The following is a 72089-nucleotide window of genomic DNA, read 5'->3' on the forward strand; positions in this document are numbered from 1 at the left end:
ATGTCTTAGCTACACCTCCTTGGATTAACATAGTCCTAGCAGCTTCAACCACTGACCAATTGTTCCTTTCTACAATATTGTTCTACTGTGGTGTCCTTGGTGCAAATAGCTTCCTCTTGATCCCATTGTTTTCACAGTATCTAGTGAATTCTTCTGAAGTAAATTCACCACCTTGATCAGTCCTTAAACATTCCAGCTTCCTTCCACTTTCATTCTCAACCAAGGCTCTGAAGGTTTTTAATTTGGTGAATGCTTCTGTCTTGTCTTTCAAGAATGTGACCCACATCATTCTTGAGCAGTTATCGATAAATATCATGACGTACCGATCTTTTTGAATACTCCTAGTCCTCATTGGTCCACATAGGTCAGTATGATCCAAATCTAGTAAATGTTTAGCTGAGAAAGATTTTCTCTTGAAGGTTGAGGATGTCATTTTCCCTAACTGACATTCCTTGCACAAAGCATTTACCAGTTTGTCCAACTGTGGCAATCCTCTTACTGATTTTGACTTGCTGGCTCTTACAATCTTATCAAAATTCACATGGAAAAACCTTAGATACCAAAGCCAACTATCTTCTACTTTTACAATCAAACAACTATTGATTTTAGAGTTTAAGTGAAAAAAATTACCTCTAATTTGTTTGCCAGTTGCAATCAATTCACCCTTTCTTCCAAAGATCTTACAAACTCCATTCTTGAATTCTAATGGGTAGCCTTTGTCATTGAGTTGAGCAACACTCAAAAGATTGTGTTTCAAACCTTCAACCCAGTAGACATCATCTGCACTACTCTTACCATTCAGGGAAATGGATCCCTTACCTTTCACCATGGAGAGAAAATTGTTCCCAAATCTGTCAACACCTCCATCAAATTCATCCAATGTTAGAAACTTGCTCCGGTCACTAGTCATGTGGTGTGAACAACCACTGTCTATAATCTAGTCATCTGAGTTGTCCAAGTGAGAGACCAATGCCTTCTGATCTGATATGTCTTCTTTGATAGCAACAAAGACAATGTCCTCATTTGTATCTTCCTCAAATTCTTCATCTGTAATACCTCCATCCACTGCAATGAGACAATTTCTTCTTCCTTTTCCTTTAAACTTCCTATATTTCTCTCATTTTTCCTCATTATCTCCATTAGGAAAGCTAGCAATAATATGTCCTATCTGGTTACATGCAAAATATTTCAATGGTAATTTACCTTTATACTTACTGGTATCTCTAGGTAACCACTTGGCCAACAATGCTTCAAGTTCTATCAAGCTTTCTTCATCATCTACCTCTTTGTTGGATCTAGATTCATGATTGTAACTTACTTCTCTGCTTTTCCTTATTGGTGGGGTTGAGACTGAGGCTTTAAATGCATATTCTAACCTCTGAACATTTACATCAAAACCATTTAATTCGAATGCAGTCAATTTACCAATGATAGAGTCAAGAGTTACCTTTGTCTTGCCAATAGATTTGAGTTCTTGAATGGCTACAACTCTGATAGCATAGATTGGTAGAAGGGTTCTCAATACCTTGCTAACCACAGTGGCATCCTCCATTGTACCTCCAAGACTTTTGATTTCTCCAACTATCTCCTTGATTATTTGACCATACTATTGAATGTTTTCACCTTCATCCATTCTCATGTCATCAAATTTTCCTCTAAGACTCTCTTCCTTGGCTATCTTTACATACTCATCACCGCCATAGACTTCTTCCAGTTTCTTCCAAACTTCATATGCAAGCTCCAATCCATGAACATCAACATATTCTAAATCTGACAAGGTATTGATGATGGCTTCCAATGCTTGGTTGTTCTCCTTTTGCTCCTTCTTCTGATCATCTATCAGAATTCCACTAGGCAAGTTATACTTAGAGATAACATGATCCCAATACTGACTTCCTAAACTCTTGATGTAAATCTTCATCCCATCACTCCATATTCTATAGTTATCTCTATTGAACTTCGGACCTTCTCTCTTCATCATTTTCTCCTCGATCTTTTCCTCAATTTGTTTGGCTTATACACAAGAGGTACTGGAATGCTTTGATACCAATTGATAATATGATGAAACTATAAAGATCTTATCAACTACTGAGATGGAGGGTGAATCAGTAGATAGAAAATTAACTAAACTTTCACCAAACTCATTTCCAACGTAAAGTCAACTCACAAAGTTTACTAGTTTAGACACTTTAACAAAACTACAATAGCATTGTCAAACCTTACCAGTTGACCTAATACTTCAGTGATATAATGCAACAGATTTGAAACTTAAATATCCTTTGACCAAAACCTTAAACCACTTCATTAATACCAGTAATAACATATTTCAGATCATTTCCAGTCATTTAAATATATCTATGCAGATTTATCAGTCATTCATATCAACCATACCAAAAACCACATCCACAAAATCATTCACATCTTGACACAATGATTTTTCATGTGGAAACCCAAATGGGAAAAACCATGGTGGGGATGAATACCAACAAGTATTTTTAACTCTTCTGAATTTCACCCTATTAGGAGCCAAGCCTTGTTAGAAGCTTATACAATAATGTTCTATTAGGAACAGACCTGGTTAAGGACTACCCAGTTAAGGGATTGACTACAAATACCTTGTTAAAGGTAATCTCAATGGAGGATTTCAAATCCAAGCTAGTGGATCACCTGGTTAGAGGATTTCAACATCAATCCTATTAGAGTTTATCCGGTTAAGGGATTTTACTGCTGTAAAGATTATAGAACAATAGGTTCTTGACCGATCTGGAAATATCACTTCCTTGCTGAATCAGATTCTTTACTGCTTCTATCTGCCTTCACATCATTCTGTAGACACACCTCCTAATTCATCAACAATCTCTTTCACACTTAATCAAGTTTTCCAACACTCTTTCAAACAATCCATTGACCTTAAAAACAAATACATTAGGTCACTAACAGAACACAAACCCTAAAAATATCATAGAGATTACAAACACATCAGTTCAATCTTGACTATTAGATTACATGCAATCAACTTTGCATTCTTCTAGGCATCTACAACTGCTCCTAGATCATCGCACTTTGAATCTTGTAACACATCAAATGTTTGTCACTTCATACTATGCATTTGATCATTCCCATGATAAACGGTTATCTTTACATGCCAATTTTTTTTTTAAAATCATCACGTGCAACATGCTTACATGACATCTTCATCACCGATCATCATTTAGTCATAAATCATCACAACCGATCTCCAAGCTCCATCGGTTAAGGCTCTGCTTCTCAACTAGTTAGGGTTATTGGTTGATCTTCACTGCATCATAACCGATTGCTTTAGTGCTTCATTACCGGTTGCTTTACTACTTCATTACCAGTTTCTATTGACATCAATGACAACACTCCCAATCTTCATGCAATGCCAACACTAAAGAGTATCTTATCATGGTTCCTTGTTGCATGTCCTACATTTATCTTTGAAGTGTTTTGAGTTGTTGTGTAAGAACAACTAGGGGTGCACTGGTCCTTCAATGGGGAGCTTCCCCTCGGTCATTAAGATTTTCCTGATTGTGGGTATTGTCTTGTTCGTGAGTGTTATTTTGTTCATGGGTGTGATCTCAGTTGCGTATGTTTTCTTGATCCTATGTTTCCTCTTCTCTCAGTTGTTCTTGATAAGAATAGTTTCTTGCCCTTGTTCTTGAAATTCTCTCATCTATATTCCTTAAGTTTTCTATTTAAAAATCCTCATGAATATTGACTCCTTTACTAGTTAGCATGAGTAGATATTTTTTCTTATCTGGTTCTATAAGTCTTTCTACGAGTTTTTTGAAAGCCGCATTCTCTTGACATTCTTGGAGAAGCTCTTCAATGATCTTCATTTCTCCCATATTTGCATATCCATCAAAAGGATTGGATAGTCTATGACTCATGCTTGATTCTAGTTGTGATTCTTTCTTTTTGTTTTTCTAAGACCGAGTGACAATGGGCATCATTATATCTCTATAGCAGTGAATTCTTCCTCTTCTAGTGGGGTTTTTGGTGGAGTTGGTGGCTCAGGTCAAGCTTCATTGTAAGTGATAAGAAACTTAGGAAACAAGGCAGGATTAATCCTTCCTCCCCTATTAAGGCATTGGTTGAATGCTTCTTTTTGAACGCAAGCCCTACTTCTCAAAGGTTCTTTATCAAATTCATTGGTTTTTCCTTGGATATACAACCGCATATGATGCAAGAATGCGCGATGTGATTTAAAGATCTGGCAGTTGATATAGAGAAATTTACTCCTCTTGATAAGTGACATAGAACTAGGTTGTCTCTTCTTAAACTTAGTCTTTTTATGAAGACTTCAACTTCTCAAAATATGGGGAGTGGTCATACACAAATGATCAATGTTGATGTTGATGTTGGATATGGATACTTCATTTTGGAAACTCAAGTTTACTTGTCAGGTAGAAGTTTAGTTTGATTCGCTTCTACCACAAAGTGTGCCAAATGATATAAGTCAAGTTTCATGATCTAGAAACTTAATTTGACAACTTGATAACCTAACTAGGTATTGGTTTGATAGGATTTGTTGGATGGTGGAACCTTTGATCACTATTTTTGATACTCCTCAATTTTTTTGGATGAAATCTGATCTTAAAATAGTTGAAGATTTGATATCTCTTTCTAAGGGTACTTAGTTGGATTTGGAAATTTCTCACTTATGATCCTTTTTTGAAATTTTGTTGTTGGATTTTTCAGAGGACCTAAAAGAGTATCTGAAATTGTTGATGAAAAATTCACAAGGTAACTAGTTTGCTCTCTGTTTTTTGCCAATTTTGATCATGCACTAGAATAGAAACCTGATGCACTAAAGGATGCCCCCAAAGTGCTACAGAATGGCCCAGATGCACTATGCTACCTCTTAGATGCACTATTTTATACTATTTGTTAGCAAAATTATTGAATTGGTTATGTGCTAATATGTCCCTTTGAGGCACTAATGTTTGGTACAAATGCGCTATAATATGTTTTAGATGTGCTAGGTTGATTCTCCTATGTGCTACAGTGATGTTGTAAAGTGATATCTGAATTTTTACCAATATTCAATACTGATCATGCACTAATGTGAGTGATGAAAGTGCTAACTGTTAGTTGGACTACGCTATTAGATGGTTGAGATGCACTAGGATTTTGCTCCTACGCGCCAATTGTCCTGATAACTTTGTTTTGATGATTTTGTTGAGATGTTGAGATATGATTTTTGTGCTTTGATGGATGATTTTCTAATAAAATGATTTGAAAACATAGCAAATAGAAGTGGTAACGGTTTGTCTATGTTAAACAAATAGTGTATGTTCTTTTGAGGATATTTTCAAATCCCCGATGTTTTCATTGGTTTGGATTACAAAGAAGACATCTCAGATAGACTCTTTATTCAAAGGTCATTAACAATATCATAGCCCACTAGTCTCGATACTTCGTCAGCTCAAACAACCTTGTCACCCCCTAGGGGGCACCCGTTTTTTGCCTTTGTCTAGAAATTAACCCAAAGTGAATTGCTTCACAATTGGATAATTATCTTCGGAAATATATGGTGAGTGATCTTGGGGCTGGATTTTTCTCCACCCTTGCACTATGATATTGCCAATGTTTGGTAACTGAATCGACTCAAAGCTGCTACTTCTATGGTTTTTAATCAGGCTTATGTTCGGTCTTCAGTGATAAACTCCCTCGGGAGGCTTCCCAACCTTTAGAACAAAGGCTTTACATATCTAAAAGATACTAGGGGAAGACTAATCGTTGAGCAAAATTGTTGGAGGGGACTTTCATCAGCCTCCACATTTAATTATAGTGGGTTGGAATACTTGGTGATAAAGTTGTTTCCCACTTAGGTCAATCCCCTCTCACCATCCTTAATGGTGCCCTAAGGGCAACCCAGGAGGGTAGGCCTTCTAAAGGTGTTAATTCTTGAAATTGAAAGAAAGCATAAAAGAGATGGTTATGGCTTTTTGATCACCTATTGAAGGTGAGACAAAATGCCTATCATCTCACAAACACAAAAGACAAGGAATATTCATAAACCTTCATTGCAAAAATTGTCTAAGATAGATGGAGATGTTTCTTTGAGAAGATATGATGTTCTTTTTATCCGAATATAGCAATGTTTGAAAATAGCAAGATCTTTGAACTTAAAGAAATCCTGGTCAACCAAAGTAAATTCGTCAAATGAATAACAACATTTTTGTAATCTTGAAATCTCTTTTGAAATGAATTGAAGTTTATTTTTAAATTCCCAAATGAAAAATGAGGTTCATTTAAATCAACACCAAAAGAAAATGATGTTCTATTTTAACCCTTTGCAGAAATGGGAAATTTTGTTTTGTTCCGTTTAGAGCCCAAAGAAAGATGACCCTATCTTCCATAAAAGGAAAGATTTGATTTTGTGTTTCTTTTTAATTATGCAAGAAAGAAAGATGAAGTCTATTTTAGGCACCAAAAATAAATGATGAAGTTCTTTTTAAGCATCCAAAAGAAAGGTGAAATTCATTTTAAGCCTTTGCAATAAGAAAAGTGAGTTCTTAAATTGCCAACTTATAAAAGAAAGTAAATAAAACTAATTAACTCCTCCTTTTCCTACAGTGAAAAATGTTAGAACCTGCACACATTTAGTCAAAATTAAATCTTGATGGTGGGCTTCGCAAGCCTAATTTTTCTAACTCTATTACAAATTTTTTGTCTTTGTCATAGCCACGTGCTAAACTTTCACACAGATGTGCTAAAGTATGGTGCAAAAGTGCTAAAAGAAAGAACCCACACATTATAAACAATTCTCCCATGCATTTGAACAAGAAAAAGGGGGTATGTGCTAGAAAGATAGAAGGATGCGCTAAGTTATGGTCTCTATGTGCTAAACAATGCCATGTAGGCACTAAAGTTTACCACAGATTCGCTAAAGAATTTCCCGGACACGCTAGTTTGTAATTCTAACGTGATTGTTGTCTTTTAATTGCACACAAAATGATTTTATTTTTGGGGACGTGCCCCATGGTGGGCACCATAAATGTACGAAATAAAATGCGATGATCAAAGCAAATAAATCGAGATCAAAAGACCCACATACCAATGAGACTCTTAGTGCAAGTATATAAACTAAGAACTAGTTTAACTTCCCAACGGGTGTCCCATTGTTCTCTATCTCACAGGATCCCTAAAGACAATGTTTTTTTCTCATATCATTGAGAAAATGACTTAGGAATGACAACTCCAAGAACAAGCGATATTTTGATCTACATGCATGAATGCATTCTAAAATCTATATGATGTGTTAAAACTATGATGATTAAGCTAGTATGAAGATAGTGATATGATAAAGATAATGCTAAATTATCCTAATCATGATATACTAGCATGGATATACTATTGATATGCAAATAAAATGCTTTTAAATGTTTATGATGATATTTTAACAAAGAGAGGCTAAAATGCTTAGTAAATAAGGCTATAATGTAGATGCATGAAACTTGGATATATGAAAAATGAAGAAAGAGAGCTCTATTTATAGGAAAAATAGGGCAATGGATGGTTAAGATTGAATAATCTTAACAAGGGCTAGGATTGAAAGTTAATCAATCCATGTTCATAATATTCACCAATGAAATGGTGACAATTTTCAACAAGAGGTTGCTTGAGGGGAGATACAAGAGGCATTAAATGTCTGAGAAGACATGAAGGTTACCTTAGGAGGTAAGGGTTAAGGTTAGGTTAGGGTTATCCATTGGATAAAGCTTTTACCCAAGGGGTAAACTCTTGTGCAAGGGTTATATGGATAACTATGGTCAAAGCCATAAGTGCTTGATGAGACCCTTGAGTCAAAAGGATGGTTAAGTTAGAGGAAAGTCTCTAACCAAAGGTTAAAGGTGAGTTAACCATAAATAGTTATGTAAGAGCCTTAATTGTTTGGAAGACTTTAGAGGTTAACCATTTGAAGACATAAATCCTTTAATGGTTATTGAAGACTTTGGAGGATTTTGAGAAGTGACTTCCTTTTACTTAGGAATGTGACAATGATTAGGAGATGAATTAGGCTAAATTGGAATTGATTAGAAGAATCTATAAGGGGTTTAGGAGGCAAGTGGGAGATGTAGGAAAATGCAAGTGGATGAGGGAAAAACAAATTAATTAAAATAAAATGTTTTTTTTCAACCAAAATATATGCAACTTGCATAAATACAAGTGGGGGGATTTAATTAAATGTAACTTTAATTAAAAGGAAGAAAGGGGAATTAATTAAATAAAGTAATTTATTTAATTAAAGGCTAGAAAAGGTTTAGGTGAATTTAACTAGATAAATTGAATAATTCATTTAATCAAATAGATGAAAAATGAAGAAATTAATTAAATAAGATTTAATTAATAGAAGGGATGTGGTTAAAATAAATATTAAATATTTATTTAAGAAAGTGATCAGGTTTATATGTCTACAGGGTGTATTTCTAGGGACAATGCATGAAATATAACTACCTAGGATTCAAAGGGTTTAGGTATGACAACCAATAATTTGGCAGAAATGAGAGTTGCATTACTAGGATTACAACTCGGTTTTAGAATTGGATCTAGGAGAATTCAATTGGAAGGTGATTCCCAAATTGTAGTCAGCACAATTTGGAAAAATAGTTCACTGAATTGGTTGATGGCCAAATTGTTAATTCCAATTCAAGATCTAATCATGAAATTTGAGGATTTTAGAATCTCTCTTATATAGAGAGAAGGGAATTGTGAAGCGGACATGTTGGCAAAAAAAGCAATTAGAAATGTTTAATTCCCAATTAATTGATGTTTTTTTCTAAAAGAGATCATATAAGTATTATTTATCCTCGTTACTCTTTTCTCCATTCAAACCAAAGCCGATGAAAATTTTAAATTTAAAACTTATCATTAATGTTTGATGGGACTATGAGGTTGGTGGAAGAAGGAGTACTCACTGATGGGATGTTTGATTAAGGAGGTGCAGTGCTAAACTATCTATGGGTGTCAGATAATCAAATCATTATTTTTGCACCCAAATTTGTCATTACAAATTTCTCTTTATCGAATTATCTTATCAGAATGTGGTAGTAGAATGAATATAGCATAAACAATTTGATGTTAGGCGAATATGGAGTTAATTTTGGAGGTGATATGATAGGAAAATATCCATGTACAAATAATTGAGTTGCCTCCCTTGAAGTTCTATCAACCAAAATCATGATGGAAAGGTCATTAATTCCCAATTTTGATGAAGGAAGGATAGATAGGGACTCCGAACTTGACATGTCTTTTTTGTAAGGAAGTTAAGTAGCAAAAAAACTTCCTACACTAAACTTGAGAGGAGGCTAATGCAAAAAAAGTTACAGATTGTTACAGAAACTTAACAAAAATAAACCAAATATCATGCATACCACAACATAGCAACATGGTAATTTACGTGGGGAAAACACTTTCGGGAGAAAACAACCCCACACTCCAAAAGCAGCTCAATATATTATTCAGCATTAAATAATAGATTACAATATACTTTCAAAGGAAGCTCTTCACATAAGTAACACTAATCAGAGACTCAGAGGTAACTCAATAGCCATAAGACTCTTACACAACCTCTATCTCACAGATCTCATATATAAGAGATACAATACAAGAAACTGTCAAATGGTATTACAAAACCATGGGTTAAAACAACCTAATAAAGTAGATCCAACCTTATATCCATTCTAGATGCCCTATGATGTGTCAAAACACACATCAACACATGTTTTGTTGGTCATTGCTACTGCTAGGATATGTTGTTTTCATTGATGTCAATATATTCCTATGATTTATTGCTCTAGTGATTACAGATTGGTTTATTGGGATCATGGTTTGGTGTTTGGAGTATTCCTAGTGTCAGTACATCTTTATGTATTGGTTTCAGTGATATGGGAAGCGTAATTAATCATATCATATGATCCGGTTTGGAGTTTGTTTTTTTTTATCAGTGCTTTGCAGAGTTCAATATTTCCTCCGGTATATTCTGGTGTGATTAGATCTTGAGCTATGATTTTGGGAGAGTGTTTGGAATGGTCTTGTGTATCTTCAGTTCAGATGGTTCATGATTTGGTATTCTGTAGGTTATCTTTCTTTGTGATAGTTGTTGATGTTTGAGTATTATTGAGCTTCAAATGTTGATCAATGAAGATTTGATAAGTTGTGTTGGTACAGTTGTTACTGATGATTATAATGTGCTTGCTAGTGTTTCCTAATTGTGTCCTATTTGTTTTCATGATCCACATTGGTCGTTGTATGAGTTCTTGGTGATTTTGTTTATCCTGCAATGTTCTTCGTGTTATGCAGTATTCTTGTTGGTTTAGTGTGTTGTGGTTGATCTTGAAGTGATTTTCGGTGGTGTTGTGTATTTGGAGGTTTAGGTCTATTCTATGTCATCTATGTCATTATATTGGTCTGGTTGTCGATCTTTGTATTGTGTAATGTAATTTTGTAATTGTGAGTTGAGGGTTTAGCCGACCTTATTGTCAAGGTTGATGAATTGTATAAATAGGTGATAAAGTCATGTAATTTACATATAGAGGTTGTGTTTGCATTATTAGAGAATGGTGTATGTGTGAACACAAGAATTCATCCTTGAGTAGTGTGATTGAGCATAGATTGGAGTGTTGCAGAGCAGACTTATGTGCTTAACCAAAACTGTCATCAAGCATTTGCAGATGTTCTTTCAGTTCATTTGATTATGGATCATTGTCCAAACATTTTGTAAGTCAATGAGACTTCCTTGTAAGGTAGTGAACCTTCTTTGAGGGTTGTAGCCTTTTGGGTTATTATTTTATTGAGCACTAAGCTTTAAGCAGTGATCCTTAATGTAGCTGTGTTCCCCATTGTAATATTTACACATACTACTATAGAGTATCATCTTATTGTGGGTAGGTTCCCACCGTGGTTTTTCCCTTAACCAGGTTTTCCACATCAACATCTTGGTGTTGTGTGTTTCTTCTATCTATTTGCTTATCTCTATTGTTGTTGTAGTGTATTAGATTTGCATTTGTGGTTAAGTTTGTTAATCCGATCAAAATGGATTCACCCCCTCTCAGTTTTCCTTCATTGTTGCTGCCAACAATTGGTATCAGAGCTAGATCCTTTGGAAGAAGCTTGACCGCTTGAGGAGATCGAGGATGGCAACTAGAAGTGGAAGTGTTATCTTTATGAAGGAGAAGTTTGAGATTTGATGGAAGTAACTATGCTATATGGAAGAACCAGATGGAGGTGCACTTGAGATGTCTTGGAGAGGATTACTGGAAGATTACTAAGATTGCCTATTCTGTTCCTCCGAATGGACCGGTTATTGTTGATGAGATCAAGGAAGCTAAAAATAACATTAGAGCTAAAGAAGCATTGTTGAGTGCCCTAACTGATTTAGAGATGACTAATGTAATGGGACTTTAGACTGCATGTGAGATTTGGGAGAAGCTTAAAACCTTGTATGAAGGAGATAAACAAGTCAAAGTTACAGAGTTTGAAAGGGAAATATGAGATGCTGAGAACAGGAGAAGATGAGAACATAAATTCCTTTATGGATAAGGTGAATGAACTTGTCTTAGGTATCAAATGTGTCGGTGGAACCCTTGAAGAGGATAAAATTATTGTTAAGGTGTTGAGATCATTGCCTCCTGCTGCATTTGAACTTAGCAAGTTTGGTGAATCACATGGAAAGTCTGAGACAACATTTAGAGCATCTGTATTTGGAAAGCAGAAGTATGATCCTGAAGAATGTAGAATATCCAGATATGGAAGAGAGAGAAGAGAGACGGAAGAGCAAGAAAGAGAATTGGAGAAGCTTGAAGCATTGGTTTCTCAGAGATTGTCTGAGGGAGTTGGTAAGTATGTTGGAAAATTGCCTCTGAAATGTTTCTCTTGCAATAATATAGGATATTTTGCTTCTAGATCCTAAAGAGAATGTCTAAATATGATAGGCATGATAAATTTGATACTTGCATGATAGGAATGATAGATATGAGAAGCATGAGAAGTATGATAAGCCTTACAAGCCTAACTAGAAGTATAAACATCAAAAGAACTGTTATTATGTTGCTCATGAAGGTGTTACAGATGAAGTTGTGTTTATTCCTATTAAAGAAGATGGACCCGTACCTATTGATTCCACAAGCTGCACTATTGAGGAGAAAGCTTTAGCTACTACATTTAAAGAGAAAGATGAGTGGGTGATTAACAATGGTTGTTCACATCATATGATAGGTGATAAAATAAAATTTGTGAATATGGAGAAGTATGATGGTGGAATAGTGATATTTGGAGATGACAAAGCTTGTGTGATCCGTGGTAAGGACAATTTTGGTGTCCTCTTGGGTAAGGAAAAATTTGGGAGAGGGAATAGCACTATTATTAATGCTTCATCTTTTGAAGGGAGGGCATTAATAAAGGTGTTATTGAAATTATCATCTTACCTCAAAATGTCCTTAGTAAGATCACTAGGAAGGGGGTGAAGTGTTAGAACAAGATCTAAGAAAATATTATGATGAAAAGATAAGTCGTTTGAAGGCTGACGTGTCAACCTAAGATTGACGGAATAGAATGGGGTTTGGGGCAATACGCAAACAAAATTTTGGCAACATGAAATTTTTTGAAATTGTCCTATTTTTCTTTTTTTGGGGTGCTTATACAATGCAATGAAAGAAACAATGCAATTAAAGAAAGTAATCTAAATGTCCAAGCAATGAAGCAATATGACAATGCAAATAATAATATTTTTGATTTTTTTATGTTTTTGATAGAAAAGAAACATGCACTAACAAGATCTAATCAAAATATGCAAGAAGGTCGGGCTCACCAAAATGTGATGGTGAAAATGGGATTGGGTAGTTTAGGACCTAATCCCACTTTCATTTGTACATTGGAATATGAAAGAGCCTAAGGAAGTGATTCACCTTGACTAACTCTTATGAAAGAGAGTCGTGGAATACTTTTAGGGTTTCTATTATTTTTCTTATATGAAAGAGGAATGAGATAAATGAAGGATGCAAACAAACTAAGCTAGTAGGAGTAATGAAAACAAATAGAATAACAGTAAAAAAAAGACTAATACAGAAGTGAAATTGAGTTATAGAGTATAGATCTGGATGTGGAATTTTGATGTGTAGTCGATACTAAAATCTGAACCTGATTGAGTCGGACTAGGGCACTGGGCGCTATGGTCCCTGTCACTGAACTGAGACAAAAAATGGAAATCTGCAACTAGAATCCCTGAGAGTCTGAACTTCCAAAATCTGCAACTAATTATGGAGGACCAGGGTGTTGGGTGCTCTGGTCTTGGGACCAGGGCACTAGGAACTCTGGTCCCAAAAGTTTGGGTCCTAATTCAAGATCTGGATCTGCACTTGTTGACTAAGGGGTATAAGTTGTTGGTATTATGGATGTGTTGCATTTGTTTTGTCATTGATGTCAACACTTATCATCTGGAGATCTTTGGCTATGTTGAACCGGCAAGTTTAGTGACTTATGCACAATCACCAGTATATTGTTCACCGACAGGTTACATTGTACACTGGCACTAAGGATGACTTGTTATCATCTAGAGATCACTTAGTTATGTCGAAGACATGGTCTGGACACTTAGTTTTGGTATTTTGGTTATTGGTCTAATTGGGTTGACATATTTGTTGTTACCAGAAAATTGGTCTAGGTTATGTACCGACATGCATTATCTATTCCAAATCAGCACGACACATTATGGAGATAATTTAATTAATTGGATATTGTTGTAAGTGTATTAAGCCAACATGATTCATCGCAACTTGACTTATTTGTAATTGATTTTATTGTAATATTCTTAGTGAGTCGACCTACACATTTGGTCTAAGGTTTTGGTATATATGTAAGATATCATTTGTGAGATGATGTAGCAGCATAGAGAGACGGTATATGGTTATGGTATTATAGCATGGTATGTGCGAATATTGAAGATCATATGAGCAAACCATAGAGAAGGTTCAAGGAAGGTTTGAAGGTGATTATCAGAGCTTAACCGGTACTGAATCCAGCATTGGAGATGCTACTTTGAGCAGTACATTATCATTGGATTTAATCATCCAATTGTAGTCAGTGTGACTCCTATTTTATGATTGAGCAGTGAGCTCTAGGCAGTTGGTCTTTCTGGATGTGCAGACCCCATTTGTATACACATACTATCTACAGTAGTATCATCTGATTATGGGTATGGTTTCCCAACATGATTTTTCCCCTTACAAGGTTTACACATACAAATCTCTATGTTATGTGTTGTGAATGTTGTTTCTCTTTCTGTTCTATGCATTAAGTTTACCGGTATTAATATTTACTATTAATCTATCTACCGACATTAAGTTTGGTTTACCGGTATTAAGTATCAAGTTTGATTAAGTTACATTTGCGTTGAAATTTATTGAAAAATGATTCAACCCCCCCCCCCCTCAGTTGTCTCCGGGTCCTAACAATTGGTATCAGAGCCAAAACCTCTTTTTGCAAAAGTTTAACAACTTGAGGAGATTCTATGGCAACTACCTTTGTCAGGAAGGACAATCTGAAACTTGATGGAACTAACTATGGTATATGGAAGATCAGAATGGAGACACATCTAAATTGCATTCGAAGAGACATATGGGGTGTTACAAAGAATGGTTATGTTTCTCCTTTACCGAATCAACCTCATCCACCAACATTGGCTAAGGATCACGAAAATGATTGCAAAGAAAGAGAAGCACTTTTGAGCGAATTGTTAGATCAGCAAATCATGGGATTATCAGACCGATCTACTACTAAAGCTATTTGGGATAATTTAAAGATATTGAATGAAGGAGATACCACTATCAAAATTGCAAAACTATAAAGTCATCAATCTAGGATCTAACCCTAAATTACTCTTTATTCATAAATAAACTTAAATTTCAATCTCTAAGCATATTTTATACAAAATATAAGCAAACATCAAAAATGGATATAAATTACATTCATAGATATATCATAATAATGCACATGAATAATACAATATCCAATACTAAGAAGTTCTTATTTCCTACTTAGGCTTCCAAATTGCCTTAAGAATATACAAGAAGATGCATCCGTCGATCTTTAGTCTGAGTCACTTCCTTCTGTCTTTTGAACGCAGACGAGAACAAGAATCAAGTGCTTTTTCCACCCAACCTTGAAGCTTACGCTTCCCCAGAATTCTTGGTCAATCAAGAATACCCGACCCTGCACGAATTGGTTTAACCAAAGAATTCAAAAGCAAGAGGGAATTTGGTGCATGCCTAGATAATATATGCATTTTCATTTTTCCTACTTCATTCTAAGAAACAAGCATTCGCTATCATAATAGGATGTGGTAGAGAGCATAAATAAGGAATTTCCATCATTTTCTACAGACAATTCAAACAATAACTCGGCCGAGTATATGCCATGCACAGCAAAATAATAGTTGGAAAAAGCAACTATCCTCCCTAAAACATCCACATTCGGCACCCGTCCCGAAAGGTAAATTTTCTAACTCAAGCTTAACCCTAGCTTGATTTCCTCAAACACAAATTCCATTGAGAATACAATCTTTCTTTTAAAACAAAAATAGAGATATCATTTTTCCTTACTAATCATTACTTGTCTAATATATATCTATCGAAGACAATCTTTCATATTTTGGAAAACGATAAACTTTTATAAGCAATAATCTTAAAATCAATCTTTCAACTAAATAAAGTACATACAAAAGAAGGTGTTATACATGTATGAAATTAATCTCATATATAACCAAAAGTACGCAAACACATTCTTAAAATAGAAATAGAACTAATTATTTTGTGCAAAATACGATATTAACATCATCTTTTCTCTAAATTCTTTTCTTCTATTCCACAATGGTTTACAAAGCATTTCAAATAAAATAATAAAAATTGCTACCCATTTGGACGTACATATCTATTATCTAAACTTCCATTTCTACACATTTTATACCAAATTTAACAAATAAAATAAAACATAAACAAAGGATTCTAACCTCTTGGAAACTTAGAGTGGATTGTAAGATTTTGACCTTGTCGTTCTTCGTCAAATGATTCCACGCCTTGATCACAAGTCTCTCTCTCTCCAACTATTCTTATCTCTATATCAACTATCTCTCTATCCAACTATTTTTACCTCTAAATCCAACTATCTCTCTATCCAACTATTCTTACCTCTATATCCAACTATCTCTCTATCCAACTATTCTTCTCCTCTATATCCAACTTATTCTTCTCCTCTATATCCAACTTATTCTTCTCCCCTCTCCTTGTGAGAAAGAATGAAAAAATGTGTGTGTTTATACGTCTATTTATTCTAATCTTCAGCTATGTTTACTGCTATCCTTTGGGCCTTATTTACTGTCACCATTATTTCTATTGTCATGTTTATTAGTTGGTTATAACTGAAATCTCCACGCATGTCTTTAAATTAAATATGGCCCTCGTTTTGTGGCAAGCTCGAGTCTTTTTATTGTTTAAACTTGCAACCATTTCAGTTGGAGCTTTGATTGCTGCTTGAGTCGAACACGGATCATGGAGGTGTTTACACTAACTACCGACTTCTCAACTTATACACCGAAGAGTCACGTTGCATGCCAAGTCACCCACCAAGGGTCGTGGGAGTGTTAAGTCTCCCATCGTGCTTTGGCCTATGTAAATGTTTTGACCACATCTACCATGGGTGGAGGGAGTCAACTAACAAACTGACCAAAGCGGCTCTTCCTTTGGCTTCAAACAGTTGTTTACCCTTAACCCGCCACCTTTTACTATTAACATGTTTAATAAAACAATAATATATTTGTAATATGGTTTTTTTTAATAATTTATTTATATTTTATATATATATTTAATGACTTTTTATTAATATTAAACATTAAACTTTGTTTAATAAATTCTTTGATAAACCCTTTCTTTGATTAAATATATATATCGGATTTTCATTACATAATTTAATTTCATAAATACATATACAATAATTACATACATATTTACAAGTACATGATCAAGTTATTATTAGAATTCATACACACACACACACACACACATATATATATAATGCATATATATTTTTAATCTCAAATGATTACGTATATGTATAAACAAAATTCTTGACGAAGTCAAATTTCACGATAATTGGATATTGATGTATGTAAATGATTGAATAAATTTCTCATATATATATATATATATATATATATATATATTTATATATTATACTATTATTCAATTTTCAAAAGTAAACTCATAAGTACAATTTTCGTACATTTATACATATCTAAAAAGAATATTAAACCTGGGGTCAATATTCATTTTTGAATCATTTATACATTCTATCTCTTTTAACAATAAAGCATAATATTTCACAATCACTCACAGCTTAGATTTAATTCAAACACTACTCACATCATTCAATTAATGCACATGAATAAACATTTAAATCAATCTACTTCTCATTCCAAATTCATCATTTCAATTTGAACAAACACTCAAATAAGGTCATTTAAATCATCCATATTTTCAAGATGCAAATTATAAATCCTAATGTGGTGTGTGAGAGATTCCCTTTTCCATCGAAGTCGTTTAGTTAAAAGCAATTCTACCTGATTCGTGTTCTCGCCTTCGACCTCCTTCACCTCATCCTGCATTACTTGCACTCAAAAATTTATCAGTATTGACAAACCCAAAATAATATTTAAATGTCGAATTTTATATCAATTGCAAGAGTAAAAAGCATACTATATTCCCTCATACTAGATTATGAATGATCTAATCTATTTTAAATTTCAAAATCACATTACATCTTTAAATTGCACATTATTAAATAAAATGATTTGTGACAAAAACTGGAATGCTTCCCAGTCAGGTATGAAAATCTGAAAATGGAAGAAGATGAAAGAATTTCTGCTTTTTATGGAAAGGGTTAATGAAATTGTTTTGGGTATACAATGTTGTGGAGGTTCCTTGAGTGAAGATGAAATTGTTTCTAAAGTTTTAAGAGCATTTCCATCGGCATACAAAATGAAAGTAACTGCTATTAATGAGTTGAGAACAATGCCTAATACATCAATATCTAGAGACACCTTGGTTGGAAAACTTTCAGCATTTGAGCTTGAGGAATTTGGTCATGTTGCTACAATTAAGACAAATTTATCTTTCAAAGCATCATCATCCAACAAATCTGATTGGAAAGCACTTTATGCAAGAGAACTTGAAGATATCAGGAGGGAAAATGAAGAATTGGAAGAACTTGAAGCACTAATTGCAAGGAAAACCCTAAAGGTCCTATTGGAAGTAAGTATGAAGGTAAAGCACCATTTAAATGTTTTAATTGCAATAAAGTTGGTCATATCGCATCTAGATGTCCTGATAGACATGCAAGATTGAGAGAAGAAGCTAAAAGGACATATAAACCTAACCTTGAATATCAAAGATACAGATTTAAGAAGAATAGAGACAAATCATGTTACTACACTGATGAAGGAGTTACTGATGATTCTAATGAAGAACCGACAGACAATGGATGGGAATTTATTGCAATAAAAGAAGATCAACCGGCACCTATTGTTCCACCGATAGAGCAGGCCCTGGCAACTAAAATTGAAGAAAAGGATGAATGGATTATAGATTCCGAATGTTCACATCATATGACTGGTGATAAAAGTAAATTCTTATCTTTTCAGGAATACAATGAATGTCTAGTAAGATTTGGAGATGATAAATCTTGTTTGATCAGAGGAAAAGGCAATATATCTTTTGATGGTAAGCACAATACTGACAATGTTTATTATTTTGAAGGTTTGAAGCATAATATTTTGAGTGTTGTTCAATTAGTTGAAAAAAGATTTTAGTTACAGTTCAAGAATGGTAAATGCAAAATCTTGAATAGAACTGGTTTGGAGATTGCAACCGATAATCAAACTAGAGGTAATATCTTTCATTTGAATAAAAATGAAAAGACATGCTTGATTGCACATATTGATGAAAGTTGGTTATGGCATAAAAGACTTTGTCATGTGAATTTTGATTGCATTATAAAGATTAGTTCATCTAAGGTAGTAAGAGATTTACCTAAAATTGTAAAACCTCATAATCTGGTATGTAAGGAATGTCAAATGGGAAAGCAAGTTATAACAACTTTTAAGAGTATTTCTAAGAAATCCAATAATGTTTTTTATTTAATCCATAGTGACTTGTGTGGTCCGACAAGAACAAGAAGTCTATAGGGAGATAGATACTTTATGCTAATCATTGATGATTATTCTAGAATGTGTTGGGTTACTTTTCTCAGGGAGAAATCAGAAGCTTTTGGGAAATTCAAACTATTCAAGGCAATGGTAGAAAATGAATCCGATAAGAAAATCAAATGTTTAAGATCAGATCAAGGAGGTGAATTTACATTTAAGGAGTTTAATACATTTTGTGAAGTGAATGGAATTAGAAGACAACTATCAGCACCCCAGACACCTTAGCAAAATGGAGTTGTGGAAAGGAAGAATATAACTATTCTGGATGCAGCCAAAAGCATGATATTAGAAGCAAATCTACCTCAAATGTACTGGAGAGAAGCAACGAATACAATGGTTCACACTTTTAACAGAGTTCACATCAAAGGTGAAAACGGTAAGACCCCTTATGAACTATGGTTTGATAATACTCCTATTCTTAAATACTTCAGAATATTTGGAAGAAAACGCTATTAGGAGAGATGAGTATATTGGCAAATTTGATCCTAGAAGTGATGAAGTAATATTTCTTGGTTATTCATTTAAGAGAAAAGCATATAGATGTTTTAATAAAACATTGTAAAAAATCATTGAGAGTGCAAATGTGAAGATAGATGAACACTTTAGAGGAAATTCAAGATCTATGGATTTTGAACCGACAGTTGAGATGATCATAAATGAACCTATACAGAGTGCACCGGTATAGAATGTGGATCTAGTCACACTGGCATCATCACATAATTCCAGAGTGACTGAAGAACAACAACAAGTGAACACAACCTGGTATGTAAGACTAAATCACTCTGAAAGTCAGATAATTGGGAATAAATATCAAGGTGTCATGACAAGAGGGAGACTGGCAAATGAAGAGGTAAGTTTAATTTCTCAACTTGAACCAGCATCTGTTATTGAGGCATGTTAAGGTAAAAATTGGATTAAAGCTATGGAAGATGAATTAGAACAAATTGAAAAGAACAATACATGGACATTGGTTCCATGGCCTAAAGACAAAAATGTAATTGGAACTAAATGGGTATTTAGAAATAAACTTAATGAAGATAGTGAGGTAATAAGAAACAAATCAACATTAGTGTGTAAAGGATATTCACGGAAAGAGGGAATTGATTACAATGAAATCTTTGCACGGGTAGCTAGAATTGAGCAAGTCAGATTATTTCTTGCATTTGCAGCTCACAAGAATGATAAAGTATATCAAATGGATGTAAAATGTGCATTTCTGAATGGTGATCTTGAAGAGGAAGTTTACATTGAACAACCTGATGGATTTTCACTAAAAATTGATAAAGATATGGTTTGCAGATTAAGGAAAGCTTTGTATGGATTCAAGCAAGCTCCTAGAGCTTGGTATGCTAGATTGGAAAAATATATTTTGAAGCTTGGTTACACTAAAGGTAATGCTGACAACAACTTATATTTCAAAGTGACTAATTAAAGCATCTTGGTTATTGAATTTTTTGTTGATGATATCATTTTTGGAGGAGAAGATGGATTGTGTAAAGACTTTGCTAATAAGATGCGGGAAGAATTTGAAATGTCTATGATTGGGGAGATAAAAAAAATTTAGGATTGCAGATTTCATAGACTGATAAAGGTATATTCATATGTCAAACAAAGTACTTGAAGGAACTATTGAAGAAATTTTTTATGGAAAACTCTAAACCGATAAGTACTCCTATGACTACAACTAACAAATTGACATTGAAGGATGATTCAGCTCCTGTTAATCTGACAAGATATAAATCTATGATTGGAAGTTTATTGTATTTGACACAAACAAGACCTGATATAATGAATGCAGTATGTATTGTTTCAAGATTTTAGAGTAATCCTAGAGAAAATCATGAATCAACAGTGAAAAGGATTTTCTGGTATCTACAAGGAACAACAAATCTTGGTTTATTGTATCCTAAAGATTAAAATTTTGATTTATGTGCATACACTGATACAAATTGGGTAGGAGATGTAGATGACAGAAAGAGCACCACTGGCAAGGCATTCTTTCTTGGTAGCAAATTGATTTCATGGTTGAGCAAGAAACAGAGTTGTACATCATTATCAACAACAGAATCAGAATATGTTGCAGCAACAACTAATTGTACTCAAGTATTATGGATTAATCAAATGTTGAAGGACATAAAGGTAAAATGCAAAGAACCTATAATCATTTACTATGATAATTCAGCAGCAATTGATATATCTAAGAATCTGGTATTTCACTCTAAGACTAAACATGTTTCTATCAAATATAATTTTCTGAAAGAGAATTTTGAAGCAAAAGAAGTGAGATTGGTTTATGTGAATACTAAAGAGCAGATTGTAGATATCTTTACTAAGCATTTGCCTAAAGAAACTTTTGAATATCTCAGAGAGCAGCTTGGGGCTATACCCTCACTAATAGAGACTTAGACAGTTGATGATTGGCATCAAACCAACAGATTTAACAGAGACAATTTTTTGACTTTGATGGAGGAGAGCTACTTCTCAGGGGGAGTAGTTGGTTAAAACAATTGGTTATTATAATTATGAATTGGTTGTATGTTCTGGTATTTGTATTGCTTTGGCATTTGATGTCAAAGAGGGAGAGATATCTATGGAAAAACATTAACCTTTGGGGAGATATTATTCATTAGGGGAGATATATATACTCTCTGCATTTGTATTCTGAGTTCTGGTATTGATCAATTCTAGAGATTGTTGGTTTTTAATTTTTTGGCATTCTGTTTTGGCACTTAGAAATTTTTCCATCTTGTGTTGCCATCAATGCCAAAGGGGGAGATTGTTGGTATTATGGATGTGTTGCATTTGTTTTTTCATTGATGTCAACACTTATCATCTGGAGATCTTTGGTTATGTTGAACCGACAAGTTCGGTGACTTATGCACAGTCACCGGTATATTGTTCACCGACATGTTATATTATACACCGGCACTGAGGATGACTTGTTATCATCTGAAGATAACTTGGTTATGTCAAAGACATGGTTTGGACACTTAGTTCTGGTATTTTGGTTATTGGTCTAATTGGGTGGACATATTTGTGGTTACTGGCAAATTGGTCTAGGTTATGGACCGGCATGCATTATCTATTTCAGATCAGCATGACATGTTATGGAGATAATTTAATTAATTAGATATTGTTGTAAATGTATTAAGCCGACGTGATGCATTGCACCTTGACTTATTTGTAATTTATTTTATTGCAATATTCTTAGTGAGCCGACCTACACATTTAGTCTTAGGTTTTGGTATATATGTAAGATCTCATTTGTGAGATGATGTAGCAGCATAGAGAGACGATATATGGTTATGGTATTATAACATGGTATGTGCGAATATTGAAGATCATATGAGCAGACCATAGAGAAGGGTCAAGGAAGTTTTGAAGGTTATTATCCGAGCTTAACCGGTACTTGATCCAACATTGGAGATGCTACTTTGAGCAGTACATTATCATTGGATTTAATCATCCAATTGTAGTCAGCGTGACTCCTATTTTGTGATTGAGTAGTGAGCTCTAGGTGGTTGGCCTTTCTGCATGTGCAAACCCCATTTGTATACACATACTATCTACAGTAGTATCATCTGATTGTGGGTAAAGTTTCCCACCGTGGTTTTTCCCCTTACAGGGTTTCTACATACAAATCTCTATGTTATGTGTTGTGAATGTTGTTTCTCTTTCTGTTCTATGCATTAAGTTTCACCGATATTAATATTTTCTGTTAATCTATCTACTAGCAATAAGTTTGGTTTACCGATATTAAGTATCAAGTTTGATTAAGTTATATTTGGGTTGAGATTAATTGACAATCGATTCACACACACCCCCCTCCTCTCAGTTGCCTCTGGGTCCTAACATAAGCATGGAGTTGTGTCACACTTTGGGCCAATTGAGGGTAGTCTGGCCGAACTGAGTCCGGTCGGAAGACACCTAGGCTGTGTGGTGCCACATGGCGCCTATGTGTTACCAAAATGACACTTGGAGTCCAACCAGACTGAGTTTGAATGGACTCAGTTTGACTGGACTCCCTTAGTTCAAATAAGTCCATTTAAAAAAATTCAAATCTTTTTTTATAGTTTGAAATAAGGGTAGTCCGACCAGACTAGCCTATGTGTCATGTGATGTGGCACAAAAAAGGTGAAAAACTCTGTAAATCTGAAACTTTTCACTTTTGCTTAATTTTTCTTCAAGCAAAATATTTTCTTACCAAAATAAAAAAATTACCTTTTTGTAGAGCTCAAAGTCACGAATCTAGACATGTAATTTTTTTAGTATTTTGATTAATTTTAATATTTTATATTAATTAAACATTACGAGTAGCTTTTTAAAGTTAAAAAAGAGGCTGATTAGAAATTTAAAAAAATACAAAAAAGTAGTTGTCACTAGATGAGAGAATCTTCTCAAAAAGTTTTTTTTTTTGTTAATGATAAATTTAGTAGTCAAAAGGTGGCATTGAATGAAAACTGTCAAATTTAGTTATGTTGGACTTCAAAATATTATAACGAGAAAAATATACATCAAAATTAATTTTTATTTTTTAACACTGCATATATATGTTCTCTATTTGGAAAAAAAAAATTAGAAAAAAATAAGTCTTTTTTCATTTTTTGGTCATGTCGATTAGAACCCCTAATTTTCAACATTTTTTAGCAATGGAAAATCTGTCTTTCAATTTATAAAAAATATAATAATTTTTTTCCTAGATTTTTTAAAAAATAACAGACATAAATTTCATTCATATATCTACATTTGATCAGTTTATATCATTTCAAAATTCAATTTAGAAATTCCACTTTTATGTGGTCAAAGTTAAACAGTTTTAGTTGTGTTGGTCTGTTCCTTTATAAAAGTGTGACACGACATTGTGATTTAACCCCGAGACTTTATGGAAACATGCAGCTCCGATGTAAACCTTTAACTGCTACAAGCTAGGAAATAGTGTGTTTGTGGTTATATAGGGTTTTGCCTTAGTCAAACCCCTTGTTTCGGTGATTTCCATCTCCATAAATAGCTAATAAAGTATCAAAAAGTGGTTGTACCCTAGAATATCATGTGTTTGTAAGATTCTTATGAGCTAAAATGCAAAGCTAGAGTTCTAGCCTATGTTTGGAGTAAAAACCTTAAATGAATATATTTTGATGCTTCAAATCACAAATGCAATGTAGATCTAAAGAAATAATGTCAATTTGAAAATGAATGATGTGTAGATTTGAAAACTCACATAGAGATACGAAAATAACATGAAACCATACCGAACCCTATGGGAGAGGCATAAGCCAATCAATAGGTGATCTACTTATTATTCTTTAATATATCCTAAGCATCCATGGATGTTGAAAAATATTGATGAAGAGTTGATGAATGATGAATTTGCTGATTGAAGACTTCACATAAAACTTGCACTTTCACTTCATAAGAGGCTCCTTCAATTGCCTAAGAATGGATCCTTCAAATGAGGAAAGAAAAGGTTATATATATGAAACCCTAAATTTAGTTTTGATCATAGGCCAACCTAGAATTGATGAAATTTTGCAAAAAGTGGGATTTGAACATTACAATTTATCGTCAAATTAAGCTCTCGAAATTCACAGAGAAAAAGTCGGGACCATAGCGATGGTCGCTACAGTTTGGTCATTCTTTTTCTAAATTTATAGGGAAGCAAAATATAGTGATTACAAAGTCAAATCCATCTTAGTGCATCAATCCAAGGTGTTTAGATGTGCAAAAATGTGCTTTGAAGCTCAAAATTAGGACTTTATCAGGATTAATTTAAATGAAATAAAAAGAGGAACACTTAGGGATAAGGGCCCAATTTTATAATATGTGAATTGGCGAGAAAGGACAAGTAGATATAATTAAATTAATAATTAAATTCTTAAAGGAACCTTGAAAATGCAAGATGCAATGCAACACACTAAGGCTGGTGCTAACTTAAACATGAAATTGGACAACCCTAATCAAGGGTGTACAATTTATGACATTATAGTTACTATAAATTACCAATTAATAGAATTGAATCTATTTTCAATTTTTTCACTACCAATAAAAATTTTGACTATTCATTTCCATAAAATATGTTACTATAAATTACTAGTTGAAAGAACTAAAAATTAAAATTTAATGTCATAGTGATGCTTAAACATATAATTGTAACTTAAAAGATTAATAAATGTGTTGCAAAACATAGAAAACATCCATATAGTTGTGTTCACAAACACAAGAAAAATGAATCAACGGTACTTGAAGTTAAGCGTAGAAAAAGATGTAATATTCCAAGATAACTTCATAATTGAAAGCACAATTGAAAAAAAAATGAAAATACCCTTCAAAATTAATTTTGAAATTAAAAAAATTTTGATTCATTTTAATATAATTTTAAAGAAGCAACGAATCATAAGCAATCAACTAGAAAGCCTATCAACCATTCCTATGTCTTTGAAGATTATAATAATAATAATAATAATAAAATCAAATGAATGTAAAAAAAAAGAGCTCACTTTCCATTTATAGCCATGCACAAGAGTGAAACAAGAAATCTCATCTCAAACAATTAAACATAATCAAATGAATGGAAAAAAAAGAGAAAATCTCAAACAAGACATTGTGGTTGCTAAAAGAGCCTATGAACCACATATGTTAGGATGCACCACTATCAAACCTCTAAACCCCTTAGCTATGGAATAGGCTATTAAATATAGATAATAGAATATAGAATAAACAATTGAAATATAACTTTCATTTAGAATGAGATATATATAGAAATGGAGTGAAATGAAAACCCAAAATAACTTCCATTTACAATGACAAGAACACCCAAAATATAGAGCAACACATGGAACCTCACCTCTAGGACACACTACTACCTTCATGTCAATGCTAAGAAGTCACATGGAAAGCATGGCCAAAGGAGAGTGAAAGAGAATAACTTCTATGGCCAAACCAAATGATATTTTCAAATGAAGAGGGTTAGTAGTGAAGTGGTGATGAATGATTAATGTTGCAATATGTAGCATTGAAGTGCATATCACTTCAACAATTGACACAATCTCAAACACTGAAATGTGGAAGCAAGTGATGTTAATGTAATGGGTTGATAACAGAGTGTAAGATGGTGAAGGATACATATTACCATATTTTAATGAAACATGATCATTTGTTTAGTGATCCCACAACATGATGTGCACATACTAGACTGATCATAAACTGCCATTAAGGATCGTCATGCTCCATCTTCAATCAAGCTTTGAATAAAATGATGGAAAAATTAGGAGTCTCCTCTTCTCATCATCCTCCATATGACAACTGATACACCTTTTAAAAAGAAAATTTTAGCTTTGCCACTTCATTATGAATGTGAAAAAAGTTGATCTTCATCTCATGTAATACTCCACATGAATCCTTCAAGATAGGGTGCCCCACTATAATATCCTCTCCCTTATTGGATAGAAAAGCTGGTGTCCATTGTACTTAGAATAATTGAAAAATATTCTAATTTCAATAATATCGATTAGAAACCACCAATTGTTTTAAATATGATTAGAAGAATAGATTAATATGTTAATAGTAACAAAAAATATTGTAATGTAGCACAGCCCCACCAATATAGAAGTAGATGGCTGTCATTGTTTTAAAGAAAATCAGACAGCTTTAGTACTAGCCTTGATAGCTGTTCTAATAAATGCTATTGGTACAAATTTTAGGATATTCTTTTATTGTTCGATGTGAAAGGAAAATTCTTGACCAAATATGTTGGCATTATTGTCTCACCTGCCATTCTAGGTCAAGCATTTTACCTGACTTCGTTAAATGTATACCGCCTGTCTTGACTTCGTTAAATGTACACCGACTATCTTGACCTCATTAAATGTATGGCTACTATTGACACGTATCAGACACTGAAATCATATTACGGTTGTCCACTAGTCCTTGATTTTAGTTGTCCACAATCATACACCACTGTATTAAACTCTAGATGTGGCTCTTGGAGAGCCCCGGGAATTCAGGTAAGCATAATATTTTGGATAGTGAAAATAAATTATAATTATTTATCAATCTTAAATAGCTACACAATCAACATAACAAGAATTGTAAATGGGATTGCAAGTTAAATGGGTTTAATCTTGGAGGAAACTTTGTGGTTAAGTGCGTTTAAGTTGGAGAAGTTCTAGAATGGGTGACCTCTTGGAACGCCCAATGCTTCACCTCTATGAGCATAATTTAAATGCAATGAGTGCTAACTGGATCATTCATTCTCATGAGAGATGAGTTCTTGTCAACCACTACTCATGAAACATGGGTCAGTGAGTTTGACTCGAAAGCTACACGGTTGAATCCTAATAACAATATTATAATAAGAGTTGTAGATTTTCTAATCAAGATACACAATAGGATATCCAAGATGTAGAAAGAAAAAGGAGGTTTAGCAGTCACGATGTTTTTTTAGGCTTTGTATACTTCTAAGTTTGACTTGAAAGCTACAGTTGAATCCTGATAGAAATATAAGAGTTGTAGATTTTCTAATCAAGATTCACAATAGGATATTCAAGATGTAGAAGGAAAAGGAGGTTTAGCAGTCATAGTGTTTTTTTTTGGCTTTGCATACTTTCTTTGTTGGCTATCCATAAGTCCCATAGGCTGTTTGGCCTACTCGATGTTATTAAAAACATTTATTCATTCAATCCCTATCATAGGGTGAGCCCAAAAAGTGGAGGAGTTTTTTTTAATTGAATTAAAGTGATGGACTTTGTCTTTAGACTTTGGGTGAGATATTCAAAATTGAATTTTATTTTCATATACTATGATAATTTTGAATTAAAAGCAAAATAAAATAGTTTAGAGCCAAAATTTGATGTTTAGAATTTAGAATGTGTGACAAACAAATTACTTTTAATCAAATGATATATAGGTTTAGAAATATGTGTATATTGTTTCTATAAATTCTAACTGAATATATATTGTTTTAATATATATTTCTGATTAAATTTTATTTTAGTATATTGGAAGAAAAGAAATTAATTATTTTTAATATATTGTAAAAAAAATTAATTCAAAGAAAATGTAGTCTAAAATTAAATTTAGATAACAGACATCAAGTTTCCACAATCCATAAGATATTGATCTTGATTGTTTTTGGATTACATTGTTTCTGGATATTGATCTTGATCAAATTTAGATGTTAGAAAGAAATAAGAAGAAGTTTACAATATTTGAGAAACAAGTTTCTTCTAATCTTATAACAGATAAGTGAAAAAAAAATCATGAGAATGTTTTTTAAGAATTGTCACCTGTATTGTTGCATTGAATAAAACAAATTAGATAAAAAAAAATAGAAAAAAAAATTAAATATTTCATAATAAATATTCTAAGGAAAATATTTTTGACTGTTCTAACTAATTAAAATTTATCATTTCTAAGATTCTGTAACTCATAATAATTTTAAAATGTTTACAAATTTTTTAGACTTAATTAGCCGATAGACTATTTCCTGTAGGGGAGCTCCCCCACCGGGAATATGTCTCACGCCAAGAAATTATGCCGTTTTCCTTTTCCACCGTTTTCCCCCTGCCGTTTCTTCCTTTACCGTCGTTTCCCGGTCCCTACCGACAAATCGTTTTTGTCGGTAGAATAAAATAACCCAAAAGTCATGGAAAACGGTGCACGAAATAAACTTTGATAGTTTGTGGGTGTTTATTTATTCATACGAATATCATATGGTAAAACTTTTCTCTTTATACTTTAAATTTATCTCTTTATACGTTTAAAAGTTTGATCTCCCTTAGATTTAGATCTATCAATTAAGCAAATACTAAATAAAAATTAATGGTATATAATTTAGAAGCTGACCTTGTATGTACTATGTTAACATTTTGAAGTTGTTTTGCAAATAGTATAATATTTATTATTTTAATAAATATGTTTTGAAATTCTTCTTGTTATAACTATTTGGGTCATTGGTTTTTTTTTGGATTTTTTAAAATTCACAAATTTTATATTTGTAAAAAAAAAATGATATATATATATGAAATTTTAAATCTGTAAAAAATCAAATGAAATGTGCATATCTGATTTGCTTTTCAATCTTCTTTTTGTACAAGATTTTTTGATAAATAACACATACACTTTCTAAAATATACAAGTGATCTAAAGTTTTTGAATGTATGTAATCTCAATTACAATGCTTCTCCAAAGCATATTTCTTCTACTGTGATTATGTAAAGAAATTAATAAAGTATTTATACTTTTGAAGGTCAACTCTAACCTAATTTTGATAAAGTATTTATACGTTCAATTATAACATTATATTAAATTTATAATTATTTAAGTTCCTATCGACCAAACCATTGCACCTCATTGGATGCAAGCACTAGTAATATACATTTCCCTACAGTGGCTAATCCTAGATAGAAAGGCCAATACCCGTCATCCTTAGTGCTAAATAGATCAATGAAAAGCATTCCAATTTCAATAATATCGATTACAAATCAGTCGTCGTTTATGGGTTTAAGACAAAATATATTGACAAAATCAAAGGATTGCTTTGTACAATTTAAATCTGTAATAGTAACAAAGACTATTGCAATGTAACACAACCTCACTACTGTAGAATAGTAGTCTTTGCTTCAAATCAAATCTATTGCTTTATTTCTATCCTTGATAGCTGTTCCAAAAGATGATATCGAAATTTTTTATGGATTCTTTATAGATAGATGTGGAAGGAGAATGCTTGCCCTAAAATGAGTCTCACATGCCATTTTAAGTGGAGCAGCTTATTTATGTAAATGTTGAGATTACTTATTATAGGTATATACTAGAATAAAACAATAGGAGTTATCTAGTTTTTAGAATTATCAAGATATCATTATCTTTTATATATCATATATATTATAATAGATGTTTGCTACATTTTAGAGGTTGTATAGTCATTCCCCACTAAAACAAAATTGTGTTTATGTGATGGAACTTGATTTTAGCTAACTACATTGGTACAACATTAGATTTAACTCTAGACGTGACTTGTGTACAACATCAGCTAATCAGGGCACCACAAACTATGAACAGTCCTTTCCAATTTAAAGATAAAGTATAACCATGTACCTCTCAAAAATTTGTATCTTTTGAGATTTTAAGTTTTGTACTTTAGATCAGAGTGAGAGATTCCATAAGATATTTGTTCACCACACTCAGTGCCAAGAAAAGAGCCTTAACATTATGGTAGTACAACTCTAAAATAGTCACATCTTAAAATAGGATTATTATTATTTCAATAATAATTTACATTATTTTTTATGTCAAGATAAGAAAGTGGTCTTTATATCCACTTTATTTCATTTAAAGATATAAGAATTGTAAGGCTCTTTATATCTTTGAGATTTTAAGTTTTGTACTTTAGATAGAGTGAGAGATCTTATAAGATATTTATTCACCACAATCCATGCCAAGAAAAGAGCCTTAACATAATGGTACTACAACTCTGAAATAGTCACATCTTAAGATAAGAATATTATTATTATTTCAATAATGATATACATTATTATTTTATTTCAAGATAAGAAAGTGGTGAGAGATCCTATAAGATATTTATTCACCACAATCCGTGCCAAGAAAAGAGCCTTAACATAATGGTACTACAACTGTGAAATAGTCACATCTTAAGATAAGAATATTATTATTTCAATAATGATATACATTATTATTTTATTTCAAGATAAGAAATTGGTCTTTATATCCACTTTATTTCATCCAAAGATCGAAGATTCGTAAGGTTCTTTATATCTTTGAGATTTTAAGTTTTGTACTTTAGATGAAAGTGAGTAATCCATAAGATATTTATTTCAGCACTATCACTGCCAAGTAAAGAACCTTAACATAGTGATACTACATTTTGAAATAATCAGAACTCTGAAATAATCAGATTTTAAAATAAGATAATTATTATTATTTACTTCAATAATGATTTACATTATTCATTTATTTCAAGATAAGAAAGTGATCTTTATATCCACTCAATCTCATCCAAAGCTCTAATAATAGTAATACTACTAATCTCTTACAACTTCCAAAATAGGTAAAATAACTATACTGGAATCCAAGGTTTGCTAACGACAAACCCGCCACGCACAGATCTCAGGGAACCCTGCAAATCAAAACAACCCACCCTAAGTCACAATGAAATCAGAGCTGACAAAGTAAGAAAGCAAAAAAATTAGGGTTAAAGAAAATAGCGTACGTGTTGCAGTTAATCGAGGGTGTTATGGTATAGCCGAGCTTAACCCCACAGAGACCAGGCAGCTTCCCAACCTTATTATAGTTAGCTTTGGTGGACGCCGCAGTAGACTTAATGCAATTGCATGCAGATCGCCGATCAGCCGTAGTTTTAGCGGCGGCGTTGAGAGCCTTAACGCCATTACAGCATCCCTGCGTAGGCTGAGCAGCGCTCCCCGCCACGTAGTTGAGGCAGGGAGTTAAATCAGACACCACCGTTGAGCACGATAGCGCTCCCTCCACCTCACCGCTCATTCCCACCACCACAACGCCAATTATCACCACCACTAAGAAAACTAATTTGCTCACATTGCTGCCCTCCATTGCTCTGGCCATGCTTCACAGGTTCTTCGAGCTCGGAGGACCTTTTCTTGCAAACATTGGTAGTGGGATTGGAGTATATATAAGATGAAAGAATAGATTATTGGGCTTAATCAAATCAAAGAGCTTAAGGAAAAGTTAGCATCGTAGAAGATGAATTGTAAACTTTCTGACATTTCTGATCATGTTTTGTCATCCATGCTAAAAAGGGTTAGAAATCCTGTTGCTATCGTTGGTCGTAGCCATTATTGCCTGTATTTAATGGAGTAGCAAACATATTTATGAAATAAGAAGCATTACACAGATTTTTTCGGGGCGGCCATATGAGACAAGGTGGCTAGTGCTGTGCTGGAAATAGGACTAATGTGGACTTGGCAGGGACGCGGAAAAAAACACGTTTGTACTTGATTTCTTCCGTGGTCATGACTGCGTGGTGGAAAAACGTCTCGGTGGGGCTATTCAGTTTTGTGTGGATGAGGTTTTATAAATTTGGCCTTGAATTATTTCGCATTTTAAAATAAAATGGAATCCAAATTCCAATAAAATGATGAGTTTTCAGGGCTTTTATAGTCTATGATACCAGCCATCTATGTATGGGTTTAAGATGGGTTAGTGCAGTATGGAACTACCTCGTACTCCTTGCCGGAGGTACCTAACTGAACTACAAATGAGGTGTACATACTTTACCTCCTTGTGGGATTTGAACTTGTGACCTGTTTATGATAATGGAACTCTTTTTTTAAAAAATAATTAAAAATAGTTTTTGTAGACACTTTTCAATGCAGATGAAATGTATAGTTTTAATAAGTGGTTTATATATTTAATAGAGATAGAATTTGATGTGAATGTTTTTGGAAAAGATTTTATGGAATATTTGGTTTTGATTAAGGCAAGTAGGGGAAAAGCCCTCAATTCTAGATCAAAAACAAATAGGAAGGCCTGAAAGTTAAGCTAGCAAAACGAACTAACAACAGACATGGTAATTAAAGAGATAACAAGCATAGTCAATGTAGTGTCATAAATTGCACCCTGTGCAATTCCACATAACATAGCACTTTTTCTTTGGCTAAATTAGAGATGATAATCACACTTCCACTTTACTTGACTGTTCAACTTGCTTCGTTATCTATGTTGCCTAATATCCTGACCATTTGGACTTATTTATTCATGGACACCTGTGTGTCGCAAAGACATCTGCACATTGCACATTTGTCTCGCAAATATTTAGATCAAAGGTGGCCACTGAGACACTATACCTACTAATATTGGCAATGTAGTGTCTCCTTTGATGCCCCCAAAAGTCGAGATAATACCTGGAGCATCCTTTATCTTGGTATTTCACTTCATTTCTCTCTCGTTAGCTATCTCTTTGTGCTCTTGGATTTATAGCTTGTTCTCAACACTCACACTCTTCATCTCTGTCATTTTTCATCCATTATCGATTGCCATTACCACACACAAGAAAGATTCATTAACTTAGGAGGTCTATGCTTTTCTCTCACCCCAACAAGCTCTGATTTTCTTGGTGTTGAAGGGAATTTTCTCCTTTCTTGTTCATTGCATTGTTCATTTTGTTGTCTCTGCTATAGCACATTGTATGTTATATCTATGTTATTGTATTCCCACTATCATTTTATCTCAAATTTATCTATCTAGCTATCCATGGAGGTGGAAACACCAAAGCGAGGGTTTGACTATGGCAAGCTTCTAAACCACAACCACCCAACATTTGTGTGCATGTCTAGTAAGGGAAGACATAACATTTGCTGGAGGCTTCATTCACTAGGCTGGTTGCGAGTATTCCTATATTTCCTTTGTCTTTTTATCACTTTGTGTTCTATTAGTCACTAATACTACTTTTATCGTATTTGTCGTGGACTAGAAAGTTTTGGATATTTCTCGATATCCTATACTTTGGTTCTCTATAGTTAGAATATTTTTATCTACCAGCATCATATTGTTTCATACACTTTTCATCCTTCTGAACAAACTTAATGGTTAGGGAACCTATAAGGTTCACTCAGAGTGGAGAGACGGTTATTGAGTCCTTGAGGTGTTTGACTACCCTTTGTAGTGGTTCAATTTTCCTCCTCTACATTTTGGTGAACCCAACATGAACTTGCCCCTTAATTGAAAATTGTTAAAACTTTTTGCAAAAAAAATTCATAAGCTTAATCAATCAATGTTCTTGTTTGCTTCATTTTTTGCATGTTCTTGAGGTTATTAGAGTGTTGTGGATCTTTTCTATGAGCTTTAAAACCTAGATTGGTATAGGGATTGTGGTGAGGAGGATTTCTAGACCGAGCATTCCCCCTCATCAATATAGTCTTATGAGACTTGGTCCAATCTTCATGGGGATGATTAATCTCGATGATCCTTTTACTCGTCAATCTCTTCCTTTAGGTTCAAGTTTAACAGATCGACTACATCTGCTTCTTAGCCTAACTCTTGATAATACTTTGATGAATACCCCTATAAGGTCTCCTCCTGTTGTGGGTTATGAGTTTGTTCTAACAATTTGTTCAATCAAATTTAATCTCTTGAGAACTTGAGGGAGTTTTAAGGTTTCTTAAATCAGGAGAATGTTCCCCTTTAGGTCGGTTAAGTCATTAGAAATCTAAAAGAGATTCTCATCTCAGATTGTAAGGGCCTAGAGGTGCTTAGGGAATTATCTATGATAGTAGGTTCTCATGTATCTCATGTTGTACCAAAGCCTCCAGACACTTAGTCTGACATCACTAGTCCTCAAATTGGTCTTGCTATGCCTAAGGTACTGGTTCATATGGTGGATACAGGTCCTATTATTGATTCTAATATAGGTCTTATGATTGATCCTCTATTTGGTAACACCATTTTTAGAATTAACGTCTCTTAGAATCTCTTTGGGTATATTTTTCCTTCTTCTTGCTTTTTTGTTGCTACTTCCATAGCTCATGCTTCTAGTGTCGACACTAGTGCTAATAATGGTAATGGTCCTTATGTTGGTGCTGGTGTTGGCCCTGGTGTTAGTCTTAGTCACAATGCTAATGTTTCCATTGGTATGCATAATTCACCTCCACCTCCTTCACCTATCACCTTTTCCTTAACACCATATTGCTAAAAACATTAGACAACTTTAACAATAGATCACCAATCTCACAATGCAGCTAATCAACCCTCTCTTTTGCCATATTATCATCACAACCCACTTTTAGTACATATCCTTAATGCCAACCTTCCTTAAGGGTTAGAGGCTATCAAATTTGATTGATATAATGATGATGGAGATATTCACTTGCACATAGCTTCTTTTCTTACTCTATGCAATGATTATCATAGTCAAGATGATGTTTTTCTTATACTTTTCTCCTAGTCTCTCAAGCAAACCGCATTAGAATGGTATAGCTCTTTACCTCATCGTTTGATTTAAACTTTTGATCAATTGATGGATGTATTTTTTAAATGGTTTTAGACTAACATTGGTAGAAAGGTCACCATCACTAATGTTGTTCATTGCAAACAACTGTTGTTAACAACAATGCAAGAGAGGGGGGGGGGGGGGTTGAATCAGTTTTCACCAAACTCAACCAAACTTAAGCAATTTAACCTTAACTTTAAATCTGATCAGAAACAACAATAGAAAAGATAAACACCACATCAACAACACACATAACACATGGATTTTTGACATGGAAAAGCCGGTCAAGGGAAAAACTACGGTTGGAACCTACCCACAATATGATAATACTCTTTAGTAGTATGTGTACATATTGCAATGGAGAATGCACATGCATTCAAGCACACTACCTAGAGCTCACTGCTAAAAAAAAATAAAGGGCTACAACCTTGGGAAGGCTTACTACCTTATAAAGCTTGGACAACAATTTAGATTACATGAACTAAAAGAATAGCATCTCCAAATTCCTGATTACAATTCCAGTTAAGCACACATACTCAAACTCTTCTCTTCACTCTTCTGCACACTCTTTCACACTTCTTCGCTTTTCTCCTCTTCTGTGAATGATCAAAAAAATGTTCACACATGTAGATACATCTCACAAATAAATATTATATGTATTTATACAATTCATCAACCTTACCCTCAAGGTTGGCTCAACACATAAGACCTAATTACAAAATTACATCACACGATACATAAATCAATATGCAAACCAATACAATGTAGGTAAGGACATAGAATGGACCCTAATCAAATCCTTGAACACCCAACACCACCAAAAATCTTGCCAAGATCATCTACAACTCGCAAAAACCATCGGGTCAACAAAAAAGTCATACAAAACGAAGAATACCACCAGACCAATAAAATCTTCAATAATGTGCACCACGATCAATGCGGACCACCAAAATGCATAGAATGTGATCAAAGAACATAAACAAGCAATGTGAATTCCACTGCAACAACCACAACAACTTGGATAACTAGAATCATCATTATTTCATCACCGGAGCTCAACAACACCAACTACAAACTGAAAGATATGCTTGTGAAGTTCCAAATAATGAACCACCCGAACTGAGGACACACATGAACATCCCAAACACTCTCCAAAATCTGCACAACATAACAAAGCAATTTTAGAGCAATACAAACCTAAAATCACAACTCTACAATACATAGCCAATAGAAAAACCAATCACCACATCGGATCACATAACTCGATCAAATCACCTTCCGGAACACTGAAACTCATATTGAATCAACTACAGATAATTATCTCAAAACCCATTAATCCGCATCAGCATATCTGTAGTAAATCATCCAAACAACTCTTTACAAAACCGAAACACAGGAAACACATGAATATGTTGACATCAATGACAACAACACATTCCAACAACTCTAATATCAAACAATCTTCCCCTTTGGCATTGATGGAAACATATGAATGTGAAAAAGAATCAATGCAAAGAAATAATTCAGTTCCAGCAATGTCCCCTAGAGATCATGCACACATAGCTCTCTACCTTAGATAGATAAGACATTTTTTCACATGCTTCTCTCCCCCTTTGATAGCAATTCCAAAGACACATATAAATCATTATTCTCTCCCTCTTACAAAGTAGTGTCTTCCCCTTAGACACATGTTGAACAACTCTGAACAACTGAATCACACACTGACTACTCCCCCTAAGTAGCAGCACCTATTCATCAATCTGAATATCAAGATAAGACTATGAAGTCCATCGGATCGATACAACTCAATGCATCAGTTCACAACAGGAGGGTCAATCACCCATAACTTATCTCTCAGATATACAAATGTATCTGCAAGCAAAGGCTTCGTAAACATATCTGCAATTTGTTCCTTTGTAGATACATACTCCAATCTGGCTTATTTCTCATTCACCTTCTCTCTCAAGAAATGAAACTTGATTGATATATGTTTTGTATTAGAATGCAAAACTGGATTCTTAGAAATATTGATAGCACGAGAATTGTCACAGTATATAACAGTAGGCTCATTATAAACAAATCTAATATCCTTCATCTCATTTTCTTCATCCAAAGTACTTGAGTACAATTTCTAGAAGCAACATTAATGTATTCAACTTTTGCAGTAGATAAAGAGATAGCATTCTGCTTCTTACTTGCCCAAGCAACCAACATCTTTCCCAAAAAGAATGCTCCACCAGTAGTTCTCTTCCTGTCATCAACATCACCTACCGAATCAACATTTGTATAAGAATTTAAAGTTAAAACATCATGCTTCAGATACCACAAACCATAATCAAATGTTCCCTTCAAATATTTGAATATCCTCTTCATAACAATAACATGACTTTCCTTAGGATCAACCTAAAATCTTGCAACAAGGCATACATCATTCATAATGTCAAGTCTAGTTTGAGTCAAATATAGAAATCCACCAATCATAGAGCTATAAAAGGTTTGGTTAGCCTTCAGAGATTCACCATCTTTTGTCATCTTGCAACTAGTTACCATAGGAGTTCCAATAGGGTTGAAATCATCTAACCCAAACTTATTCAACAATTCCTTCACATACTTTGATTGAGATATGAAAATGCCTTTGTCAATTTGTGTAATTTTCAATCCTAGAAAGAACTTCATCTCTCCTATCATAGACATCTCAAATTATTTTTGCATATCATCGGCAAACTTCTTACTCAAATCATCATCTCCTCGAAAAATAATGTCATCAACAAAGACCTCAACAATCAAAATACTATCATTATCAATCTTGAAGTATAAGTTAATATCAACAATACCTTTACTGAATCCCAACTTCATCAAATACCTGTCCAATCTGGCCTATTGGGCTCTAGGGGCTTGTTTGAGTCCATACAATGCTTTCTTCAATCTACATACCATGTCTTCTTCATCTGTCAATGAAAATCCATCTGGTTTCTCAATGTAGACATCCTCTTCCAATTCACCATTCAAAAAGGCTGACTTCACATCCATCTAATATACCTTGAAATTCTTGTGAGCATCAAATGCAAGAAATAATCTAACAGCTTCAATTCTAGCTATTGGAGCAAAAGTCTCCTCAAAATCAATACCTTCCATTTGTGAATATCCTATACATATCAGTCTTTCTTTGTTTCTAACAACTTCTCCATCTTCATTTAGTTTATTCTGGAACACCCATTTAGTACCAATTACATTCTTGTCTTTAGGTCTCGGAAAAAGTTCCCAGGTATTGTTTTTCTCAATCTGATTTAACTCTTCTTCCATAGCTTTTACCCAATTTTCATCTTTACAAGCTTCAACAACACCTTTAGGCTCAATCTTGGAAATCAAACATGTTTTTTCAGCAACAATTCTTTTCCTAGTCATCACACCTTTATTTTTATCACCAATAATCTTATTCTTCGAAATATTTAATCTTACATACCTGGGGGTCTTCTAATTATTTTGATTTTCAATCTCTTGAACTTCTTCATTGCTAGCAGCACCTGGATCTAGTGTCTCTTCTGGATCAGTATGTTTCATGCTCAGAGTCTGCACTTGCTTTGAAGTAACATCCTGATCATCAGATTCATATCCGCATGCTCTGATTTGCTTCTCATGATTCTCATCAACCTTCACATTTGCACTTTCCACTATCTTTCTCAATCTTTTGTTGTAACATCGGTCGAGTTTTCTCTTAATAGAATATCCCAAAAAGATTCCTTCATCACATCTTGCATCAAATTTTCCTATATCCTCATCTCTTTTGATATAACATTTTCTTCCAAAGATTCTAAAATATCTAACTATAGGAACATGACCAAACCATAACTCATAAGGGGTCTTACTGGAATCACCTTTTATATGCACCTGGTTGAATGTGTACACAACAATGCTAACAAATTCTCTCCAATGGATATGCAGAACATTTCCTTCAATCATCATGTTTCTAGCAGCATCCAAAACAATTTTGTTCCTCCTTTGAACAAATCCATTATGCTGAGGGGTTCGCGGAGCAGATAACTGTCCCCTGATTCCATGCTCTTCACAGAAGGAATTAAAATCACTGGAGGTGAATTCTTCTCATCTATCATATCTTAGATACTTCAACTTCAATCCTATCTTTGTCTCCACTCTCACTTTGAATATTTTGAATTTCTCCTGTGCTTTAGATTTCTCCCTTGGAAAAGTGACCCACATCATTCTAGAATAGTCATCAATCAACAACATAAATTATTTGTCACCCTACAAGCTTCTTACTCTAGAAGGAACACATAAATCAGTATGCACAAGATCTAATAACCCATTAAATGTATACAATTTTCTCTTAAATGAAATTCTTTTTTTCTTTCCCAATTGACATTCTTTACACACTTGATTAGTAGGCTTTACTATCTTAGGCAGATCTCTAACAGCTTGAGTAGAACTTATCTTAATCATGTAGTCAAATTTAACATGACATATCCTTCTATGCCACAACCAACTCTCATCAATCTAAGGAATCAAGAAAATTTTCTCATGAGCATTCAGATGAAAGATATTACCTTTAGTTTTAGTTCTTGATGTAATTTCTATACCAAAGCTATTCAAGATTATACATTTCCCATTATTGAATTGTAAATCATATCCCTTATCAACCATCTGTCCAACACTCAAAATATTATGCTTCGAACCTTCAACATATAAAACATCATCAGTATTATGCTTACCATCAAGAGAAATAGAACCTCTACCACAGATTACAAAGTCTTTGTTGTCTCCACGTCTCACTACAACGCCATCATACTTCTCCATCTTCATTAATTTACCTTTATCACTAGTCATGTGATGTGAACAACTACTGTCAATCATCCTTTCATCTTTCTCTTCAATTTTAGTAGCCAAGGCTTTCTCTTCAACAATACAGCTTGTAGAATCAACAAGTACCGAATCATCTTGATAGCAATTAACACAAATTCATCTTCCAAATTCTCTTTCCCGGACTCATCATTTGTTACACCTTCATCAACAACATAATAACACTTCTTCTAATATCTATACTTGTGATTAGGCTTGTAAGGCTTATCATACTTTGACACTCTTTCTACTCTTTTAGGACACCTAAATGCAAAATGACCTATCTTATTGCATGAAAAACATTTCAAAGGTAACTTCCCTTCATACTTACCAGCTCTCTTAGGCAATCTTCTAGAAATAAGTGCTTCAAGCTCTACCAATTCTCTTTCATGTTCTTCCATCTCTCTCATTTCTTTTTCATATCTAGAAACCCTAGTTGAACTCTCTCGGATCATACTTATGCTTCTCAGATATAGTAGCTTTAAATGCAGTCTCATTTTTGCCATGTGATTCTCCAAGTTTTCTCAATTCGAAAGCAACAAGCTTACCAACCAGCATATCACTTGTCATAGTTCGGATCTCATCAAAAGCAACAACTTTGTGTTTATAAGCAAGAGGCAAAGATATCAACACTTTAGCTACAATCTCATCTTCTTCAAGAATTCCATTGGCACATCTGATGTTCAGTACAAGATCATTCACTTTAGCCATAACAAGATGAAATATTCTCATCTTCTCCCATTCTCAGCAACTCATACTTTCCTTTCAAGCTCTGTAATTTAGCAACTTTTGCATGTTTGTCTCCTTCATACAGGGTTTCTAGCTTCTCCCAAATCTCATGAGCAATCTACAATCCCATTACATTAGTCATCTTTGCATCAGTTAGGCCACTCAACAATGCTTATTTAGCTCTTATATTATGTTCAACATCCTTGATCTCACTTGTAGTAACAAGACTATTTTGAGGAACATTGTATGCATTCTTTATGATCTTCCAATAATCTTCTCCAAGACAATTCAAGTGAGCTTCCATCCGGTTCTTCCATATAGTGTAATTGGTTCCATCAAATCTCGGACTCTCTTTCTTGAAAAAAACAACTGCCATCGTGGATCACCTCAAGTTGTCAAGCTTCTTCCAGAGGATCTAGCTCTGATACCAATTGTTGGCAAGAAAAATGCAGGAAAATTGAGAGGGGGGGTCGAATTAGTTTTCACCAAACTCAACCAATCTTAAGAAATTTAACCTTAACTTCAAATCTGATCAAAAAGAACAATAGAAAAGATAAACACCACATCAAAAACAAACATAACACATGGATTTTTGACATGGAAAACCCGGTCAAGGGAAAAACTACAGTGGGAACCTACCCACAATATGATAATACTCTACAATAGTATGTGTAAATATTACAATGGGGAATGCACATGCATTCAGGCACACTACCTAGAGCTCATTGCTCAAAAAAAAAATGGCTACAACCTTGTGAAGGCAGACTGCCTTACAAATATTGGACAACAATCTGGATTACATGACCTGAAAGAATAGCATCTCCAAATGCCTGATTACAGTTCTGGTTAAGCACACATACTCAAACTCTACTCTTCACACTTCTACACTCTTTCGCACTTCTTTGCTTATCTCCTCTTCTACTGAATGACCAAAATGATATTCACACATGCAGATGCATCTCACACATGAATATTACATGTATTTATACAATTCATCAACCTTACCCTCAAGGTTAGCTCAACACATAAGACCTAATTACAAAATTACATCGCACGATACATAAATCAATATATAGAATAATACAATATTGGCAAGGACATAACATGGACCCAGATCAAATCCTTGAACATGCAACAACACCAAATATCTCGCCAAGATCATCCGCAACATGCAAGAACCATCAGGTCGGGAAAAAAGTCGTATAACACAAAGAATACCATCAAGCCAAAAAAATATTCAATAATGTGCACCACAATCAACGTAGACCACCAAAATGCATAGAACATGATCAAAGAACATCAACAAGCAACATGAATTCCACCGCAAAAACCACAACAACACAGATAACTAGAATCATCATTATTTCATCACCGAAGCTCAAGAACACCAACAACAAACTAAAAGATATGCTTGTGAAGTTCCAAATCATGAACTACCCAAACTGAGGACACATATGAACGTCCCAAACACTCTCCAAAACCAGCACAACATAATGAATCAATTCCAAAGCAATACAAACCTGAAATCACAACTCTGCAATACAGAACCAATAGAAAAAGCAATCACCACATCGAATCAAATAGCTCAATAAAATCATTTTCTGGAACACTGAAACTCATACTGAATCAACTAAAGATAAGTATCTCAAAACCCATTAATCCGCATCAGCATATCTGCAGTAAATCATCCAAACAACTCTTTGCAACACCGACGCACATGAAACACAAGAATATGTTGACATCAATGACAACATCACATTCCGACAACTCTAATATCCAACAACAACAACCAAATGTGAAGTTGATTGATTTCCTATCGAGATACCAGTCTATATCTACCAAAATCTCTTATTCCTTGCTAGGTGGTGACATTTAGAGGATTTTTACTAGTAGTCTACGAACTAACACTAAGGGAGAATCTCTCCATGAATAGATATCCAAATTTCTCAAATCTTTTCACTGCTCTCACTAATATTAGCATTCAATGGCTCAATTTCGAGATACTATTCTAATTTATCATATTGATATCTTTGGAAGTGTGTCTTCTTTGTGTGGGCCCCAAAGAAAAAACGTTGTATCTAATGCAAACATAATTCATCAAGCAACTAAGAAAAACACACTGAAGCCTCAACACAATCCGATATTCACTAAAACATCCAATTCTTACTTGAGTGTGTTTCAAAATTATTGAAATATAGTTTGGTGACCCTCCCTAAGATAATACCTCTTTTGTGTAATAGATCATACCCTCCTTGGTATGATGGTTCTAAGTTCTTCTAATATCATTGTGTTCCTAGTCATGATACTGCATGTTGTATGCATTTGAGACACATTATCCAAAATCATATAGATAATGATACCATCTAGTTTGGACATAAGAAGAAAAAATCTAATAATAGTTTTGATAAAACAAATAGTGAATTGCAGATCTATAGCGATCCTTATCCACCACATTCATCGAATTTTATCTTTGCATCATCCTCTCCTCGATTGATTGATTGTCCTTATGTAAAAATGGTCACCACCAGTCCAATTTATATCCTAAGATAGAGGACTAAGCATATGGATATATCCTTCATAGCTCAAGTGACTTCTCCTATAGTGGAGAGTCTGCTTGTCTCTACATCCCTACTAAAATGAATGGTAACACTATCACAGTTGCTGTGGTTGATCTAGCATGCAGAGTTGATGTAATCATGAAGGAGGCCCTCTTCATCAATGACCTTAAATTGGTAAAGTATGATGAGTTTCATGCAACCATCCATACACATTCTCTTCCACCCATGGGGTGCACTACCTAGAAAGACATTGTGGGACCCAAGTCAATATCTAATACATTTTTTATCATCCCTAAGTCTGACCTATTCCATGTAAAGTTGAGTAATCCCTAGTTAGTTGATATGGATGTTGTCCCTTTAGTAGTACACAAATATCTAATGTTTCATCACAAGGGTGTTATACTATTATCCAAGATATTGGATACTAGCCATTGGTGTCCTATGGGGACTTTTCTCTTGATCATTTTTGGCCTATTTTGATTGGACCTATGCTTCCCCATCATGATGTATTAAATAAGACACATTAAAAGTATAAGACTAAGGAATTAGCATATAGGTTAGTCTAGCTTGCTGTGTATTTGGATCCTCATGTATTTGCCTCTACTCCTCTATTTTTTTCTTCTCTTGCATTGTAGTATGCTTCATCATTGACTCCCTCTTCATCTGGTCCTCCCACTTCATCTCCACATCTTCACACTTGATGTGAAGCCTTCACCTCAACTACCTAAGTGTAAGTTTGAGTAAGGCCTTATTGCTAAGTTCCATCTTAAGAAATTAGTTTCTTTGACTTCTTTGTCTGCATCTGTGTTTCTTGTTGAGGAGGCTCCACCTTCTCAATAGTTTATCACCACCTCCTTTTCGGAGGTCAACAAAGCAGCTCTTGTTTCAAAGCCTTTGGTTGGTTCCACTATCTCTTCTTTAGAGAGGTGTATGTTTGACTCTCTAGAGGAGATCCTAGTGTTGTGAATAATCTTCACATGATTGTTGACTCTTGCCTCATTGGAGTTATTGGATGAGAATGTCAAGATAGCCTCATTCTTGTCTCTTGATATGGGTGAGACACCTAGTACTACTTTGGCAGTTGTCCCTCTTTGAGCTTGCCCTCCCAGCCCCTATGATAAATATTGGGAGGATGATGATCTAATGGTGGGTAATTTATAGAGTAGTACTCATATTATCTTTTACATTAGAGGTCACCTCTTTTGTGTTCCCTCATTCTTATCTTTTTATTTTGTGTTCTCCTGAAGGACCCAAGTTATTCTCTAGGTACTTTTGATACAAGGGATAATATTTGTCAAGACATCCTCTATTTGTCTCATCCTTCATTTTTTATCATATCTTTCTTTTTGATATTTGGTGACGATGTAAAGCATTAGGGGAATTTAGGCCTTCTTCCATGTTGACCCTAATTTTTATTTTATCTTTGTTTTTATGTGTCTTTCTTTAGATCCGAAAACTTTGGGACTATAATGAGTATAAATTCATATGAATTCATATATATGGTATAATTTCATTGCTATGAACTCTACTAATGTTGAATAATTGGATCCCCCTATCTCTTTATGTATTTTTTATATATTGTGGGTATCATGTGCTACATGCTTTTTGGTAGCATTCCATTGAAACATCTTGCTACATTGGCATACCACAACATCTCTTCTCCATAGAATGAATTGTGTCCCTCTCCATGTAACGCATCCCATTCAAAGGGGAGGCTATCATGTCTACATTCATGATCATATTTATCTGATTTATTGCCTTGAATGGGGGCTAAACCATCACAGTTTAACTAAATCAATCTTTGTATCTTCTATGTGGCTATTCTACAATAAAATTTGTAGCAATCACATGTGTTGACTAATTGTATGGCTATCTAGCATATCACAACTTGGTACCCATATTAGTGTCATTTCAATGAACTTCTATCTTGATGATACTTATTTTGTAATTTGTGCTCGACCATAAATCATATTTGTATTTAATTTTTTCTTTTCATCTAACATTTTTTACTACAGCTAACATGTTTGTGATGGTACAACTTAGCACTATTCCACAAATTTTTGACTCAAGTTTCTTCCCTGGGGGTAGCTCCACATGGATAAAAGACTATGTTTTCCCTTTGTGTCTTGACATAATTCTCTTAAATCTATTTCTACTAGGTTGGCTTGCATCTCCTTTTGATATGCTTACTAAAGTGGGGGGAAAATGTAGCATTGTAAATTGCACCTCTTGTAGTTCCATGCCACATAGCACCTTCATTTAAGGTGAGTTCACCAAGATGGAGGACTAGAAAAAGGTGCCAAAACTTTTTTGGCCCCCATCAGGTCCTTTGGCATATGCCAAAATAAGGTGTGTTCCCTATTTGGAATGCACAAAATAGGTTTGGCATATGCCAAGTAGGTCTGGTGTGCCAAACCTAAGGTTTGATCATACCAAATGGTATTGTATTTTGACAAGTGCAATTACATTTATAAAGCACAAATTATATTTTCCTTTCACTCTCTCTCTCTCAGAATATATACATAAAATATAACATTTAAGTATAAGTTATATGTTATGTATATATTGGCAAGATGTTTGAGAGTGGTTTCGGATCTCTAGGAGTTATAATGCAAATTCTAGTTTTTAGATAAATTTCAGATAGTCAAATTTTAGTAATAAACATGCTCTCTTTCCTTGCATTTTACCTCTCTCTCTCTCTCTCTCTCTCTCTCTCTCTCTCTCTTAGGTTTTTTCCTCTCTTGCACTTTGTCTTTCTCTCCCTTTAGTCTCTCCCTCAACCCCCACCTTCCACCCTCTCTCTCTTTCTAATTCTCTCCTTGCCTTCCTACCTCACCCTCTTCACCTCTCTCTCTCTATGTTTGATGGAAAGAAAAGAAAATACTAGGGAGGGAGAGAGAGAGAGACCAAAAAGCAAGTGAGAGAGATTGGTTGATGGAAAGAAAGGAAATAACCAAGGATAGAGAGATCTTGAGAGAGAGAGAGAGAGAGAGAGAGAGAGAGAGAGAGAGAGAGAGAGAGAGAGAGAGAGAGAGAGGTAAATAAGGAAAGAGAGTGAGATAATAGGAGAGAGAGGCACCTAAGAGAGCAGGGGACAGAGAGAGATAGAGAGTGAGAGGGAGAGACACTTTAGAGAGAAAGAGAAAGGGAGTGGGAGGGAGAGAGGGAAAGATAGTGAGACTTAAGAGAGAAAGAGAAAGGGAGTGGAGGGAGAGATAGGGGAGAATGGGAGAGAGACACATAAGAGGGGGGGGAGATAGATAGAGGGAGAGATAGGGGGAGTGAAATAATGGGAGGGAGAGAGGAACATGGAAGAGAGGGGATGGGGGAGGGAGAGATGAAAAGAGGGAAAGAGAGGGGGAGAGAGAGATATAGAGGGTGAGAGGGAGATAAAATTGAGAGATAAATAGAAAGGGAGTGGGAGGGAGAGAGGGAAAGAGAGTTAGAGGGAAAGAGAGAGACTTGAGAGAAAAATAGAAAGGGAGGATGAAGGAGAGAACAGGAGAGAGAGAAACCTAAGAGAGGAGGAGAGAGAGATAGAGGGTGAGAGAGAGAGACATAGGGAAAGAGAGAGAGGGGGGAGAGTGAGAGAGAGAGAGAGGGAGAGGGAGGAAGAATGGAGAGATAGAGAGGGAGGAGGGGAGGGAGAATTTTTGTGTGTGTGGGAGATAGAGAGAAAGCGAGGTAAGGAGGGATGGGGAGATAAAGAGGGAGATGAAGGGAGGGAAAGGAAGAGAGGGAGATGAAGAAGGGGATGGAGGGAGATGATGTGTGTGTGTGAGAGAGAGACAAGGATTAAATGAGGGATGGGGAGATAGAGAGGGAGAGGAAGGGAAGTAGAGGAAGAGAGAGGGAGAGGAAAAAAGGAGGAAGAGAGAGAGAGAGAGAGAGAGAGAGAGAGAGAGAGGGGGGGGGGGGAGTGATGAGGAAGGTGTGTGTGTGTTTGATAGAGAGAGAGAAGAAAGGGAGGGATGTTCAGAAGGTGTGTGTGTGAAAGTGAGAGATAGAGAGAGGGAGAGAGGAAGAATGGAGATATAAAGAGCGTGAATAAGGAGGGGAGAGAGGGATTGGTTCAGGAGAACCTTGTCAACAATAATTTCATGAGTAATTTAATAAGTTTTTGAGTCTATGATTGTCTTTAAGGTAATTTGGATGTAATTCAAGGCATGATGAGTCATTTTGTAAGGCAATGTCACTCATTTGTAACAAGTTGCTCAAGTTGAGTATTTGGGTCCTAATATGGTCAAGGAGGTCAATCTTGTGTAAAAGAGTCATGAAAGGGTAAAAATAATGTAAAAGGTTGTTTTGAGTCCATTACAAGGTGTTCAAAGTGTCTAAGTGAAGTTTAGAGGTCATTTTCTCTAAAATGTGAAAGTTATCAATGATGTAAAGTGTTGTCAAGCAACAAACCATGTTCTAAAAGTTACAAACCAAGGATGTAATTGGTCTTGGGAAGTTGTAACTTCCATATGTATGTGTGAAGGTTATAAAATACATAATTTGGTTGAATCCAATGGGGGCGTGTATGATTGGAGGAAGGAAATGAATAACATTTGAAGTTTTTACACATTCCACATTGTTTTCTAGGTATTGTAGTCTAATCATTCATGTTTTTATTTATGAAAAATCATTTGTATCCATTGGAAATATATTGGATATGATAATGGCATGAGTTAAATTTGTTTTCCCTTTGGTTTAATTTAATTTCAATCACTTTGAAGCAAGTTATGCACGTTTTGGTGAAAACTGTCAAAACCCTCAATGAGGGTTACCAGTTTTACAAAAAATGATATAAGTTTGGATTGAAGCGTTGGATCTTCCTATAAATATTTTTGAAGGTCTATATTGAGGTTTTATAAAGGTCCACCTAAGCGATTGGCTAAATATTTCCATTTGCAAAAGATATTAATGATTATTCATCTGCATTTTATTGTGAAAATGAGACAAATTAAGATTTGGGATAGTGATAGGTTGGTTTGTTCACTTTGTTGAAAGGGGAATTTATGAATATTTTAAGGTACTATTAGTTTTTGGTTTTCATGCAGATAAACCCCTCTTGATGTGCTTTGGAACTTATTGGAAGATATCAAAAAAAGACCTTTATGTTGACTTTCACAATTAGGGTAGTATTTCAGTCATAGAAAATGGAAGATTGTTTGTCTTATTTTGCATTTTGGACTCACAAGAACTTAAAGGATTGGTGATAGTTCTATATGGATGGTTTGTTTCATGATGCTCTATATCAGGGAGAAGGTATGTGTATGTGGGAGATAGATATAGAGAGAGATAGAGGGAGGGAGGGAGAGAGAAGATGTGTGTGTGTGCGTGTGTGTGTGTGATAGAGAGGGGAGGAATGAAAAAGGTGTGTTTGTGTGTGTGTGGGGGGAGGGATAGAGAGGGGAGGAAGGAAGAAGGTATGTTTGTGTGTGTGTGTGATGGAGAGAGAGAAGAAAGGGAGGGAGGAAGGTGTGAGTTTGTGTGTGTGTGTGTGTGTGTGTGTGTGTGTGAGAGAGAGAGAGAGAGAGAGAGAGAGAGAGAGAGAGAGAGAGAGAGAGAGAGAGAGAGAGAGAGAGAGAGAGAGAGAGGAAGAAGGTGTATGTGTGGGAGATAGATATTGAGAGAGAGAGGTAAGGAGGTATGGGGAGATAGAGAGGGAGATTAAGGGAGGTGGAGGAAGAGAGAGAGATAGGAAGAAGGGGGAGGGAGGGAGATGATGTGTGTGTGTGTGGGTGTGTATGTGAGAGAGACAAGGGTAAGGAGGGATTGGGAGATAAAGAGGGAGAGGAAGGGAAGTAGAGGAATAAAGGGAGATAAATAATGGGAGGGAGGTAGGGAGGGAGAAGGTATGTATGTGATAGAGAGACATGGGTAAGGAGGGATGAGGAGATAGAGAGTGAGAGGAAGGGAAGCATAGGAAGAGAGGGATAGGAAGAAGGAGAGGGAGGGAGAGGAAGAGAGGGAGATACCTAAGAGAGAAAGAGTGAGAGAGAGAGAGGAAGGAAGGGGGTTGATGAAAAGAGACCTGGAGAGAGGAAGATATATATATATATATATACACAAGAGAGAGAGAGAGAGAGAGAGAGAGAGAGAGAGAGAGAGAGAGAGAGAGAGAGAGAGAGAGAGAGAGAGAGAATTTAAAGAGGTGTATGGAGAGAGAGAGAGAGAGAGAGAGAGAGAGAGAATTTCAAGAGGTGTATGGACAGAGAGAGAGAGAGAGAGAGAGAGAGAGAGAGAGAGAGAGAGAGAGAGAGACGGAGGGAAGGATGGTAAGGGAGAGAGCCCAAGTGAGAGAGGGGGATGGAGGGAGGAAGATAGTGAGATACTTGAGAGAGGGAGAGAAAGAGAGATCCCAAGTGAAAGAGGGAAAGGGAGGGATAGATACCTAAGAGAGGAAGGAAAAGAGAGTTAGATCCCTCAGGGGAAAGAGAGGGAGGGAGGAAGGGAGGGGTTGAGAGAGAGAGAGAGAGAGAGAGAGAGAGAGAGAGAGATGGGGGAAGGAAAGAGAGAAAGATAGAGTGAGAGACTGAGATAGACTGAGTGAGAGGGAGGAAGGGATGGAAAGAGAGTAAGAAACTAGAAAGAGGTGAAGAGAGGGAGAGAGGGAGAGAGAGAGGGAGGAAGGTGGAGGTTGAGGGAGAGACTAGAGGAAGAGAAAGTCCAAGTGAAAGAGAGGGAGGGAGGGAAAGAGAGGGAAAGATGAGAGAGAGAGAGAGAGAGAGAGAGAGAGAGAGAGAGAGAGAGAGAGAGAGAGAGAGAGAGAGAGAGAGAGAGATAGAGAGCATAGAAGAAAAAAGAGAGAGAATGTTGATACAAGCATGTTGATAACTCAAGTTTGACTAAGTTTAAAATTTATATGAACACTTTAAAAACTAGAATCTACATTTTAACTCTTAGAGATCTGAAACAACTCTCAAACATCGTGCTAATATATACATAAAATCTAACTTAAAGTATAAGTGGCATTTCCATTTATACTTCAATTTAATATTTTATGTGTAAATTCAAAGAGAGATAGTGAAAGGGAAAGACAATTTGTGCTTTCCTAAATGAAAATTTCTATGGAATATTTTTGGCAAAATAAGGCGCACACCAAATGTTTTTTAACATTATTTTCATTTGGCTCATGCCATATTTGGTGTGCACCAAACTTGTTGCCTTCAAAAATAGAAAGCCAAAGGCTTGGATTTTCCTTGGGCATCCAACCCAAAGGCTTGGATTCCCTTCTCAAGCTTGAGATGTGTTTTCCAGCAAATATTGAAAATTTTCTAACATTTTTGTTTGTGGTCTCCATCAGGTTTGGATGTGTTTCAATGCAAACAAAAAAAAAACCATAAAATTATCAAGCTCTCTCTTAGCTATCCAGCCATATAATTCTTTTCAAATTTTGATAATGTTAAGGTCTTCATCCATAATTTATTTTGTTAGTGTGTCCATTTTTTGTCAAAAACCAACATGTCATATTTCAACCATAGATTTTTACCCCTTTATCGAATTTTGAATTTTTTTTTTTAAATTATTCTTTTACAAACTAGACTCCATTCTAGACAATTTTAAAAAAATGATTTTTGATTACTTTTCACAAATTTTTGTGGGGAGAAAGCTCAAATTTATGTTTTTTAGGATGTGTCCACTTTGGAAATTTGTAAAAATTCAAATATTCGTAAAATAATTAGCCAAAAAACCAGGCATAAACTTCAATGTGTTAGCTACTTTCTCATTGGAGTGATTTGCAAAAATCTAAAAAAATGTTAACATTTTAGGGGCACGACATTTTGTGTTGTTATGTTTTTTTTTGAAAAAGGATGACCAATAAATTTGGTGCCCCTTTTCAAAACCCTTAATCTCCAAAATTTTAAAAACAAATTAGTTATTTATAAAGTAGATTCAGAGTACTTGAACTTTTGTTCTTGTTACATCTTGAAATTTTGAGTGTACCTATCTTCAATTTCTTGTTGAAGTTCAAACTTTGCTGAGTTTAGAAAAAAGTGGCATCTTAAGGCTCCTTTTTGGTCCCCCATCTTTGTGCACTTACCCTTTAGCCAAATAAAAGATGATGATTGAACTTCCACTTCACCTACTTGCTCGATGCACTTCTTTATATATCATACCAAATCTCTTGACCATTTGGACGGATTTATTCATGGACACTTGTATGCCACAAAGACATCTACATTTCGCATAGTTGTCCCATGAATATTCAAAAAATGGTGATCATTAAGATGTTGCACTTGCTAATATTTCTAGCAATGTAACGCATCCTTTGATGCCCACTAAAGTTAATATGATTTCCATCCTCGTTTATCTTACTGTTTTTCTTCATTTCTATCTTGTTGGTTCTCTCTTTACATTCTCTTGGATTTACAACTTATTCTTAGCACTCACACACTTTAACTCTTGTATTTCTCATCCATTATTGAATACCACTACCAAAACCAACAAAACTTCATTAGCTTGGAAGTTCTATGCTTTTATCTTACCCCAACAAGATCTTGGCTTCCTAGTGTTGAAGGAAACTTTCTCCTTTTTGGTTAATTGCACTGTTTATTTTATTGTCTTTGGTTTAACATATTGTTTATTATATCTTCTTGTAGTGTCGTAAATTGTACACCCTTGCTAGGGTGGTATAATTTCACACTTATGTTAGCACTTGCCTTAGTGTGTCTTGCATCTTGCATTTCTAATTCCCCTTTAAGAATTTAATTAATTGATTTAATTAAATCTAAGGTCATGTATCATCACTTTACATATAACTAAGTTGGTCCCTTTACCCTAACTGTGCCTCTTTTCATCTTATTCCTCCAATGAATCATTTAATCATAAACCCTAATTATGTCTTATTTTGACGATTTAGGCCCGATTTTGCATATCAAAACATGTCAAAATCAACTATAACTTTTGGATGTGCTTTAATATCATCATATCTAATGACCCAGAAAATTTGGTGAAAAGCTGGTCAGACTGTGGCAGGAATGGACATGGTCTACGGTTTTTTTCCCAAAATTTCAGGAGCACAATCCTATGATATAATAATGCTTAACCCCAAAATATCAGTGGGAAATTCAAATCCTAGGTCAGCCTAAACATGAAATTAAGATCTAGGGTTTCATACTTAAGAGCTCTCTTTCATCATTTGAAGGGGTCTTCTTCTAAAAATCTAAGAACAAATTTTTGGAGCATTAGAGCCTTCTTTGCAATGAAAGAGTAGATATTTTAAGTCTTTAACAACATTCAACATTTATCCATCAAACATTCATCAAGCATCATTTTATCAATTGGGGGCTTTTGAAGATGTAGAAGAATAATAGGAGACCACCGACTGACGATTAGCTTGTACCTCTCCCTTGGGGTTGGGTATTGTTTCATGTTGTTTTCATGTCTTTGCATAATCTTCATTTTGATTCATATTCATGTTTTAGATCACTTTGCATTGTGGATTTAGAGCATTTACTTTGTCAATTATAAGCAATTAGGGTTTACTCTTTAGGGTTGCTCTAGGTTGTTTACTTTCATTCTTAGGATCTTGCACATACATTTTTAGTACTTTATCGACTATTTGTGGCTATGGAAATCACCAAAATGGGGGTTTGACTAAGGCAAAACCCTATATAGCCACCCCAAACCCTCTTTTTCAGCTTCAGGTACACATTTAGATCTGAGTTTCGATGGAAGTTTTAGGACCAAAAGAGCATGCAGGGATAGTTTTAGGTTGCAAATCTTGGTAGAAATCCCAAGGACAGGGGTGTGGTGCCCTAGTCCTACCCAAGACAGTGGTGTGGCACCATTGTCCCGTCCTCTATCAGTAGAACTTGGCAGAACAATACTTCACAAGCTCCAGAATCCTTCCTGTCAGTTGCAACTCCAAAATTGCAGAATCAGGACAGTGGCGTGGCACCCTGGTCCTGAACATTTCTTCTTAGATTTCAGACACAAGCGCACTGCTAATTTTTCCTTCTGATCTGAACTTTGTAGCAGTGTATCAATTCTTCTTTGATCTACATTCTCAAATTAGGGTTTGTTTGCTTACTTGCATTCTAGGTTAGATTGCATTTTTCATCATTCCTCTCTCTCATTTACAACAAAGGAATAGAAAATCTAAGAGGTAATCCATGACTCTCTCTTTCTCATAAGAATTAGCTGATGTGCATTACCTCCCAAGGCTCTTTCGTATTCCATGAGTGTGTATGAGAGTGGGATTAGGGTTTTCATAATCAGTCTCACTTTTTCCCCTACACATCTTTGGTGAACCCGACTTGAATCTAATTTCATTTGCATTGCATTACATTGTTAGATCCAGATCTAGTTTAGTTCATTTTCTTTCAAAAAAAATTTTAAAAAAAAAGGAAAAAAAAAGAGATAGGCTTCTTTCATTTTCCTTTCATTTGTGTGTTTAAGTTTCATGCAATTTTCATTTCAAAATGTCAGATTTCTATTTGCAAGATGTTCATGCTTTTGATGATGTATGCAATTTTATTGATTATGAGTTTAGTAAGGATGTATTAGATGAAGCTCTAGATAAGTTTTTGAACCATAAGCCTTCTAAACCCTCATTTTGCCAAAAATTAATCAACCTTGTTACTATGCCATTTCGTGGTGATGAGAAAGATAAGTTGAATGATTCCTCTCATGGGTACATTCCTATCAACTCCGCCACTAGATCTAGAAACATGGTTGACTCTCATGATTTCCTCTATGATGTTATGTCTCTATTTGAGTCCAAAAATAAGCCTTTCAATCACTATGATCATGCTTTATTGGATGATGCCCTTGATGACTTTATGTCTTTGCCTAAACACTCAAACAAGAATAATGCATCTAAAAGGTTAATCAATATGATCAATATGAATAAACATAGAAAACCACTTTTTGTTGTCTAAGGTGTTTTTCCTTCTCCAACTTCACCTCTTCCTAATCAACCTCTTTTCATGGTTCAAGGTGGATGTAGTCATGATTCCTTTAGAACTCCAAACAAACCTATCATTATGGTTCAAGGAAGAAATCCCACTAAGAGTCCTTATAGCTATGCTAGACAACTAGCTAAGGAGAGTTATAATGTAGTTGCCCATACCTATAACACAAGAAATAATAGGAAACCTAACCCTGCTCTGACTGTTCTGACTCCTCTACCTGATCCTCAACCCACTCTTCCTCAAGCACCTCGCATTTCACAAGCCCTTGGTAAGTAATATGATCTTATTGAACAACTTTAAGTTACTCCTACCTGTAATACCCTAAAAATGGTCATCTAAACCATAGGCCCCTAATCTCGACAACGTCACCAAGGTCCTAGCCAAAGGCAATTAAATCAATCTTGAGCACACAATTAATTCCTAAAATCATCAAATGTCACATGGCAAATCAATCACTCAATATTAATTAAATATTTATTTAATTAATTAAATCATTCCAAGTAAATCATTTTAAACAATTATCTTATTTATTTTAATTAAATATCTTAGCATATTTAATTAAATAAATCAAATTGCCATAAATCTTCAAAAAAGGAAACAAATCAAGAAAGAGGAATTAATTCAATTAAATAAATCAATTGAGCACAAATCTTCAAAAATGGAAATAAATCAAAAAAGGAATTAATTGACAAAAAAGAATTAAAATTTGAGAAAAGAAATCAATTGGAGATAATCTTGAAAGAAACAAATTAAAAATTGATAGATAATCTCAAAGAAAAGAATTAAAACAATTAAATATTAAAATTGAATGAAATAGAGAATAAATCAGTTTTTTCCTGATTTTAATCTTAATTTTAGTTCAATTTCCTTTAAATCAGTTTTTCCTTGATTTAATCTTATTTTTAGTTCAATTTCCTTTAAAACTGAGAAAAGCATCCAATCACATCAATTCACCTGGATTGTGCTTCCTCTTGGAAAATCTTGACCGCTCATCATCATTTGATCTCAACCATTGGTTTCTTTTTGAATTTTCTATAAATTCAGGCTCATCTCTTATTCAAAGAGAGGCTGGAGAATATATTTTTATTATACTATTTTTGCTCTAGGATTTCATTGATATATTGCATATTAATTATTTCATATTAATTAAATCATTTAGTTTAATATTGCAAAAATCTTGTTAGATTAATATTGCATCCATCTAGCATTCATCATGTTCATATAGATAAAATCCTTCGTCTTGATGTTGTCTAGTCACTGGTATTGCTTATAATCTGAGAGCAATCTTATACTCGCATCTTTTAGAAGGCAATGGGTCGATTTGTTATGGTTTATTTATTCATTGATTATATCTGATTAACCATGCATGTAATGACTTAATTGAAGTGTTGTGTCTTGCAGATACAGATTCTCATACCACTTTTCACACACACACTACCAAGATATCCCTTTGGGATTTGCTTCAAACTTCCTCGACTCATCATGGAATTCTACAAGATGCCTTGAAAACATTAAATGTCCCATCTGTAGTGACATCCAATAATATGGCTTCCTTGATTCACTCTATTAAAACACCTAAGGCTCAAATTATGTTTACACAAGATGAGATGCCCTCTAGTGAAGTTCAACAACAATATGATCCCTTAATGATTGTGGTTATCATAAAGTTTAATGTGATAAGGCAAACACTAGTGGACAATTTTTATGGCCTTAATGTTTGTAGCATTAACTTGTTGCATAAGATCAATGTTGATACATCTCTTATTAAGCACAATTCTCTCACCATCTATGGCTTCAATAATGTTGCTAAATCTTCACTAGGTATCATCACCTTGCTTGTTAAGGTAGGCCCTGTTACTTTACCTACACCTATCCATGTCATGTCTGGAGAGTTGACATACAACTTGTTTCTAGGGAGACCTTGGATTCATAGCATGCAAATTGTTCATGTTGGCATTTGCATTAATGATATGTTATGTTGTCATTGATGTCAGTTATATGGTAATGATATTGCTGATATTTTTGATATTGTCTTGTAACCGGTAGGAAGAGCTTTGTTAAGGACATTGTAAACTGGTATGTAAGTTTGTGAGTTGAACCAGTAAACAGTGTAAAAGGTTAAACCCTATCTATGTAATGTAACCGGTAAACCCTACCAGTTTTTTTTGTAAATCCTAACCGATTAAGGTTGTTGAATTGGTTATGTTGGTTTATGATTTGATGTTGAGTGGCAATGATGGTGACACATATGGTCATTGTATGAAGAGAAGTTCAAAATCTTTTGGCGCATTTGTTTGTCTAGGGAATGAGAAAAATGTATTGCATCTAATGCAAAGCGCATGATGAGTTACTGAGCTCGATGAAGCAGTAATCAAGGAATAGTTAAGGTTTTCTTAATTGATGTGTAGAGATTTCTATGTAATTCCAACGATCATACTTGAATCGATTTATTTGTAATCTCAATGAGAGAATTAGGTTTTTGTTGTGTTACCGACCTAATTGATTTGTTTTTAAGGTCGATGAAGTTGTTTTGTTTAGAGTTGGCAGAAATCAGTTGAGTGTGTGGTTGCTGAACCAGATAATGAGTCTGTAGTTTGAGTAAAGGCAGATAGGAGCATGAAATGGATCTAATCAAGCAAGTGTAGTGCTATTCAGACAAATCAAGCAAAATCCTATTGTTTTCTAACAATTATAGTAGAATTGAAATCCCCTAATTAGGTAAGCTCTAACAAGCTTGGTTACTTATTAAATCCTCTAACATGGTAGTCCATTAGATTGGATTTTCAAATCCTCTACTGAGGTTACTCCTTACAGGGTATTGCTTCTAACAAGGCATTTGTAGTCAATCCCTTAACTAGGTGATTCCTAACAGGATCAAGTCTTAACAGGACTTTTGTAAAAGCTTTAACAGGCTTGGCTCCTGAGAGGGCGAACTTCAGAAGAGTTCAAATATTATCTTGTGAGTCCCATCTCACCGTGGTTTTTAGCTATTTGGGTTTCCGCGTCAAAAATACTTGTGTGATGTGGTGAATGTTTTTGTGGTTATGATCTTATGGTTGATTTGATTAACTACTTAACAATTCTGATAAGGCATGATAACTAGAAGCATTGAGAAATGAAGTATGTTGACATATGATAAAGCATTTGGATGTTTACAAGTTTAATGTTGTTTACTATTAAGTTGTTGTAACAGTCAACCGATTTTCTTATGAGTATTTACAGTGGTATTTCATTGATAAGTTTACTCTGTGTGATTGAGATTGAGATTGGGAAAGTTTGTATCAATTTTTCTATTTACTTATTCACTCCCCCCTCTTAGTGATATACCAGATACTTATTATTTCATCATACCATCAATTGGTATCAAAGCATTTTAGGTCCTCTAAGATATAAGCCTAACAACTTGAGGAAAAGATCTGCTAGATCATGATGAAGATGAAAGGTCCAAAGTTTAACAGATAAAACTATAGGATATGGAGCAAAAGAATGAAGATTTACATCGAGAGTCTGGGAAGTCAGTATTGGGATCATGTAGATACAAAGTATATTGCACCTACTGGGATTCTGACTGATGATTAGAAGAAAGAACAACAAGAAAATCATCAAGCATTGGAGGCTATTATTAGTTCGTTGTCTGATGCTTAATATGTAGATGTTCATGGTCTTGAGACTGCATATGAGGTATGGAAAAAAATTGAAGAGATTTATAGCGGTGATGAACATGTTAAGATTGCTAAAGAGGAGAGCATAAGAGGAAAGTTTGATGACATAAGGATGACTAAAGGTGAGAATATCTAGTAGTATGGTCAAAGTATAAAAGAGATAGTCGGTAAAATTAAGAGTACAGAAGGAAAAGTGGAAGATGCCACAGTGATCAGTAAGGTAATGAGAACCCTGCTACTGGTCTATGCTATTCGGGTTGTAGCTATTCAGGAGCTGAATTCCATTGACAAAACTAAGGTAACTCTTGACTCCGTCATTGGCAAGCTTACTGCTTTTGAATTAAACGGTTATGATGGTAGTGTACAAAAATCTGAGTCTACATTTAGAGCTTTTGTTTCTAACCCATATGTGAGAAAAAGTAGAGATACTAGTCATTGTTATGAATCTAGATCCAACAGAGATGCTGATGATGAAGATAGTTTAGTGGAGCTTGAATCATTGTTGGCAAAGCAGTTTCCTAGAGGCACTGGTAAATATAGAGGTAAATTACCTTTAAAATGTTTTTCATGCAACAAGATTGGCCATGTAGTGGCTAACTATCCTAATGGTGAAAATGAACACAAGAGAGATAAGTTCAAGAAGTATAAGGGTAAAGGCAAGAGAGATTGTCTTATTTCTATTGATAGTGGTTGTTAGTACTAACACTTAATGTAAAGTACAGATGCCAATAGCTAACAAGATGAGAGGGGGGGGGTGAATCATACAAACTTAAACTTCCATAAAATCAACAGATTCAACCTCGGTAACTTATACTTCAACAACTTAACCAAAAACTATTAAACATGCAAACTTAAGAACACATAATCATAACAACACTCATAACACTAGATTTAATGTGGAAACCCAAATACGGAAAAACCACTGTGGGATTTCAGACCCACTAAGAAATATAGTCTTCTAGAGTATGCTCGGTTAAAAGCAAATCATGTTCAAGATTACAAACACATTGCTAGATGTGACCCGGTTAAGGGATTTCCCTCAGATCTGTTAGGATCTTCATTTTGTTAGAAGTGACCTTGTTAAAGGATTTCAAACACTCACTTAGAATGTTACCTTGCTAGAGGGTTTACATATAAGACTGTTAAGTCCACTCGGTTAAGAGATTTTCTGTCACTTACAAAATAACAGTAATAAAATCTATCTGCAATTTCACATCTGAAATGCTAAAGCAGATTCATATTTTCTCAAAACAATCAAGTCATAGGACTTATCTTGTCCCTCTGCTAGGCTTTCTACTTTGTTATTCAAATAGGTCTTCAAGCTTCTGTGCTTGGTAATCACTATGTAGCATCCCTATGCATACACTTGTCATTGTTTATCAACAATTCCTTATTTATAAACAATTGCTAACCGCTAAATATCCTTGATCACATTTCCCATGATCAATCTTGGCCATCAAATCTTCAAACTTGACTAGGTTCAATGTATCTTTTCGATCTGAAAACATTTTACCTTACCTCGGGACTTGCATTCCCATCATGGAACTTGCATAAGGTTATTGCGGTTAAATCTGCACTGTAGATCTTTCTGCCGATTTTCCTTCACCATAGATCCTTAACAAACTTCATACACGACATACCAATCATTTATACATTTTCAGCTAATCATTGTCCTTCATTAAATAATGCTTTTATCCATCCCATGCGCACTATCATAAATTAGTTGCAACTCGGTAAATACTAAACTTTACTTGGTAGACATTTCACCTTCATTAACCGATATCGATAACCTTAGGGTTTATCGACTAGGTTCCTTAGGGTTTACCGACTAGGTTCCTTGCTTGGTTGCATAGTATAGTATTAACCTTACAATCAACAACATGTGTAGGATATCAAAACAATCTAAACATCATGATCTCATCATTGTCTAACTCGATAATAGTTGCCCATTGAATAACTTATTCCTACCTTTATTCATCACATTCTTTCTGTGTCTTTTACCGACATCTTAATTCTCTTCTAATCAATCTTCTCAAGATATGGCAACATCATACTGAATCAGATAATCAATTTCTTGACATCAATGACAAAATAATGTTATAAAGATAGTTATCATCCTTCTTAAGTTATATCAATAATCTTCAACAACCTTCTCAATATCCTTATTGAATATCAACAATCTTTCTTACTGTAATGCCAACAATCTCCCCCTTTGGCATTGATGGCAAAACCAACAATTAAATGGTAATACCAACAAGATATTCAAATTGATTCAGATTCAGATTGCTATTAGACTTCTCCTGTTATCCTTGATCTGTTGTCTTCTGAAGTCTTCTCCATTTTCAATAGGCTTCTGAGCTGTTGACTTGCATTTAGTCTTCTACATTTTGCAATCTAGTCCCCCTGTCATTAGTCTTCTGTTATTTCCATCATTCAGGGCTTTATCATGCAGTCAACCATTTAGTCTTTCAACCATTTAATCTTCTCCCCCTTTGACAACAATGCCAAAAAGTAAAAGAACTAAATCATGATTTCTTCCTCTATGAAGTGATTTGCATTGCTGTGTAACATCTCAGTCTTGGTCAGATCGACTTGTCTCTATTCATTTTTTTTGCACACCTTTAGAAAACCTTCTAAAGTGCATAAATCAGCATCAATCGACACATAATATTCTGTAGATTCATCAAATTGATGCTTTCACCGAACTCGGTCAGTGAGTAGAAGATAGGGGTAGGACCCCTAACTTGCTTCTGAGATACTCAAAAGTGTCCCTTGGCAGTGGCTTTGTGAAGATGTCTGCTATTTTCTCCTTTGAACTGATATATTCCAGCACAAATTTCTTCTCTTGAACTTCTTCTCTGAGATAGTGATACTTTATAGATATATGCTTTGTCTTAGAATGCATCACTGGATTCTTTGAAATGTTAATGGCACTAGTATTATCACAGAAATAGTTACTGGCTTGGTAACTTTCTCATTTATACCTTCCAACAGTTGTTTGATCCATGCTATATTGGTACAATTCAATGCTGCAACAACATATTCAACTTCTGCTATAGATTGAGAAATACATCCTTGTTTCTTGCTAAGCCAACTTACTAGTCTTTCTCCCAAAAAGAAAGCTCCACCACTTGTGCTTTTCCTGTCATCTATGTTGCCTGCCCAATCAGAATTAGTATAAAATTTAAAATCAAAATTATTTCTCTTTCCATATACTAAGCCATAATCTTCAATGCCTCTCAGGTATCTGAAAATTCTCTTGATTGCTGTCATATGAGTTTCCTTAGGATCTGCAGAGAATCTTGCTACAATACGTATTGCATGTGCTATATCCGGTCTACTATGCACAACATATTGCAATTTTCCAATCATAGATCAGTAAAGTGTCTCATCAACAGATGCAGATTCATCATTCTTTGATAATTTACAGTTAGTACACTAATACATTTAGCCTAAAATTCTGACGGAGGTTTCCGACGGAGAAGGTATATTGTGATCAAACTTGATTTTTTTTTAAAAATGCCCGATTTCGTCAGAATTCTGACGATAATGCAATGACATAAGGGTTTTTTAAGAAAAAGTGCCCGTGTTTGTCGAAATTCTAACGACCGCGTGCATTACTTAAAAAAAAAGAAAAGACCAAGTCATTTCATAAATCCTGCCTCTTTACAAAATCCCGCCTCTCATTCGTCTCGCCTCTGTAGCGATCATTGGTGTGAGAAACACGGCCGCAGCAGGGAACAAGGGAAAGAAGTGCCATGGGCTGGCACATAACCAGCGAGGATGACCGCAAGGGAGCCCAAAATGGGCTGTGTAAACGGCAACGCTTGGGCCTCCATCAATAGCAATAAGAGCTACGGATGGAGGAAGAAGTCATCTTTGAGAAAGAATTATGGATGCGAGCGCTCTTGAGGAATGGTATTTTTGTGGTGAAATTTTCTTGAACTTGTGCTATAGTTGTATCAATAAAATTCCTTGCTAGTTAGGGTATTAGAACAGAATCAAGAAAATTTTTGGTTCATTTTCGTTACATTATGGTCGGAAAATAAATCTATATCCTGATACAAGATTGTAATCTCCTCCCCCATCACCCCCATTTCTCCCCATGTAATACTTATCCAGAGAATCCAGACAGAGAGGTAGATACAGCGATTGGCTAGGAGTAGGAGATAATATGTAAGTTCAAAAATATCAAGGCCGCAACTAACAATTTCCATGAAAATAACAAGCTTGGAAATGGAGGATTTGGCGTTGTATACAAGGTAACATAATCCTTAGTGGCCCTCTTTTCTATAGTTCCAGAAATGGTTATAAATGTATAGTCAGATATAAACATAGGATTAATGAGTTTTCCTTAGTGGTCCTCTTTTCTAATCTCGATTAATTTATCATAATAAGTTTCAAGCAGTATTTTACTCAATTTATAGTTCTGGAATCGATTATAAATTCATAGTGAGATATAATCATATGATTATTGTGTTGTCTTTCTATCAGGGGACAATGCCAAATGGAATACAAATAGCAGTAAAGAGACTTTCTATTCAATCAACACAAGGAAAGGAGCAATTTCTAAATGAGGTTAAGCTGGTGGCAAAAATACAAGATAAAACAATTTTTTTATATTATATATCTCATCAAGATGAGTATTAGTCATTCTTGTTTAGATATGGAAATCTTTTGCGAGAGGAAATATTGTGGATGTGATTGACAAAGCAATAGTAGAAAGCATATCCAATGAGTACGTTTTAAGATGCATTCATGTGGGCCTTTTATGTGCACAAGTAGATGCATTAATTTGGCCATCAATGATCGATGTACATGCAATTCTTTTAAACTCTCCAACCTCTAGAATTATAGGCACAAATTCAACTACTTCACCGATCACTCATTCAATCCATCCATCTATTAATGATGAAACCATAATAGATTTAATTCCTAGATAATCTTGTTTATTCTTTGCACATTAGAATAATAATAAATTTAATATCAAGTAGGTAGTGTTTTTTACAATTTTAATTATGTAATACTTTATCATTATATATCAGTGAGTCATATGAACTCACACTTCATGATTAGCATGTAATATCTCCAGTTAGAATATTAAGTAATATTTCACTAAATTTCTCACCTCAAAAATTTCTCCACCTTAATGATAGTTAATGTTCAGGATTGAATGAAACAAACTCTTGTTCATGGATCACCTTCTTAGCCTCCTATGGAAGTCATTCTTTGTGTGGTCTACCATGACCATAATCAGGGTCTTAATAAATGTATTAGATACTCTCTATTATCAATAAGAGAGTTATCATAATATAGTTGTGGCGAGTGGTTACAAATAAGATTAGTGGGTCCATAGTTCCCACTTGGTTTGTACTTAGAAACTTTATCATTTCTTAGTTGTATGGAAACTACAAATTCATGCATCTAGCCAACAATACACACTAGCTATTATATGATTCCACTAATGAGAAAAGCCTAGTCAATCTTATAGTTTGTGGAATTAGTCATGTCCCTCATATAGAATATCTATATATGGAGTATTCTTGCCTATAGATTACCTATTATTTTGCTTAATAATGTGATTATTTCACATACATCATAAAAGTGCCCTTCTAATATGTTTGTGCATCAATCTTGAAACCATATTTTTATTAACCAACCAATGATAAGAATTATCTTAAACATGCCTCTATATTTGAATCCCACTAGCTTTGATAATCAACCATAATAACCTGAGCAATACATCGATGACAACAATGCCTAATAAATCATCAATTGTCTTAGGTGAATCTAGCCAAAGCCAACCCATCAAATCCACTAATCTCCCTTGCATCCCAATCATAAAATTTTATGGTTGTTGGAACAAGCTTGGGAGATTTAGTTCTTCCTTTGCAAATCAACATACCCTATTTTGGTTTCCCAAATATTTACTAAATAACTTTGAAGATAAATTGGGAAGAGAATCCATCATATAGATATTTCTTTTCAACAGCCTTAGAGGACATTGTTTTGTCTATCATTTATTATAATAGCTAATACCCAATTTTTTTATAAGATAACAAGCAAAACCTCCTCTTCACAAACTATGTTTTCCTTAATAATCCAAGAACGAAAACAGGAACCCACATAAAAATTACTTACTCCCTACCATGAAGGCAAAAGAACATCTAATTTAAAGATAGATGTACCAAAAGGAAAGAAATATCACCTCAAAATCTGTCTTGAACTTATACATTGAATCTATACACACGAGAATCTCCTTAATAACTCTCTCACAACTTTCAATGCTAGAAGAATGAGTGTTTTCACAAGACTTTCATACTATGATATTTATATCAAGATTCACTTGCATAGTTTTAGAGCCAAGCTGACCCATTCTCATGAGTAGTTTACATGAACCCCTCATAAGAATGGATCACTTAGTACTCATTTCATCAAAGTGATGCTCATAGTATTATTGAAAAATTGTATTATTGTTCCAAATTTTGTGGATATTTAGGAGACACAAATAAAATATAAATGTAATCATTCCATATTTTTGTAGGAGATATTGGAATGAGACTAATAGGAAGAGTAGCAAACATGAGTCACAATGAGCACTTTAGAATAAATCTAAACATTATAAGGAAGAGTAGCTTGGAAAAATAGAAGCGTAATTTATTTTCCAATATGCAAGATTATTACTTGGGAAAGAATCTTGAAAGAGGATTGAAAAGATTCCTTAAGCTAACATTGTCTCACTTATCCAAAATTATGAGGAAGGATTCATTAATGAAATGATCATTAACAAGATGGAGAGAATAATAATTAGGAAGAGATAGATTTCACATGCTACTAGGTGACTAGATTGGAGAGAAACTAGAGGCAAATAATCTATCTTGGCCATGACACAAAGTCTTAGAATAGATGCCAACCTTGGTGAATGGAATGAAAATCCCAAACAATTAATGAGTGGTGAGACAAGTAGAGGCATCTATAAATTTTGTTTTGAATATATATAAAATAAAGAAAAAATGGGACTAAAACCAAGGGAAATGCACATGGAAAGGATATGATGAAAATCAAAATAAATAGTTTGAAGATAATATTAGTTACCTAAAGGATATTCCACTTGATTATTTGGTATATCATAACTATTTTGACAAATTTTGAAACCATTAGAGGTACCTTTTACTTCTGTAAATGAGGCATTCATTCATGTTGAAGTTGTGATAGCTTATTTGCCTCTTTATAGACAACAAATTATCCATACAAATTATCATATATACTTGTAACCTCCATCCCAAACCACCTATTTCACTCTTCTTCCTTTTTGTACCTCTTTTATTCTTCCATTACCTCTTTGCTTACCTAAATTCAATCCAAAACATAGTGTATATAGCATCAAAAAAATTCCATATTTGATTAATATTATCCACAACATATCAAAAAGACAAATACCACACTTATTGTGATATCAACCAAAAATAATTTACTTACATATTCAAAGAGTTCAATAATGGAGAAACATCCATGCGGTGCTCTACACATGTCCTTGAAGGTTCAAGAAATACTTATCCTCTATTGGTCCAAACTTTAAATCACTTTCTATGCATGAAAATAATTGCAACCATACACAATTTCCCACCCAATAGATTCTCTCAAACTAGTTTACTATCTTAACATAGGGTCAAGGAAAAGCGGGCCAAAATAGGAATCCAAGTGTCTTAAAAGCCTTCAAGACCATAGTGGTGAGGATTGAATTTCTTTCTTTAGTGGTATCTTTTTGTAGATTAATTAGTTGGGGATTCTATTAGGACCTTTTCCTAATTAAAAAAATAAATATAAAGATTACATCCCTAAATATTGCATTCATAATAGAATAAATTTCTGCAATATTGAGACTATATTCATAATAGATTTATAGTGATGAATAAATAAATATTTAAGATTATCAAAAAATTGATGTTTTCTTTCTCCCAGTTGTCATTGGATATTGGGTGATCTTTGAGGCATTATGTCAAATAGTTCATGTGCCTTATCTAAGCTTACATATTTTGCATGCATGTGTACCTGGGCAATTGCACTACAACATCTATACTCACTAATCACATTTGGTTGGAAGTTTCTAAATCCATTTCAAACACATCTTGTGCATATCCTGCAATCTATACTTCCACATTTTCCAAACATGTCAAACAAAGCATTTCCAACCATAAGCATCTGATATTAATTGCCCTTACCTTCTACTTTGATGGAAGCCCATACTCTGTTCCAAAGCTCCCATTTTGGCACAGGTAGAGAGTACGTTGGCAAATAAAACTGATCGAAATGGAAATCTATTTGTTTCATTGACTGCATTGTGAGGACGCTTATGTATTTCATCGACAACATAAAGCAGGAAAGGACATGAGAATATCTCCTTGGGCAGGTATTCTATGACAGTTGTGAGGTAGATGAGAGTTTCTTATGCCATTTGCTTTGTTCTATGTAGTCAAACGTGAGAACACTGTTTGAATTCAAATGCTAACGGTGATTGTCTTTTTAACGGAAACAGACGGGAAGGGACATCAAGGGAACACAACACACCTAAGCAGTCAAAGCTTAGTGTGTGTTGTTTAAGGATGCCCCATTAAGACATGATAATTGATTGGCTCTTCACTCCTAAGACCTTCAAAAGTCTTTAATGACTTCATTGAGTCCTTTTGTCTTCCAAATTCACCTGCACCAACTTGAATTCTCCTTCAATGCTTGATTACCTGTTCACTTGGAATTGAATTGATTCTATAACTAAGAGATCACTTGATTTTATATGTCTTGAAAGCATTTTATCATGATGGCTTTAAATTAAAGTACTTTCTCTTCTATCTGGTATTGGTGGAGCAGATCCTTTTATGATATGTAAGTTGAGAATATTTTATGAAAGGTCCCTAAATGAATACACTTTAAACTGATTTTAATATACCTTGAAGTGTGCAATATGGAAGGTTTGTATTCTTAATCTCCTATCCATTTCTTAATTTAAAAGATGATATCTTTATTAAATATCTTTATTAACTTGATTTCTCCTTCAATTCTTGATGAATGCTTGATTACATGTTCACTTGGAATTGAATTGATTTTATAATTAAGAGATCACTTGAATTGTAGGTAAACCCCTTCAAATGATAGGGTAGGATTCCTTTTATACCTAATATATGTCTTGAAAGCATTTTATTGTGATGGCTTTAAATTAAAGTACTTTCTCTTCTATCTGGTATTGGTGGAGCAAAGGTTGCATTGCATCATCCTAGGATACATATTTCCATAGATACAACACAAGTTAAATGTATCCCAAGTCGATGCAATTCAACCTCTGCTCCAGAGATCACCAAAAAATAGAGAAAGAACTTTAATTTAATGCCATCAGGATAAAAGTCTTTAATCAAGAGAGATAAAATTTGAGTTTGATTGTCATCATTTACTTTGCCAAATTCTTCACACGTAACTCCTAAATCAATTTCCTACTCACAAGAATTTTATTATGTCTCAAATATAGGGAAATAGAAGGCTTCAAATAGAAAACTTGAACATGCAACTAAATCCATTGACTAACTAGAAGAACAAAATTAAGAAACGGTTTGATCATCTAAGAGATGTTGTAGACTTGCAACTCACCAGCTAAGTTTTTGCGGGTAAGAATTTTTTTTGTTTTGGTTATGGTTGTGGTGTTTATAGGGAGACATTTACAAATTTATATCTATTTTCACTATTTAATGGTTTATGGGTTTGTAATGGTAATTTAATGTTCTTTCATATTATTGTATATATTCTTTATAATAGCCTATTAGATTGATTTGTTCTATTATGCATAATGGTGTGGGTCAGACAGCTTTGCCATCGGTGCATGAAAGCATTGAACGAGTTCTACTTTTAAAAATTACATGAACCATTTTTAATTTATTTGATTCAGTGTTATTTACAAAAAATGATTATCAATGATGTTTCCTTTCTCCAAGAATTGTCTAGGATCTTTCCATCAGATAATATGTAACATCGAATGACTAAATCTTTTCATTACAAATGCTTATTTTATTTAATTATTATTTGAGCATGAATTAAAATTTATATTTGTACAGAAGCAGAACATACAAGTTGAAGAGTCATGTGCAAGCCAATTTCCTAAAAGAAAGCAAGCAGGCATTATCTTGAATGACATGGAAACAAGCTAATCAGCTGCCTAGAAGAGAGCAATTGGAGAAAGGGTGATAAATAGATAGATAGTATGCAATACAAACAAACAATGTCTGGAGTGTCTGATGTGATGTCTCTAATTTATGTCCGGAGGGTCTAACTGGTTTTGGAGTTCTTGTGACACCTATTGGGCCACGCTTGGAGGAAATCAATGTGTTCATGCAAGGAGCACCTTTTTTCTATTATGAGAATGATACTTTTGCACCGAGGGATATTTGGAAGTCAATATCCAAAAATTTCTATAGTGTGGAACAAGAGTTGGTGGACTCGAAGTATAATTGTCAGCTTTTAGAAGACCAAGAGGTTATGTACACAATCTCCCAATAGAAGAGCGATTTCAAGAATTACCTCTCCCCCCCATGACTATTCAGGAAGCATGTCCTCAAACAGAGGACTATTGGCCTCCATGGGATCAAAGAAAAAAGTTAAAGCATAGACTCTAGACAATGTGGTGGTGTCCTTCGTGAAGAAGTCTACACTATAATTGAAAATTCATGAGGGAAACTGTAAGATAGTGAAGAGAAATACAATCTTGAAAAGTGGGAAGAATGGATCTTGGTTTGGGTGGGGCCAAGTCAGGTGGCTCCTCTAGAGGTTGACAAGATAGAAATCATATTAGGATTTTAAAAAGATCACACTCGTGGAACTTCGTGTGTGAGTGATCGATTGTGGTGTTTGGGTAATGCATTCCAAATAGATACAGTTGCATGCCATCAAGACATTACCCATTTGGAATGCAATTGTATCTATTTGGAATACATTACCCAAACACCGCAATCAATCACTCGCACACAAAGTTCCACGAGTGTGATCTTTTTCAAATCCTAATATGATTTCTATCTCATCAACCTCTAGAGGAGCCACCTGACTTGGCCCCACCCAAACCAAGATCCATTCTTCCCACTTTTCAAGATTTTATTTCTATTCACTATCTTGCAGTTTCCCTCATGAATTTTCAATTATAGTGTAGAGTTCTTCATGAAGGACACCACCACATCGTCTAGAGTCTATGCTTTAATTTTTTTCTTTGATCCCATGGAGGCCAATAGTCCTCTGTTTAAGGAAGTGCTTCCTGAATAGTCATGGGGGGAAGAGGTAATTCTTGAAATCGCTCTTCTATTGGGAGATTGTGTACATAACCTCTTGGTCTTCTGAAAGCTGACAATTATACTTCGAGTCCGCCAACTCTTGTTCCACACTATAGAAATTTTTGGATATTGACTTCCAAATATCCCTCAATGCAAAAGTATCATTCTCATAATATAATAAAGGTGCTCCTTGCATGAACACATTGATTTCCTCCAAGCGTGGCCCAATAGGTTTCGTAGGAACTCCAAAACTAGTTAGTCCCTCTGGACATAAATTAGAGACGTCACATCAGACACTCTAGACATTGTTTGTTTGTATTGCATACTATCTATCTATTTATCACCCTTAAACACTTTCCTCTGCCATTCTCCAATTGCTCTCTTCTAGGTAGCTGATGAGCTTGTTTCCATGTCATTCAAGATAATGCCTGCTTGCTTTCTTTTAGGAAATTTGCTTGCAAGAGACTCTTCAACTTGTATGTTCATCTTCCGTACAGATATAAATTTTAATTCACGCTCAGATAATAATTAAATTAAATAAGCAATTGTAAAGAAAAAATTTAGTCATTCGATGTTACATATTATCTGACAGAAAGGTCCTAGACAATTCTTGGAGAAAGGAAACATCATTGATAATCATTTTTTGCAAATAACATTGAATCAAATAAATTAAAATATTTAATGCAATTTTAAAAAATAGAACTTGTTCAATGCTTTCATGCACCGACGGCAAAGCCATTTGACCCACATCATCTCTCACCATCGGAATTCCGACGACAACTAATGAAATGCTATTCTTTTGCAGAATGAGAATCCATGGTGGTCGTCAGAAAGGTTGGAGGTGATGTCGGAATTTTATACTTTGGAGTCAGAATTCTGATGAAAGCCCGAGATGGCGATGGTATTCTTTTGCAGAATGAGAATCCATGGTGGCCATCGGAAAGGTTGGAGGTGATGTCGGAATTGCGACGACCACAAGGATAGTTAGAACTTCTGACACAAAGTTTTCGATGGCCTTTTTTGTCGGTAGTGCGACGAAATGTGGTTGGAATTCTGATGATTGGCCATCGAAATCTTGACCCAAATGTACTAGTGGTAGTCATAGGAGTACTTACTGGTTTAGAATCCTCCATTCCAAATTTCTTCAAGATTTCCTTTATGTACTTGGATTGAGTAATAAAAATCTCATCTTTCATTTGCAATATCTATAAACCTATAAAATACTTTATCTCACTGATTAGTGACATCTCAAATTCTTTGCACATTTCATTTCCAAAGTTCTTGCATAAGGAGTCATTACCACAAAATATAATGTCATCAACAAATATGGCTGAGATCAATATTCTGTTGTCCTCATCTTTCTTCATGTACATATTGTTGTTTTCACTTGTCGTTATAAAACCAATCTTGATTAAATAAGAGTGCAATCTTTCATACCATTCTCTAGGTGCTTGTTTCAGACCATATAAAGCTTTGTTCAGTTTGCATACCTGATCTTTACTCTTGTCTTCAACAAATCCTTCAGGTTGTTTAATGAAAACTTCTTCTTCTAGTATACCATTCAAAAATGCAAATTTAACATCCATTTGATATACCTTGAAATTTTTGAAAGCAGCATATGCCAACAATGTTCTTACTCCCTCAAGTCTAGCCACAGGTGCAAAAGTCTCACCATAATCTATTCCTTCTTCTTGAGCATAACCTTTGCAAACTAGTCTTTCTTTGTTGCAAATGACCTCACCTTTTTCATTTAGCTTGTTTCTAAAAATCCACTTGGTACCGATTACATTTTTGTCCTTTGGTCTTGGGATTAGTGTCCATGTGTCATTCTTCTTGATTTGATCAATCTCTTCTGTCATAGCATTTACCCAATCTTCACTATTAAATGCTTCTTTTACTATTCTTGGTTCAAATTCAAAAATCAGACATGTGTTCTATCTCAGTTTGTTTCTTGTCATCACTGGATCATCTTTATCTCCTATAATCTGACTTGATGCATGATGTCTTTTGACATATTTGGCTAATATAGGCTTGGTAGGTTTTGTATGATCTTCTTCATCACTTGGTAGCTGGACATTATCTTCATTTTCTTCAACATCTTTCTCGGTAGTACTTCTCGATTGAACATAAAAAAATTCTTCATAATCTTCTGGTTCTTTGGAATTTCCTTCATCATTTCTTTCTACAAATTCATCAATTTTCACATTTACACTTTCCACTATTTTGTTAGATGATTTGATCAGACATTTAAATGCTTTACTTCTAGAAGAATAACCAAGAAATGTTCCTTCTTCACTTTTCTGATTGAACTTTCCATTTCTATCATCTTTGTGAACATAGCATCTACTTCCAAAGATTTTAAAGTAACTTACATTAGGTTTCTTGTCATACCAGATCTCATATGGTGTCTTCATAGTTCCTTTCTTCAGTTGAACTTGGTTTAGGGTGTAAATTGCAGTGCTGATTGCTTCTCTCCAAAATGTTTGAGGTGCCCTCTTTTCTATCATCAAGGTTCTTGCACAATCCACAATTGATCTGTTTCTTCTCTTGGCTATCCCATTTTGCTGAGTTGTTCTCGGTGCAGATACTTGTCTCTTTATACCATGATCATTATAGTATAAGTTAAATTCATTAGAAGTGAATTCTCCTCCTCTATCAGATCGAAGACATTTTAGTTGTCTTCTTGTTTCATTTTCAACTCTTGCCTTGTACCATTTGAACATTTGAAAAGCTTCTGATTTTTCTTTTAAAAACATAACTGACATCATCCTTGAGTAATCATCCACAAATAATATGAAATATTTATCACCATAATAAATTTGAA

At 34.5% G+C, this 72089-nt stretch overlaps 1 protein-coding gene across 1 annotated transcript; it reads right to left on the reverse strand.

The window, feature by feature from the left end:
• Positions 1-31180: 31180 nt before the first annotated feature.
• LOC131029131 (non-specific lipid-transfer protein) lies at positions 31181-32090 on the reverse strand. The gene is made up of 2 exons (XM_057959529.2): positions 31503-32090; positions 31181-31409 (listed from the first exon to the last, which is right to left on the reverse strand). Exons 1-2 carry the CDS (start codon positions 31871-31873, stop codon positions 31400-31402), a joined length of 381 nt encoding a protein of 126 aa, XP_057815512.1. The 5' UTR covers positions 31874-32090; the 3' UTR covers positions 31181-31399.
• Positions 32091-72089: the final 39999 nt, after the last annotated feature.

Source organism: Cryptomeria japonica, chromosome 10 (genome assembly GCF_030272615.1).
Source record: "Cryptomeria japonica chromosome 10, Sugi_1.0, whole genome shotgun sequence".
Lineage (NCBI taxonomy): Eukaryota > Viridiplantae > Streptophyta > Pinopsida > Cupressales > Cupressaceae > Cryptomeria > Cryptomeria japonica.

Coding starts and splice junctions, on each gene's coding strand:
- LOC131029131 (XM_057959529.2), bottom strand. CDS start 31,873: ATGGCCAGAGCAATGGAGGGCAGCAATGTGAGCAAATTAGTTTTCTTA.